Source organism: Pinus tabuliformis, chromosome J (genome assembly GCF_031772625.1).
Source record: "Pinus tabuliformis cultivar Carrire ecotype Pingquan chromosome J, CPIR1, whole genome shotgun sequence".
Lineage (NCBI taxonomy): Eukaryota > Viridiplantae > Streptophyta > Pinopsida > Pinales > Pinaceae > Pinus > Pinus tabuliformis.
In genome coordinates, this window is record NC_142295.1 from 809159532 (window position 1) to 809231620 (window position 72089).

Consider the following 72089-nt stretch of genomic DNA (forward strand, 5'->3'; position numbering starts at 1 on the left):
TCCCTCATTTCATGCATGGTGTCATCAATGATGGGAAGTATATGGTACTTAAATAGTGGAGCTTCATTTGACATGATTAGCGACAAAGAGTTATTCAGTGACTTGGAGGAGAAATATCTCGAGATGCATATCGATACGAGTGATGACGAGAAGTATAGTGTTACTGGATTGGGCACGATAACGTTTTAGAGGGAAAATGGGGCTCCACTCCCCTTGAAGAATGTTATGTATGTTCCCAGGCTAAAGAAGAACTTGGTATCCATTTCCATGCTTGAGGATAAAGGGTATGATGTGATCTTCTTGAAAGGAAAGGCATTCCTTCGACACATAGTCATGGGTCAAGTAAAGAAAATAGGGATTCAGGTGAAGAATCTCTATAGGATGGAGGTAGAGGAGTGTGCTTCTTTGAGCACAAAAGCAGAAAGGGTGCAGAGTCGAGACGCTGGCGAGTTGTGGCACATGAAATTGGGCCACTTGCATCATGGGGCTTCGAAGATATTGCAGCAAATCTCTACCATTCTTCCCAAAGGTACACTTGAGTAAGTTGATACATGAAAAGGGTGTACTCTGGGAAAATACACCAAGTCTTCCTTTCACGACAGAGACAGTCAAGCATAGGCTATTCTAGAGCAAGTCCATTCGGATGTGTGTGGGCCATTCTTGACTCAATCCATGGCCAAATACATATATTATGTTATATTTTTTGATGACTCTTCTTGAAAATGTTGGATATTTTTCATGCAGAAAAAGGATCAAACTTTCAAAAAGTTTTGTGAGTTTAAAGCATTGTTGGAGAAAGAGTTGAGAAAGAAGGTTAAAGCTTTATGGAGTGATAACATTGGTGAGCATGTCTCGAATGAGTTTAAGAACTTTTGTGTAACATAAGTGATTAAAGGGAGTTGACGACACTCCATAACCCTCAGTAGAATGGGGTGGATGAGAGGAAGAACAAAAGTATCATAGGGGCAGCGAGGGTGATGTTTCATGATTAGGGCCTACCACTACACTTGTGGGCTGAGGCATGTAACACAACAATTTATGTTCAGAACCATAGCCCACATCGGATACTTGAGATGAAGACACTAGAGCAGGCTTATTCCAGTAAGAGGCCAGATGTTGGTCACTTCAAGATTTTTGGGTCATTGGTATATTCCCATGTGACCAAAGATGCATAGAAGAAGCTTGAGCTGACAACATAGTTTGAGATATTTGTGGAGTACATTGAAACACCTCACTATTTTTGTATTCAAGATTCTGTGATCCATAATGAATTAAGAAAAATCACTACTATCGAGTGTACTTGCTGACCAGCAGGATGACAGTGGTTCGCAAAGATGTCAGACTCGATGAGGATAAGGTCATGCAAGTTTCCCTTGAGAGGGATCTTGGGCAACATGCGGATGAGGAGCTTTTAGCTCCTAAGATTGAGGAGCCTTAGATTGATGTGGAGTAGCCACATGCAAAATATCTGCGAGTGGAGACATCCACTCAGGCCAAGTCTTTTAGACAGGGAAAAAAGCACACCAGAGAGGCTAACAGATTGTTGGATGATACATGGGAGAATGTGGGAGCACCCAATTCTTAGTGCAGGATGTGGAGGTCACCTAAGAGGTACACTAGATACATGGCTCTTATGGAAGAATGTGTTGTGACAGAGTCATCTTCCTTTAAGGAAGAAGTGCAACAGCTGGTTTGGGTTGATGCCATGGTGGAGGAGTATGACTCCATAGTTCGTAACAATGTTTGGATGTGGTCCCGAGACTAGAGGACAAGTTAGTGGTGAGCTCTTATTAGGTTTACAATGTAAAGTGTTGCACCAGACAATCCATCTTGCGGGAAAGAGCGATCTCCCTAGATCGTAAATGGAAACTAGAAACAATCATGACAAGTGAATTGACTCTTTCTCTAAGTTGAACTTAATCAAATTACAAGCAATCTAACTAATAGATAAACTTCTTACCAGTTTCACGAAATGCCTGACAAAGATCCCTGGTTGTGACTTGATACATCTCTTCAATGCTTAATAGAACCTGCAAACATAAACCATAAAAAGTATCAAAAGCACATGTGATATAGTAACTCAAACAACTTAGCTTAATGATCAAGGAAATTAGGGATTGAACTTGCCTTAATGAACATAATAACCAATTGAAAACTATTCATCATTAATAAAAGAAAAAATCAATGAGAGAAAGTGCTCATTTGTATTAATCAAAAGACAAAAGGAACCTTACAACCTTTGCCTTGATGTCGTGAGGTCCCTCCCAAATGCCTTCAATCTCCTCTTCAGATAACAAGCTCTCCAATCTCAAACTAGCATCATAAGTTTATATTCTCTGAATTCTGACCTCCTTCATCCCTCAACCCTCTAGTCCTTTTATAGATCAAAGAGGGGGAAGTTTCAGATCCCTAAGAAAAGGATGAACCTCCTTTAGTGAAGAATTAGGTTACCATGAGAAAAGGGATGGAGATGCATCTTATAAGGGTTATCGTTTGAATAGTCATCACTTGGAAGCTTTCATTTGGGAAATATTCGACCAACTAGGTTTCTAGAATGTAATTTTTATTTTTACTTTCTAGAATTCATCTATGCTGGTTTATAGTTACAGACAGAGCGCAGCTCTACGCTGTTCTCAAAGTAAATTTGAATGCATGCATGGGAAATAGTTCGACGCAGGTGGAACTTAACATGGTGTGAGAGCTATTTGACTCAAATTTATCATGGACTTTAACATATTTTTAATTGTTGGAATTCTAAGGGAGATAGTTTCAACATGTTCATGGATGGTAATAATATCCATAAATTGATCAGGTCTCATGGCGAAAAATTGACATGTAACATAAAGCAAGCTCTAGATGGTAGTGTGGAGAAGCATAAGGCTAGATTTGTGGGCCGTGGCTTTTCATAGGTAGAGGGGATTGACTATGATGAGACATTTTCTCCTATTGCAAGGTATTCGTCAATCAAATCTATATTGGCACTATCAACATAAGTGAGTTGGAAGATACATTAGATGGATGTGAGGACAACCTTCCTTAGTGGCATGATTCAGGAAGAGGTGTACATAGAGCAACCTGAAGGTTTTGAGACATTTGACCATGAGTCGCATGTGTGTCAGCTCAAGAGAGTATTGTATGGGCTTAAGAAAACACCTCGTGCTTGGTACACCAGAATAGATAGCTACTTCACTGGGTTGGGCTTCATGAAGAGTGAAGCAGATGCGAACTTGTACCACATAGTGGTGGAAGGTAAATTGTTGATCATTGTACTTTATGTTGATGATCTCATACTAAAAAGTGATAATCAACTAATAAAATCTTGCAAGGAGGACCTTGCAAGAGAGTTTAAGATGAAGGAGATAGAGCTCATGCATTACTTTCTTGCCATGGAGGTATGGCTGGGAGATGGGGACTTGTTTATGTCTCAAGGTAAGTATGCCAACGAGATACTCAGGAGATTCTGCATGGAGTGCAGTAAATCCATGGAGACTCCTCTAGCAGGTAACTAGAAGAAGGAGGATGCTACTTCAGGGGAAGTAGTGGAAGCTATTGTTTACAGGAATATTATGGGTTCACTCATGTACTTGGTGAACACGTGATTGGATATGTGCTATGTAGTTAACCAACTTACTCAAACAATGGTTAGGCCTACCAAGTTGCATTGGAAGGCAACAAAGCATGTGTTGAGATACCTCAGGGGCACTTCTCAGTATGGATTATGGTACATGTGGATAGAGGGAGTGAAGCTTCAAGGCTTCACCAATGCAGATTGGGTAGGGAGTCCATCTGACCAGAAGAGAACATCAGGAAGGATCTTCAGTATTGGGTCAGTGGCAGTTTCTTGGTACAACAGGAAACAAAGATCAGTTGCACTCAGTTCGAGAGAAGCATAGTACATCGCTGTAAGTCAGGCAACATGTGAAGCCATATGGATGAGGAAGATCCTGGTTGGTTTGTTTGGTTAGCAGATGGATCCAACTATGATTTACTGCGATAATCAGAGTTGTATCAAACTCTATGAAAATCTAGTTTTTCATGATCGGTCCAAGAATATTGATATCCAATATCATCATCTTAGAGATTATGTATTGAGGCGTATTATGTTGTTAGAGTATAATCCCACAGAGTAGCAAGATGCTGACATTTCGACAAAGGCATTGTCAATATATAAATTCGAGTTTCACAAAAACAGGATCGGGGTAGATGATAATCCATTTCTTGTTGAGAGGGAGTGTTGAGAAATGGAAATAAGAAATTCCAATTTGATTTGTCCTTGAATTAAACTGAGAATTAAAATCAAATTCTATTCTCATAACAACTTGTAAATAGTTAATTAAGTTTAATTAACTTAACTATGTTAGGAATTTTGAGTTGGAAGTCTTTCTGAAGTCATGCATATGTTCTCCCTGAGTTTTAGGGGTCCAATGTAAAGTAGATAAATCAGTTTACTGAGTTATGTTCCGTTAAATTAGTTTCAAACTGTTTGTGGAACTAATAGAGAGTTAACAGTGAGTTGGTGCACTAGTGCATCCACAAGTGTCACTCTAGTTAACGGAAGATTCCCTCATCAGAAACGCATGCATGTTGATTATATGAAAGACCTAGTTGAGACAAGAGTGCACGGACAATGTACTATTAGTTGTTTGATTTACTGAGTTGTAAATATCATGCATGCAATAAAACCTATGTTTGGATTTCACAGTTTTGGAAGCATGAATTCCCTTTAAATACGGGTTATTCATCCTAGGAATTACACAAGAGATTAGGGGCTTGGAGAGCTGCAAAATTGGCTGAGTGTTGACCAAGAGCTAACTTGTGAGCTGAGAGAGTTGAGCATACTTGTACGGAATTGTTCTAGTGAGAACAAGCTCTGTATCTTGACTCATATTTCTGATATATGTAATACAAATAGCAGGGTTTTGAGCAGTGGCTTCCCCACATACATATTTTGTTATGTGCCATTGATTTATCTTATTCTTGTTCATATTATTTTCATCAATCTATTGGCTTCTGCTGGTTGAAAGTGGAAGTAGATTCTTGCCATGTGCTTCAATACATTGCATGATCTTGTGAATCTACACGAAATTCTACAAATTTTCCATTATCTTCATTCTTATTTCTGATGACTTCTTTAATATTGATTCCTTGAACATGAATTATTCCTTTCTGGCTTGTTGCTCAAGCTTAATTTAGATTAAATAAAGTTGTTGATCTCAAGAATATATAAATTTCATTAAAGATGAAATTTTTCCACATTTGGAATTTTGATTATAAAAACATATCACTTCTTTAAGGCCTGGAATTTGGAAAAATCAAGGTAAATTCTATTAAAAGTCTCCAAGGTAATTCAATATGCTTATGTTCATCTTTTATTATGTTTTGTTCTAATTCTAACCCTAATTATTATTTCAGTATTTGTTGATCTAAGCTATATTTTTGCACGTATTCTATAGTTGCTTCGAAGATTCAACACACTTTGCTTTCTAAGGTTTTGAATTTGTTCTCCTCATTTTGCTCATTTTTGCATTTAACAAAGTAGTTGTGATGCTGCTCAAATTACAAATAAGCTAAATTAGAGAGTCTCTCAACCTCTATTTTGTTTTTCATAAGCCTTATTTTTATTAGAAAATCATTAAGATATTTTCCATGTAGGCTTAATTTTAAAACAAGAAAATTTGCAAGGGGAGGGACACCTTATTTGACTTCATTTTCTCTCATAACTGTTATCTAGTCTTTGTTTGAATTAAAAGCCTAATTACCTATAACTCTGTGAGATATAATTCATCAAAATCTCAACTTAAGAAAAACATATATTCTTCCCTCATACTTGTTCTTTTGTTGAGACATTTTTTATAAATCGTCTTGTTGAGGTTTTCTTTCAATTTCGACTTTTCATTCAACTTTTTCTTTTAGTTTGCATTTTCTTTCTTCTTTTGCAATTTTTGGAGTGTGTTGATTTCATTTTCGCTTTGGATTGGATTTGGTGATATTACCAAGATTTATATGGAATAATTTTTCTTACCCAACATTGGTCGACATGCATGGGGAATTTTTACTCTGTCAATTTCATGGGTTTTCATTTACCTTAAAGGGACATCTTTATTGAATTCTAAGTCCTATTACCTTAATTATTTTCCCTTGGAGGAACATTCATCTTTTCTAAGTGATAGGGTTCATCTTTTCAAGGAAAGAACAAAATTCAGTCTAACTGTATGAATCTCACTCATCCCTCCACTTCATATAAAAGCCTCTAGATTGATAGTTGTAGGGAAAGATGAGGGAGTCAAAATTTTATAAATATTATATCCATTGCCTTTAAAATCTATTGTAGTGCCTCGCTCTCTTTTTCCAATTGCTAAAAGTAATTCTATAAATAAAGTTTATCAAAAGGGTGGTAAAAGAGGAAAGCACATATGTGTGGGACGCATAAGTAACCCATCAGGGTACTGAACAATCAAGTGATGTCAGGTAAGGGAGTTTATTTATATTGATGGATATATACTTTCTTTAAACTTCTAGTTTGTATCTCTTCTATCACTCGCATGAGGTAAACTTAAAATTAAATATTCCCCTAAAACCATGGGTTCATGGTGTTAGACTTAGCTTGTTTCAAATACTTATCTTTTTAGAACTTATAAATTAAGGATCCATGGGAAGTTTTTTAATGTTTAAAGGCTTGATTTAACTCATCACTTCAACCTTTTGGTAAATTTAAACTCATTCACTCGCATGAGGTAAACTTAAAATTAAATATTCCCCTAAAACCATGGGTTCATGGTGTTAGACTTAGCTTGTTTCAAATACTTATCTTTTTAGAACTTATAAATTAAGGATCCATGGGAAGTTTTTTAATGTTTAAAGGCTTGATTTAACTCATCACTTCAACCTTTTGGTAAATTTAAACTCATTTTTAATCAGAGATAATTGTTTCTTTCCCATGTGTCTCCATTGTTGTAGCCACAACCCTCCCCATGAATTTTTACAAAAGATATGGTGACTCTCTATGTAAATTTTGGTCATATCATTCATTTTCCACTTCGATTTTGTTAATTTTGCAAGATTTTTACTTTTCTTGATTTCCTATTTTGATCACTTCATTGTGTGTACTTTCTCGCTAGCTTCTCAACAACTCAAATTTCACTGAATTTGAACTTATGATCTGAAAATGACGTTTTTTTCAAAATTTAAGTGATTTTTACCACGTAAACTTAAAAATGTATTCTATTTTATTTTGTAAATTAAATTAATTTAAAATATAAATAAATAAATTTAATTAATTATAATTTATTTAATAATTTGTGATTATTAATTTTGAATTAATTTAATATTCTTTAATATATATATATATTTTCAAAATAAAACAAGTTTAAGATGTCATCTCGTTCGTGAATCCCCGAAGGTTCAATATTTTTCATCATTCATTCCTCTCAGCATCCCATCCCCGGGATGACGTAAATGGAGGTATTGAAGGGCTTTGTATTATTCAAGCGGGAGGGTTATATAATGGGTAGGTTGAAAAGACAAGGAGTGGAGAGAGGGTCCCATGTGGGTCCCCTCCTCCACTCCAACAGTCTCTCTGTTCCCCTCCCTCACCTCCATTTAAAACATGCCTAAAAAAGCCCTCCTCTATTCCATCTTTGGTTTGTAAACAATTTAACGTTGATTGTTTTGTTTTTTATTTTATAATATTTAATTTAATTAAAATTTCTATATTATGTTAGTTTAATTTTCATTTTATGTTTTTTAGATTTTGTTTTAATATTTTAGATTTTATTAAAAATAAATAAAAAATATTAAAATAGAATTTAATAAATTATTTAGATTTTGTTTGTCAAGATTGTGTATTTTTTAGCATTTTGAAAATTTTGACGTTTTAATTTTGGAAGGTTTTATATTGATTTATACTCAGTTAAATGAGGCTCAAGATGGCTCATTAGAAATATGAAACTACGGAGAATAATTTAGAGGCATTAAAAAAAAAAAAATGAATATTTACTATGCCTAAAATTTAGCAAAAGTTGAAACTCCAAATTTATACCAAATAATCAAATTTTAAATATATTTTGAAAGAATTGGTTGATTGAAGATTTTGTTTGTTGAAAATTCATTTAAGATTGTCCTCTTGTGCCACATAAATCCTTAAAAAAATCAATGGGAAGCAAGGATCTATTTTATTTTATTTATTTAATTAGATTTTAGTTGGAGAATTTATTTTCTCAATTTTTATTTTCAATTTTATTGTGCAATTTTAATTGGTTTCAATCTTATTTTGGTAGGGAAATTGTTGTAAGGAGACGAGTCCAAGGATTTGAAGAAATTAGGTTGATCCAACAGAGAAGGAAAGAGAGGATTTGCGGCTGAATTACCTTTAACAACTCTCATTTTTGAAGATTATTTTTGTAAATTATAAATATTAGTTTTAAGAATGAGGAAAGGGGTTCCTCTTTTTTGCAATTTTGATACTTCGCACACTTTTGTAAAGAGGATTTTAGTTATAGGATAACGGGAATACTCAGATCTAAGTGTATTAGGTGTTTTCCATTCAAAATCCAACCTTTGTTAGAGAGACATAACTTGCACTTTTGAAACTCTTATTTTTTCTAGTAGAACTGATCACTTTGGAAGGATTGTTGGAGATATATTGTAAAACAGAGTAGGAAATCTAGGTTTATTAATTTGTATGCAAATAATTTTATTTTTTAATGCAGATCTAGTATTTTTTAATGGCAAATCCATATCAAATGTTACATGTTTTACACTTCTTTAGAATATGAGAATGATCATCCTCTATATCAACTATGTCATCTAATGTTTTTAGAGATCTGTTATTTGTTTCCAATTTTATCTTGTGCTTAATCAAATTTCTAAGTAACTATTTACTTAGAAATTTGTCATATTAAATTGATTCATCTATCATTGAATTGTATGAACTGTTTCTACATTTTAATGGCTTGTCTTTCATGGTTTTAAATCTCTAGATATAGCTTGTTTTGTAATAATAATATTAGTTGTTAAAACTATTTCAATACCTTGATATTCATCATAAAAAATGCGTGTTAAATCCTTGTTCTTTTAAGTTACTTTGCTCGTGATTTGGATGATATGTAGATCTTATCCTAATTGAGATATAATATAATAAATTTCCTTTTTGTTGCTTTAACCCTAGATTAATTTGGATTTCAATTTAGGAAACATTTTAGAAGTTTCCTTCCGCATGAGCACACTTTAGTGTGGCTTGGTTGAGCCCTTGTTTCAACTTAAGTGATTCTTTCTTGCAAGTGCACCAAAAAAAGGTATGTATAATTGGCTCTTTTTATTGATAGTTAATTACATTCATCATAAGTCAACATGAAGAGTGAGGGGCTAACTAGACCCAATAGAACCAGTTGGAGCCACAATCACAAAAAGAAAGGAGTTTGATTTGGGAATCTGACCAGGTGGTCTCCCTAAATGTTGATGAGGTCATTTTTGCCCATCAATAGGATGAAATTAAATATGATGTTCATAATTTTGTGGAAGAATGTTTGGCTTGCCAAAAAAATATTGTTTAGACAATTAAGACCTTAGGTCTTTTATAATCATTAGTCATTCCAAGTTAGCATTGGGAAGAGGTCTCAATGGATTTTCTCATAGGTTTACCCAAGTCTTAAGGAAAGAGTGTCATCATGGTGGTACTTGATAGACTTACCACATATGCACAGTTTTGTGCAATATCTCATCCTTTCAAAGCCAGTACAATCACTACTGCATTTATGGAAATAGTTCAAAAGCTACATGGAAACCCAAAGATTATTCTAAGTGATAGAGATCCCATTTTCATTGGAATTTTTTCAACAATATTATTTTCTTGTCTTGGTACTCAATTAACTCATAATTCATCTTATCATCCTCAATCTTATGGAAAAAATGAGATGTTGAATTTTTTTTGGAATGATATCTTTGCTGCTTTGTATCTGATTAGCAAACACAATGGATCAAACGATTACCCCTGGCTGAATGGTAGTATAACACTTCCTTCCATAATGTAGAAAAATGACCCCATTTATGGCACTTTATGGATATCATTCGCCGTCCATCACATTGGTACTAAGAGACAATTCTAAGGTTCAAGAAGTGGAAGATCACATCGAGCATCGACAACAAGTTCTCCAACTCTTAAAAAATAACTTGTCTCTGGCGCATAATCAAATGAAACAATAGGTAGATCAACATCATAGTGAAAGAATTTTGATGTGGGTGACTGAGTATTTTTACGACTACAACCATACAAACAAATGTCCATAAAGCAAGCTAAGAAGGATAATAAATTATCTTCCAAGTACTATGGACCTTAAAAGGTGTTGCAAAAGATTTGTACTATGGAACACAAATTGGAGTTTCTTGCATCTTCACGAGTACACCCAGTTTTCCATGTTTCATGCTTAAATAAGGTTATAGATGACAAGCTTCTAGTTCAAACTATATTTCCAGAACTTGGTGAGGAAGGAAAAATCGTATTGGAGCCCAAAGCAATCATAGAAATGAGAATTCGACAATTATTGAAAAAATCAATTTCAAAGTATCTCATTAAGTGGAAGGAATTACTAGCTGAAGACTCCGCATGGGAGGATGAATAATTTATTTAGAAGCATCCAAAACTACTCAAGAATTGAGGACAATAGTTGTTTGAAGTAGAGGGGCATGTTAGGTCCCTATAATATTTGTGTAGCCTCCATATTGTTATTGTTGTGCCCCATAGAAGCCCACTATTGTTATTGTTGTGCCCTTACATTATTATTATTATTATGTAGGCCCTAATTATATTTTGACCCCTTAGACTCTTATATATACCAACGAGGTCTTTTCATTTGATTCATCCAAAATTTGTTCATTTACGTGATGCAAAAGGAGTTTTCCCCCTTGAAGAGGCTTATTTTCAATTCATTGATTTATCTTTTCTTCTATTTTTGTGATGTGGTTACATAGCAGGTCAATTAATTTGTCTTTGAAAATAAATACAATTATTTCATTAGATTTTTTTTTACCAACCAAGGTTCATATATCTTTTCCAAGTTATCATGAAAAATATATGTAGGCTAAAAAATTTGATCCATCGCAAGTTTAAATAATGTGTGATTGTAGTAAAGATTGAATAAAGGAGTAATAAAATTCATTAAGCTACAATATGAAAATGTGAATAATATAATTGGACACAAGGTTCATCAATCATGAAATAGGAAATATCTATTAATCAGAAATAAATATCAATGGATCAACAAAGATCATAAGCCTGTCACTATATAACCCATCAACAAAAATCAGAAGTGTGTAATTTGTAGTAGATAATCAAGAGCTTGGAAGTAATGAATCTTGATATTAGTTTCCTTAAAAAAACTTTATATATATACTATATTTACAAAACACACTACAAATGAAATCAAACCAATAATTAAATAACAAATTGCAATAAGACTACCCACACTAACTAATCCAAAATTTATTCTACAAAGTTGGCCCTGCCTCCTTGGGACAAAGTGTTGCAATTGGTTTTAGAAGCTACAAAAGTAGCATTCCAATAGACATCAACGTTACCACAAGAACAAAGATTGCATTAATAAAAAAAATCCAAATATAATTCAACCATTATCTCCTCCTCATATGGAGAAGGCATTGTTCTTATATAATTCTCGACTTTCCTAGCCTTATAAAATGTGCTAAGAATAATCCTAACAGTCTACAATTCTCAAGATATTCTAAATATCAATTAAATAACTAATTAGTTACAAAAAATGAATAAAAATAATACAACCTTCTTTATTTTAACATCTTTTCCAAGACATTGATTACAACCAAGCCTTGTTTATAGTCATTATTTAACAACAATGCCAACAATTCTAATCTATTGTGCCAACCATCTTAAGCTCTTAAAATGGACATATGGTTTTAGTCAATGAGATCCAATTTCATATTACTTTGAGATTCATGAGGGGTAGGGTGTCACAACTATATCACATCCTTTACTTGGAATAGTATTGGGAGTAGTGACACTTCATAGTCACTAGAGTAGCAATGCTTAAATGTGACTGGAGTAACATACTATTAAGACATGAATACCAATACCAAGAGTAGCATAACACCTACGAGATTAAAATAGTATTCAATGCACATAATTTTCATAAATTAGTGTGAAAGGCCTGTTTCTCCATAACACATGATCATAATTCATTAAAATAACAAGAAATATGAGAAAACATATGTTGGACAAGATGCATCCTTAAGGAAAATAATAGACTTTAAATAGTTGTAGATGGTGGGAAAAAGTAGCAAATGATAGAAGCAACAACATATTAAAAGGTGGCATTTCTAAGGCATGACTAGAGAGATGATAAAAAATATACTTTTGTCTACATGACTTAGCTTGGAATTAGTCCAACTGTTTGGTCATACAAGAAATGAGACATTGTTTACTTATTCACAATTGAAGTCGAATACATAGGATCACTCTAAGTTCTCAACCTAATGGGTAAGCTTGAGTTTCCTCTATAGTATTCTACTATAACATATTGTTATGAAACCAGATCAAGAAAAAGATAGAAAAGATAGATCAACGCCTTAGAATTCAGCCTCTTTGAGGGGGAAACCTCTTTTACATTACATAAATGAACAATTCTTGGATGATTCAAATGACAAAACCTCCTTTCTATATATAGGAGTCTAAGGAGTCACAATATAACCCAGCCGACCTAATAATAATAATATAAAGCCACAAAAATAACAATAGAGGGATTCTATGGGGCACAATAATAACAATATGGGGATAATAGGGGCACAACAATATTAATAAGGGGTACAACTACAATAGTAATGGGGTAATCACTAGTATTATAGGGACCCAACATGCCCCTCTCCTTCAAAAAAGTGTTGTCCTCAACGCTTGAGAAGTTCTGGATGCTTCTGTATAAAATTCTCATCCTCCCATGTGGAATCTTCAGCGGATAAGTTCTTCCACTTGATAAGATACTCCGAAATTGATCGATTTCGTAGCTGTCGAGTTCTTGTTTCTGTGACTGCTTCCGGTTCCAATATAATTTTTCCTTCCTCGTCAAGTTCTGGCAATATTGTTTGAACTGGGAGCTTGTTGCCTATAACCTTCTTTAAACATGAAACATGGAAAACTGAGTGCAATTGAGAAGCTGCAGGAAGCTCCAATTTGTATGCCATAGTACCAATCTTTTGCAACACCTTTTATGGACCATAATACTTTGGTGATAATTATTATCCTTCTTAGCTTGCTTGAGGGACATTTGCTTATATGGTTGTAGCCGTAGGAATACCCAATCACCTACATCAAAACTTCTTTCGCTGCGATGTTGATATGCCTGTTGTTTCATTCTATTCTGTGCCAACACGAGGTTATCCTTTAAGAGTTGGAGGACTTGTTGTTGATGTTCAATGTGATGTTCCACTGCTTGAACCTTAGAATTTTCTCTTAAATATGATGTGATGGATGGTGGCTGATACCCATAAAGTGCCATAAATGGGGTCATTTTTGTTGCTGTATGGAAGGAAGTGTTATACCACCATTCAGCTAGAGGCAACCATTTGACCCATTGTGTCTGTTTATCAGATACAAAGCAACGAAGATATCCTTCCAAACATTTGTTTACTATCTCAGTTTTCCCATCAGATTGAGGATGATAAGATGAGCTATGAGCTAACTGAGTACCAAGACAAGAAAATAATTCTGTCCAAAAATTTCAAGTGAAAATGGGATCTCTGTCACTTACAATAATCTTTGGGTTTCCATGTAGCTTTTGAATTGTTTCCATAAATGTAGTAGAAACTGTATTGGCTTTAAATGGATGTGATAATGCACAAAAGTGTGCATACTTGGTAAGTCTGTCAACTACCACCATGATGACACTCTTTCCCTCAGACTTGGGTAAACCTGTGATAAAATCCATTGAAACCTCCTCCCAACGTTGGCTTGGAATGGATAAAAGTTGTAATAGACACGGTGTCTTAATTGTTTCAACTTTATTTTGTTGGAAAACCAAACATTCTGCCACAAACTTTTGAATATCTACTTTAAGGCCATCCCAAAAAATTCCTTCTTAACCTTGTGGTAAGTTTTTAAAAATCCTGAGTGCCCTCCTAAGGGAGAAGTGTGCAATTCCATAAGAATCTTTTGTTTTAGCTGGGAATTCTTACAGAGGTATAAGCGATCTTTGTACCATAACGAATCATTTTTCCAGCTAAATGTATCAGACATACTGGAATCTTGTTGTAACTTTCGAATAAGTGCCCACACTTCTTCGTCATTCTTCCATTCCTCCCTTGCTTCGTTTATCCAATCTGGTTGGATAATAGAAATGGCACACAACAATGCTTCCACATCCTCATCCTTTCTTGAGAGTGCATCTGCCACCACATTTTGCTTCCCTTTTTTGTAGATGATTTCAAAGTCATAACCCAACATCTTTGTGACCCACTTTTGTTGCTCTTCAGAGGATAATCTTTGTTCTAAAAAGTATTTAAGGCTATCATGATCCGTTTTTACCTTGAAGTGTCTTCCCATTAGGTAGGGTCGCCATTTCTTAAGTGCATGGAGTATTGCCAACATTTCCTTCTCATAAATAGCTTTGTGTAAAAACTTTCCCTTGATTGGACGACTTTCAAAAGCAATGGGTCTTTCATCTTGCATTAAAACAGCACCAATTCCATTTCCTGAAGCATCACATTCCACAATAAAGGTTTTTGTGAAGTCTGGTGTAGCTAAGACCAGTGCTTGGCACATTGCCTCTTTAAGATGTTTGAATGCCTTTTTGCTTATGGAGTCCATGAAAATGCATCTTTCTTCAATAATGTTGTTAGAGGTGCTGCTATTCTCCCATAATTCTTAACAAACTTGCGATAATACCCTGTCAACCCGAGAAATCCTCGCAGATGCTTTATGGATGTGGGGATTTTCCATTCCTTAATGGCTTTAATTTTGCTAGGGTCTACCTTAACTCCTTCATGAGATACAATATGACCCAGATATTCCACCTCTTGTACTCCAAAGAAACATTTGGATCTTTTTGCATATAATTGTTTCTCCTCCAATAGTTGTAGCACCTTGTCAACATGTTCAACATGATCCTTCCAAGACTTGCTGTAGATTAGTATATCATCAAAAAATACTAACACAAATTTTCTAAGGAATGGTTTGAAAATTGAATTCATCAAACCTTGAAATGTTGAAGGTGCATTGGTAAGGCCAAAAGGCATGACCAAAAATTCATAATGACCCTCATGAGTTCTAAATGTTGTTTTCGGAATGTCTTCAATCTTCATTCTGATTTGATGATATCCTAAACGAAGATCCAACTTGGTGAAGTAAATTGATCCATGCAATTCATCCAGTAATTCATCAATGACAGGAATGGGAAACTTATCTTTAATAGTGAGCTTGTTGAGCTCCCTATAATCCGGACACATGCGCCATGATCCATCCTTCTTGTGCACCAATACTACTGGAGCAGAGAAAGAACTTTGACTTGGTTGAATTATACCAGCCTCTAGCATTTCTGCAACCATACGTTCAATTTCACTCTTTTGGGCATAGGGATATCTGTACGGCCTGATGTTTGGAGGAACACTTCCTGGAATCAGATGAATAGCATGATCATGATCACGAATAGGTGGGAGACCCTTGGGAGTCTCAAATACCTTGGAATGATTGTCCAAGACTTTTTGGAGATCTGGAGAAATAGATGATTCCACTGTGGAAACATCTAGCGAACATAATTGTGCAATTACACCTCTTTGTTCCTTTTTTAGAAGCTTTTTCATACCATTAGAGCTGATTATCTTTCCTGGTTTCCCTGCAATACCCCTTAATTCAACTTCCTTTCCTTCCATAGAAAATTTCATGAAAAGTTCTTGAAAATTAAAAGCTATTGTACCCAAGGATTGTAGCCATTGGACTCCTAGTACAACATCAGCACCTCCCATTGGAATGGAAAGCATTGGGCTAGTCAATACATATTCTCCCATGGATAGCTTGATATTATGGCACTTTCCCGAGCAATTTATTGTTCCTCCATTTGCAACCATCACTTGACACTCTGGTGCTGGATATAGGAAGCAATTCAATTCTTTTGCTACCTTACAATGAATAAAATTGTGGGTACTTCCTGAATCAATCAACACTATTACCTTTTTCTTCTTGATTTGTCCTTCTATCTTGATGGTTTGAGGAGTGGTAATTCTCGCCAATGCATTACAAGATATGGTCGGATTCATTTCTTCTTTATCTAGGCTTTGTTCCTGGAGTATATCCTCTTCTTTTGACCTTTCTTGCTCCTTTTCTTCTTCCTCTTCACAATCTATGTAGAATAATTTCTTCTCAGCACACTTATGACCTTTAGTGTATTTGCTATCACAACTGTAACAAAGCCCTTTTGCTCTTTTTTCTTCCAATTGTTGTGGTGTCAACCTTATAGGTTGTGGAAGACTAGCGGCAACAACACTTCCGTCTTTATAGTTGTGAGTGGTATGCTTCCTGATTGCCATAATTTTGCTTTCCATTTTTCTTGCTAACCTGAATGCCTTCTCTAATGAATCAGGTTCCCAAAGGCAAACATCATGTTGGATATTATCCTTTAAAGACCCTATGAACACATCAATCCTATGCTCCTCTGGAATATCTTTTACCCTTATGTTCAATTTTTGGAACTCCTCAATGTGCTCCATTATTGAACCCTTTTGTTTGAGACTTATCAATTGGCTAAAAAAAGTGTTGCTTTTTGTATCCTCATAATGTGCTATCAATTCTTCTGTAAAAATTGCCCAAGTGATAAATTGTTTACGAGAGCAAAGCCATTGATACCATACAAACTGATTTGGTTCCAAATATAAAGTTGCAATACGTACCTTTTGTGTGTTTTGCACATTATTGAGATCGAAAAATTGCTCCATCTGTAATATCCATGTTGCGGGATCCTTGCCATCAAACTTCCTCATATCGATTTTTGGAATATGGTGGGTCTATGATCCAACATTAGAGTTTATGGAATCATGATTAACATTTCTTTTATTCTCATCATGAGTTTCCTTGACTACCCTTTCACCATTAGTGACCCTTTCTTGTAGCAACCTATTCATATTTATCTTCAATTCTTCCATGTCTGTCTTCAAATAATCCATCATAGCTTCCACGTCATTCATCTTAGCTTCTACACCTTTATTTAAACAATCCATCTTAGCTTCTATGCCTTTCTTTAAACCATCCATCTTAGATTATGTTCCTTTTTGTGCAAGGGACAGTTGTTGCACTTGGTCTTGTAATTTTGATATATCATGTTGCATTTCTTCCTCTTCTTCATGAGTCATGCTATAGATTTCTGGTTCCTTACTAGGTGTTTGCATTTTCTTTCCTCGGGGCATTAGTTACTGATAATAATGCTCTACTATGCCCTTTGAATTCCTTCAAAATAAATTTTCAAACCAAGCTTAAGCAAAAATTTAAGAAAATCTACACACCTTTTTTCACTTTGTAGGAGCTCGATATTGCCTCTGATGTATCTCTGTACTTTCCAATCATCTAGATCTGAATTTGTGACCTGCAGTAGCCCTCTGTGTCCTCTTTCCAATGCCACAAGTCTGACCCAAATTGGATTCTCCAAGGAAGAGTTATGTGAAATCTCCCACAGTGACTTGATTATAGACTAGTTCAGTAGAGCGAACTTGTACGACTTGCCACGAGTCACTGTTTCGACCTTTGGATCTGAAAAATGCATACAAGAAACTACAGTCCATCCTCTTTCTATACCTTCTTACGAAATTTCAATCCTATCCCCAGAGAGAAAGTTATGATGATTTTCCCCAGGTCACCTGTTTGGAATGTAATTCAGGAGTCTGCAAAAAGATCAACTTCCTCAGATCATATCTCCGCAAATATAGCACGAACAACTCTGAAATTCAAACATGCGGTTCAATGCGATTTCTTCTCAAATGGGTTTTTTTGCAACTTCTGAAACGCCGCAGAAAAAAGTTATAGCGAAAATGCCACGATGACCTGTTTGGAGCAGCGAAACCCTAGAATCCAAAGCTCTGATACCAAATGTTATGAAACCAGCTGAAGAAAAAGATAGAAAAGATAGATCAACGCCTTAGAATTCAGCCTCTTCGAGGGGGCAACCTCATTTACATTACATAAATGAACAATTCTTGGATGATTCAAATGACAAAACCTCCTTTCTATATATAGGAGTCTAAGGAGTCACAATATAACCCAGCTGACCTAAAAATAATAATATAAAGCCAAAAAAATAACAATAGAGGGATTCTATGGGGCATAGTAATAACAATATGGGGATAGTAGGGGCACAACAATATTAATAAGGGGTACAACTACAATAGTAATGGGGTAATCACTAGTATTATAGGGACCCAACACATATTGTGACAATTGAAGTATAATACAAGTCGCTTATAGTTGTATTTCACATAACTAGTTGAAATATATGGAACTTCATGTGAAATATCTTAGACAAGTGGTCTAGGATAATGTGATGTCTCTTGTCTAGTGCAAAGATCAAATATTATATTGATATTTGTACAAACTCTTGATATAAGAATTTAGGTTGTTAAATTCCTTATAGTGTTCGAGCTTTAGGAAATTTTTATTAAGGGGGTGAAGTGGTGTTGGGATGTGTAAACCTAATTTAAACTAGATTAAAATGCAATGTGGTCACAAATTTGATACATTGTCAATATTAAAGATGACAAGTTGTTGGGAAGTGTGTAAGGATGACTAGTGCTTTCTAATTAGTATGTGGATTGTTACAAATAAATGGGAAGTGAGTAAGGATGAGTAGTGCATTCTAATTAGTATGTGAATTGTTACAAATAAATCAAACATCATTGACTAGGAACAATAAATGTGAATCTATTCAACCATTTGAAACCATTTAAATTATCAATTTAACCAAAATAGTTATAATTATTTGATACAAATGATTATATATATATATATATATATATATATAAAAGTTAAAAAATATAATATAATAAATCATTGAAAATATATATTATATATTCCATGTTTGAATGCTATAATGATGCCTTTTGACATAATTGATTCATAAATTGAACATGTTAATTAAATTCTCTAATACATTTGTAATTCTTAACACCAAAACTAATTAAACTATATATATATCTTTCTTAAGATGCTTTAAATATGAAACCATAACAACACCAAGAGTAGCAACACAATTGCAAGACTAAAATAGTAGCTAACATACATCCTTTTCATAAATGAGCGTGAAAGGCATATTTCTCTATAAAACAAGAACATAATTCAATAAAATAACAAGAAATACGATAAAAACACAACTTAGAAAAAATGAGTTGTTATAAACAATAATAGACTCAAAATAATTGTAGATGGTAGTAAAAAGTAGCAAAAGATAAAAGGAAAAACATATTAAAAGATTTCATTTCTAAGGCTTGAGAATAGAGATGATAATAAATAAGCTTTCGTCTACATGATTAATCTTGGATTTAGTCCAATTGTTTGGTCATACAAGAAACACAACATTGTTTACTTACACTATTGAAGTTAAATACATAGGAGTAGTGTAAGTTCTCAACCTAATGAGTGAGCTTGGATTTCCGCTTCAGTATTCTACTATAGTGTATTGTGACAATCAAATGGTAATACAAGTGACTTATAACTATATTAGACATAACAAGTTGAACTATATAAAACTTTATGTATAATATCTTAGACCAATAAGATAGAAAAATGTGATGTCTCTTGTCTAGTGTAAAGATCAATAATCATATTATTGATATCTTTACAAAGCTTTTAATAGAAACATTTAAGTTGTTAGGGCTTTAGAAAGTTCAAATAGTGTTGAGATGTATAAACTCAATTTAAGCTAAATTAACATATGAAGTGGCTTTAAGTTCAAATGGTGTTGGGATGTATAAACTCAATTTAAGTTAAATTAACATCTGAAGTGGTCGCTTTTACTATATTATCAATACTAAAATTGACACATTGTTGAAATGTTGGCCACAATAGCCCATGCATGGTAATTAGTATGTAAATTGTCCCCAATAAAATAAACCATCATTAACTAAGTAGAAAATGTAAACCTATTCAACCATTTAAATATATATATATATATATATATATAATACTTTTGATTTAATGCATTTAAATATAAATAAAAACTCACTAATATAGACACAAAGAATATTATTAATAAATCATTAAAATTATATATTATGTTTCAATGCTATAACGATGACTTAATTCTTAATTCTTAACCCCCAAACTGACTAAATTGTAGAAATTCTTAATATGGTTTAATATGAAAGCGTTTCCATTCCGGATCTATTGCTTATTTAATCCATTTATCATTTCTTATATGTTACTAGCGTGAGGTAGATCAGCTAATTTTTGCCATTTAGACATTTTGCCATTATGATCTATTTTTCACTTTTGTTCGGTCTTCTTATAATTGATGGTCAAAAATCAACGACATCTTACTTAGCTAAGGGTGGATAAACTATGTAGCATAAGTAAATTATGAAGAAGAAAAATAAGAAATTATTTTAAGGTTCACGAGGTTAAAGATTACTTCTTCATCTGCTTGATGTATTCGACTTTTTTACTATGAAGCTTCAAAATAAATGCTCCCAGCTTCTTGACAAATCCCTCACTAAATAGATTATCCCAAGAGCTAGCTGCCAACATATCTCCATAACTTTCCATGTTGTCTTTAAAGGCCTCACATTCTCAAATGAACTGTTTTTCTGTTTCCACTTTTCCGGAAGAACAAAAAATGCATACTCTTTCCTCCCACACTTCCTTTGGCCTTTTCCAGCGCCCTATTTCACAACGAAGTTGATGAGAATTAGTCCTTAATTGAGCAATAAGAATTTTTTCTCTCCAAGAGATATTGGCTTCTATGTATGCTTTGGTTGATGACTATGAGTGGGATTAAACACTTCAATATAGTAATTTTTCTTTCTTCCTAGCGCCTTATCCCAAGTACGCTTGCGGAACTTTTCCATAACAAAAGCTTTTATCTCTTCACTGTTTATGGGACACATGTTCAAGCAAATACCCCATTTACTAAACCATTTTTTATTTTGTTGCATCCAAGTTTTTTTGCTCTTGCACAAACTATCATTAAAGACAACCTTAGGCCATCTACCCTCTTCCATTTGCTCAAGTTTTTCTAAATACCTTATGACTCACACCATAGCAATTGCTTCAATAGGAGCAGTCCCTATTTCACTTAACAAGATATCATAAGGAACTACACTTTAATCTTAAATTTGTTTGTAATCAAACGCTTCTGAATTTTCTCAATTTGTCTCCACTGCATGTTGGATGCACTGTTGACCCATAGTTCACAACCATAGAGAATAATCAGAATCACTAGAAGCCCAAAAAGAGTTTAAGTGGTTTTCCAGTCCCATAACTCTGTCTCTCTACACCTATTTTGAAAAGTATCAAATTCTTTCCAACCCCCCAAAGTTCTTTTCTTTCTACAACCATTCCAACTTAGATTTTTGTTGAAGTCAATTCTGAGGTATTTGTAATCCACAACTTCTTGGAGAGTGTTTCCTTCAAAGTAGAACTTATGCTGGTTATGTTTTCTTTTCTTAGAGAAGACCACTACTTTCGTTTTGCTGATACTGACTTGCATCCCCACACTTCTACAAAATTGCTCAAGGGATAGTAAGTGCTCTTGCAAACCAAGAGCCGATTTAGTAATTAGAATAAGTTCATCTGCATACAAAAGAATTATTATAAAAAACTTGCCCAAATTGATACCATCATCCCCTTGCGAATTTAACCACTCCTCAAGCTTGTCGATGTATAAACAAAAAAGGGTAGGAGACAGTGGGCAACCTTGTTGACCCCGATATCGCTTCTAAGACTTTCAAAAATGCCTGCTGAAGTTCTAATTTTGACTTTCACCTCTTCATACAGCCTATGCACAGTTGCTCTCAAATGTTTAGGAACCCCAAGTTCCTCCAAGACTTTCAGAAATGCCTGCTGAAGTTCTAATTTTGACTTTCAACTCTTCATACAGCTTATGCACAACTGCTCTCAAATATTTAAGAACCCCAAATTCCTTCATTCTGTGCCAAAGCTTATCCTAGAAACCGAGTCAAATACTTTTCCGAAATCAACAAAACAACAAAAAACTTCTTTTTCCTTCTCAATTTTTTTAAATTATAATATTTGTTTCAACAATGTTTAAATTATAATATTCGTTTCAATAAAGGTCGTTAATTAAGTATAAATTTTGTTGGAATTATTTTAGAATTGAGAGTTATATTTATGAAAAAGGGAACTTTGTCGACCAAAATTTGGTCTTACGTTAGAATTTTATATATAAAATAGAAACTTTATTTATGAATTATATCTTTAAATTTTAATAATTTTAAAAGGATTAAAATCATGTTTTTAAAATTAAAAAAGAAAAGAAAAGTGTATTAGTAAAAATAAAGGATTTGAATATTATTTAATTCATATCAATTGATTATTATTATATTGTATTTTTTTCACATATTTTAATAGAACATTTACATATGGTAATTTAAGGAGGGGATGTTTTAGCTTTTAAAATAATGGAAATTCAATATCGTTTTAATATAATTTAGTGGAAATTTTTGAAAGTCTGGATTACATGTATTTATTAATTTGACATAATTACCAAATTCAACTATATTTGTAAAAAAAAATAGAATACACACCAAATTTGACCTTCATGAAAAAATTAAAATACATTTGAATTCGTTTAGTTAGGCTGAATTATTATAAAAATTGGATTTATTTTATAATACCCAAGTTTACACGTCAAAACTGAAGATGGGAGATCAAAAGTGACTTAATACGAGTTTTCCCCTTACCCAAACACTAAAAGAACATTTAAAAATTGAAATTTAGTTAGGCTGAATTATTATAAAAATTGGATTTATTTTATAATACCCAAGTTTACACGTCAAAATTGAAGATAGGAGATCAAAAGTGACTTAATACGAGTTTTCTCCTTACCCAAACACTAAAAGAACATTTAAAAACTGAAATGGTTGTTTATATTCATCACAGCCAAGAGAATGGGAGCAGTAAGTATAGCAAGTCAAAATAAAAGACAATCGTGTTGATAGACTATGAAATATTTGGTTAAATATTTATATGTATATTAGTGATTTTTTTTAATTGAAAAATATTGAATATGGTAATTATGGTGTTTGATGGTGTTAAATTTATTTCTATTATTAAAAAAAATTCAAAAAAATTCAAGCACTCCTATCATCATATTTTTAATAAAAATATAACAAAAATCATTCAAAAAAATTATATGAAAAAATTGCAATTTTTGTGAGAATAATTTCCGCGAAAACTGACGATGAACCAGATTGGTTGTTTCGTCCTAACGATGAACCAGACTGGTTGGTTCGAAACGTGTAAGTCCTTGTTTGTGGGATAAGGGACCCACCTCGGCACAGCGATTTGAAAATGAACCACACTGGTTGGTTCGAAACGCGTAAGTCCTTGTTTGTGGGATAAGGTTGTTTTATCCTGATGATGAACCAGACTGGTTGGTTCGAAACACGTAAGTCCTTGTTTGTGGGATAAGGGACCCACCTCGGCATAGCGAGGGATAAGGGACCCACCTCGGCACAACTATTTGATGATGAACCAGACTGGTTGGTTCGAAACGCATAGGTCCTTGTTTGTGGGATAAGGGACCCACCTCAGTTGGACTGGTTGGTTCGAAACACGTAAGTCCTTGTTTGTGGGATAAGAGACCCACCTCGGCACAACGATTTGACGATGAACCAGACTGGTTGGTTCGAAACGCGTAAGTCCTTGTTTGTGGGATAAGGGACCCACCTCGGCACAAGGAGGGATAAGGGACCCACCTCGGCACAACGATTTGACGATGAACCAGACTGGTTGGTTCGAAACACATAAGTCCTTTTTTGTGGAATAAGGGACCCACCTCGGCACAACGATTTGACGATGAACCAGTCTGGTTGGTTCGAAACGCGTAAGTCCTTGTTTGTGGGATAAGGGATCCACCTCAGTGCAACGATTTGCCTCCTAAGTCTACAAAGGCATACATACTCTACCCCCTCTGGTTTTGAACCTGTGACCTCTTAAGAGGAAACACATGCTCTTTGTTGGACACCTAATCCTAAATGGGTTAGTGTGGAAGTTGAATGGACAAAAGCAATCTAAGAGACCTTGGGATCTGAAACCCAAGAGTCACGTATTGTACTATAAATGTATATCTCATGTTAATAAAAAATGTATTGCATGTTTTATCTTTCATATTGTCTTTGTTGTCCATGTGTGTTTAACATGGTATCAGAGCGGGCGATCTTCTGCCCTGCTCACATATGAGCCACTTGTTTTCCGTGGCCTTTTTTACATGCCAGTCCTGTACATTCATATAATTGTCAGTACTGCTATATTAGGAGGTGCCTGACAGTCCCTGCGATTCTTGACCTACCACTCTGCTGTTTACCAAATATGCATCTGTTAGCGTGCATGCAATTCTGAAATTAGTCAGAAATTTGTGGCGACCATAACGCATCTGTCATAACGCTCTCTGGCGCACCAGCGCTGTCATCTTCCATAACCGCTCCTGCATGAAATCATTTGCTGTCGTTCTGTCCACTGTTCTGCTCCGTCTCTGGGCTCTGTCCACTAACGCATCTGCCTGGCCTGAACGTTTGTCTGGCCTGACACGGCTTCTTCTGCCTAAACGGCTTTAATGCCCTCTGCGTGACAACGCTTGTCTCTGACCTGCATAGACCTGACAATTCACCTCATTATTCTCACCTGCGTTACTGAATGTGTTTGAATAGCCATTAAACTTGAACGCCTCTGTCCTGCGTCTCTGCCACGCCTGTGCTGCCCTAACGCTCTCTCACCTAATGTTCTCTCACCTAACGCTCTCACCGGTCTGAGAGACTCCATACGCAGTTGGATTGTTGAACGCTGCCTGACAAAGAATTGTGGAGGACGCAGCTGGTATCATCGTTCTGAATGTGCAGTGCGTTTGAAAGGCTGCGGAGGGCTTTCTATCAGCTGCCAGCTTTTTACTCGAACAATGCTCCACTTCGAAGGCTGTAGCGAGATCAGTAATCTTTAACAGCACAGTACTTCCTCTCGTCACAACACTGGCCAGGGCACGGTTTTACTGGCGAATTGGGTGCGTTCTCTTCTTCGGTTCTCACAAGTTCATAATTTTGAGAAACCCAATGATGAGCATGCTTTACAGCTATTGAATGAATGTGCGATAGATATGCTTGAAGAATTTCCAGATATAGTATTTGCATATGGCATGAGTGATGAGTACAGTTTTGTGATAAAGAAGTCAAGCACTGTTCATCAAAGGCGTGCCAGTAAGATAGTGTCACTTATGGTTTCATTCTTTTCCTCCACATATGTTATGAAATGGCACAAGTTTTTCCCACATACGGAGCTGCAGTATCCACCTTCTTTTGATGGACGGGTCGTGTGCTATCCTTCGACTTCCATTCTTCGAGATTACCTTGCTTGGCGTTAAGTAGATTGTGAGTTACCCAAGCCACATAAATAATCAATATAATACCTGCTTTTGGATGTTGGTAAAGTCAGGGAAGAGTGCCACGGAGGCTCAGAATGTTTTGAAGGGTACTCAAACACAGGAAAAGAATGAACTCCTTTTCCAGCAATTTGGTATCAACTATAACACACTTCCTGCTATTTTTCGTAAGGGATCCTGTATATTTAAGAAAGAGGTTGATGAAGTTGTTAAGTGCACTGAAGCTGGAGATCCTGTTATAAGACGGAGAAGGAAAACAGTAGTGCAGCACTGTGATATTATTGGGAAGAATCTCTAGGATGAACATCCTTATCTACTGTCGGATTAATAATTTTGAATGAATTCGGCCCTTGAAACAAGCTTTTATATGCATCGCTCAGAAATTCGTGTGAAGGGGATTTCAGGGGGGTCGGTTGCTTCGCCGTTGAATTAATGTGGTATTCTCCGTGCTCTATTTTCTGTGCGATTATCTACGTTGATTAGCTGCCTGAATTTGGAGTTTTGTTGGGAGACGGGGCGACGGAGGAGGTTTTCTGCGAAAACACACTGAATCCTCGTGTTATGTATGGTGGGAAACACATATTTATTGTAAGTGGTTCCATGGTATTTTCATGTCTGATACTCCATTTGAAAAGCCTCTACAAACTTTCCAAGCCAACGTACGCTTAAGGTCTGCTAGTCTTCACCAGGGTCATGTGGATGCGCACCGTAGTGGTGCTGATGTTGTTCTCTGTTAATGCTGTCATCCAATAAGATTGAACCATACACCAAAACTGCAACACGAAATCTTGTTTTTAATTCGAATTGTCCGCTCCGTTTTGTCTGGAGATGCGTATGTTTGTAGTGATAAGCGTGCAGTCTGGCTATATAAGTTGAGCAGCTGGGTAATCTTACCACCACCTCCGACAGAAGAAATTTTCTTCAGTTGTTTTGAATTCGAATTGAGAATTGGGGATTATAAATTCTGTCTAGCAGAATTGCAGTTGATTTGAATTCGAATTGAGAATTGAACAGTCTGTTCGGCCATCCTGCTCATGTAAATTCTGTGTAGCAGAATTCTCACTCTGAGTGCTTTACACCCATCACCAAAATATCATAATATTTTCTTTTCTGTGTCCGGCAAAGGTAAATAGTTGCTTCTTGTAGTCAACTTGTTCAGAAAGCAAAGAGTAAATGGTTTGTGTAAAGATGAAACGAAAGACAGTTTGGTGAAATACTCGAGTCATTGTTCAAAGCTCAGATGTATATAAGACTACAATGGTTTAATTGCTTGTGCCAAAAATGTATTGAGGCCTTCTAAATCGAATCACTCTGAATATATACTCTTGGTTGTTTCCTTCAAGATATTGCTGTGTACTTACAATTGTTCAGAAGACTCTGTGCTGATTGGTCTGTTGGCATTTTGGAGTGAACGAGTATTTGAAGGATCCAAGCAAGTTTGCAGTTGCTGCTGCGCCAGTGTAGCATTGTATTTAAAACTCATTATAGTGCATTAATTCCTTGATTCCACTGCTGCATAAAGATTTTGGTGAGCTGATTGTAATATTTTATATTGCACACTGTGTTAGAATTTCTACAAATTCAGCAATGATTCTGCATGCGGAATAAACTCAAAGAATCATTAAACCTTATTGCCCAGGGATACGAGTTACCTCCAGCCATCGGTGATGTATTGATGCAGGCCACAGTCCACAAGCTTCTCCTTCAGCACTCCAGCTTCTGTCCAAGCAAAAGAACACAAAATTCTGAAGGCACTTCCGAGCTCTGCTATCTCAGCTAGATGGTGTAGAACTGAAGGGGTTTGAGATATGAGCTTGGGGACCAACAGATAAACATATAGCTAAGCTTCCATCAAGCTTCTAAAAGCTATGTGTTAGAAAAACCACAAATCAAGGTAGAGATGAGATCAAAGTAATGGACCACTTTAGTAGCTCCCAATTATTAATTAAGTAATTGCAGTTGATTTTCTTAACTTAAGGAAACTACTGCAGTTGGTTTCCATAAGTTAAGAAAAGCTGCAACTCCATAAATCAAGGTAGCTTTTGTGTTAAATTAATGGAGCTTAACATTCTCCCACTTGGTCCATACTTCCAAACTTAATGTCTCAACTTAAAAACCATTGATAATCTGTATTAACTAATAGATACATGAATCATGGCGATAAGTCCTCTAATGACGAGTATTACCTTCCATGTATTACTATGCATTTATTCTTATTATAATTTATGTGGCAATAATATCTTAATGAATAAACCCTATGTTTATTCTTGGTCCTTCTTAAATGAATTTTCTCAAATCAACTTAAGGTGCACATAATATGAGAAAAAACATCACAATAATTAAGAATTTCATTAACATTGTCCATACAATGAAAAAACTGCATAATGGAACCAAGTCCCATATTCAATACATGATCCTTGAAATTAACTGTGGCATGCCCTTAATCAAAGGATCATTGATCATTAACTCAGTGCTGACGTGCTCAATGACCACTTTATTTTCTTTAACACGTTCCGTTATAGCTAAAAACTTAATGTCGATGTGTTTATTTCGACTCCCACTTTTTTTTTTTTTTTTAGCCATAAAACCAGCAGCTGAATTATCACAATATATTCTCAATGGCTTAGATACAGAATCCATAATTCTAAGCCCAGAAATGAAATTCTTAAGCCATACACCATGTAAAGCAGCCTCAAACAGGATATACATAAGCATGTAGTCTTTGGTCCCATGAAGGTACCTCATTACTTTCTTTGTAGCTCTCCAGTGGTCTAAACCTGGATCACTCTGACATCATCCCAACATTCCTACATTAGGCTTTTAACAGCGGAAGCATATGGAATGTTCTTCATTTGTTCCCTTTCTAAGTCGTTCTTCGGGCATTGGTTCAAATTGAACCTATCACCCTTCACAATGGGAGCTATACTTGGTGAACAATCCTTCATCTGAAATCTCTCTAAAATTTTTATTAATATAGGTTTCCTGGGACAGACCCAAGATGCCTTGAAATCTGTCTCCATGGATCTTAATGCCAATGACATAAGATGCCTCACCTATATCCTTCATATCAAAACTTTTAGAGAGGAATTGTCTCACCTCATGTAGCAAACCCTTATCATTGGTTGCTAGCAAAAAGGTCATCCATTTGTAAAACAAGAAACAAATTTTACTCCCACTAACCTTCAGGTATATACATTGATCCATAATGTTTTCTACAAAACCAAAAGAAGAAATTACATTATGGAATTTCAAATACCATTGGGAGGATGCTTGTTTTAAACCATACAATGACTTCTTGAGCTTGCAAACCAATTTCTCACCATGACTAGAGGGGAATCAATGAAGATGTGTTATTCATGAAGAAGTGTTATCAATCATTAATGAAGAAGTGTTATTAATCATCATCTTTTAGTGCCAGTGTGAACATGCATTGAATCATATGTGACTTTGTTTTGCAGTAAAGACCATTAGACAAAATACCATTCCCAACATAATCAGATTTATAGAATAGACTGAAAGATTCTTCTGAAAAGTTTAAGGAATATCCAAAAGGTACAAGCCTTGAAACTGAAATCAAGTTTCTAGAAAAACTTGGAACATAAAAGGTCTTTTCTAACTCCAAAACAAAGCCACTACTTAAAGTTAAATAACATGTTCTTATAGCTTCCACATGCGAGCCCATCTTGTTTCCTGATAAGATGCTTTGCTCACTTCTCACTGGCTATTAACGTTAACCATATTAGATTCTTAACAAACAAACGAGATTACTTCCTCAAGGTCGGGAATGTCAGAACGAATTTCAGAGAAATTTGCAGGTTGTACTACTGCATCAAAATAAAGAATCACATGCTTATGTTGAGGCTTAATTAACTTTCATGTTCTACCAATGTAAAACATGGTAAAAAGAATTGAATCAAATGACATGAAAATTGCCTGTGGGCTAAATTTTCAATTCAAACAGATTCAATAAAACTTTATGAACTTTCATGTTTTACCAATGTAAAACATGCTAAAAGAATTGAATCAAATGACATGAAAATTGCCTGTGGGCTAAATTTTCAATTCAAGCAGATTCAACAAAACTTTATGATCTTTCACGTTTTACCAATGTAAAACATGCTAAAAAGAATTGAATCAAATGACATGAAAATTGCCTGTGGGCTAAATTTTCAATTCAAGCAGATTCAACAAAACTTTATGATCTTTCACGTTTTACCAATGTAAAACATGCTAAAAAGAATTGAATCAAATGACATGAAAATTGCCTGTGGGCTAAATTTTCAATTCAAGCAGATTCAACAAAACTTTATGATCTTTCACGTTTTACCAATGTAAAACATGCTAAAAAGAATTGAATCAAATGACATGAAAATTGCCTGTGGGCTAAATTTTCAATTCAAGCAGATTCAATAAAACTTTATGATAAAACTTATTAATTCATAACTCCTGTGGGTAGGTTATGAAATTTTATCCTAATTAATTACATAAATATAATAAAAATTCCTGTGGGATAAAATTTATTATATTCAGTGTAATTAATTACAATTTAATGTCTAAATAATCTTTATGTGATCTTGCCAATCAATATATAATTTTATTTAATTAAAGATGCTGTGGCTACTCTCTAATTAATTAAAATTACATGGATCACTAGACATTAATTTTGTTGCATAAACAAAACTTAACCAGAGAGAAAAATAATGTTTACTGAAGGAGTAAGTCAAAATGACATTTTAATAAACTCCATATAACTGTAATAATTCTCCAGCAAATTCAAAAGCAGGTTAAAGCAGTCAGTATGACTACAAATTGATTGTTGAATTTATAAACTTAACCCGGAGATTGACTCAAAAATTGATTTTCAACAATGCTAAATCTGAACTTCATGCGAACTGAATGCCCAAATGAGAAATAAACCATTTCTTATTTCTCTTTAATTACAAATGTTCATAAATGTAAGTTCAATGTAATGTAATCAATTTACTTTGCATTTTGCATTGTTGATCTTATATAGTTTATTCAAATTAACTATATAAATAAAAATAACATATACCATAACAATCTTTAACATACATATAACCAAAGTTATAACCAAAATATATATAACCAAAGTTATAACCAAATATATATAACCAAAGTTATAACTGAAATATATATAAGTTTATAAAGTTATATAAATAAAAAATATATATAACCAAAATATATATATCAAAATATATACCAAACGAAACAAACCATACAATATGGTATATCACAAACTTTAATATACATATAAAATGTTATGGTATATAATCAAAAGTAATGCCATGTGTTATAAAACCAAATCCTTTCTTTTGAAAACACACGACCCAAAAGAAACCTACATGAGATATACAAAGACACACATCCTTGGATGTATACAGAGAAAAGGCACTGCAAGTGGAGGGAAATGCCTCGTGTATTGAGTAAGCGTCATATCCCAATAGCCATATATTACCACGTAGCAGGCATGGGATTTATAGCTACGCTTTAACTTGTATTTGGCACATTCGACGGATGACATCTCATTTAACATGCAATCAAAATATATAATAGCTAAAAGCATAAGATGCTTGGATTTAGTAAGCCATAAAGGGCTTGAATTCAGAATACGTTAAAACTAAAACAGTAAAATGGCGGATTCAGAATACGCATGGAAAAGAATGCAAAACCTTAAGACCTTTGACTAACTCAATGCAAATCGCTTTGAAGCAACCAAACTGCATAGTCGTCGAATTTCACAGAGTTGAGCCACGATCGACCTTTATAATGAAAGATTTATGTACTCATACTACATTGTGAAACCCTGTGCAAGGCTTGGAGGAGACCACGCGGTGGATCGGAGATTGCTTAACATTTCTGGACGTCGGCCTCGAAAACATCAATGACTTGCAGAAAAGGTCGGACCGGTTGTCACCCGAAACGCAACAAACTCAATTCCTTGTAAGTAATTGGTCTCTTTCATTGATTTGCGGTATAATTTTACTTGTTTGCAAGAGAAAACGTCATGGCTAATATCATAAATACCTTCATTTTCACCATATTGATCATTGTCAAGGTCTTTATGTCAAAAAACTTTTTCACATATGCCTCTATATTCCCAAAGAAATAAACTTCTGTCGGTGATCAAATTTTATACTTTGCCGTCAAGATCAACATGATTACCAAACCATAGACCTGGAAACCAATCTAAATGTGCTTTCTAAAATCATTTACACTGACGTTGGAATGATATGTTGCTAATAAACATATTCGCAAAGAAATAAACTTCTGTCGGTGATCAAATTTTATACTTTGCCGTCAAGATCAAACATTATACTCCGAACTTGAGGAAGCAAACATTACGGTACATGGATTTCTAACACGAAATGATAAATTGTTGAGAGAAGTGTAGTGTCCTCTGTTCAGAGTTGCCTTAAACCCTGCGACAGGGTTTTCGTATCCACCATTTGGCACAGTCGCCATTGACAATATTGCCATATTTTGATTTCTATATACTTGCCAGCAGATGCTTGTTAAAATATAAAAGGCAGAGCGACCTGTGTAGAGATCCATGAAGTGATTCCTCGAAGTTTCTCAATAAAAATCCGCCAACACAGTATGGAGTTTCTAATGAGATCTGTAGTGTTACAAAACTTCAGGATTGAATGCCTAACACAACGAGATAGTGATAATTCACATGGTATGAAAACCTTCGACCAGGGATATGCCGCCTTTTATTAGTAATTAACTTATGGAAATCTTCAATCAAAAGTGTACTACTTTGCTGGGATAATTGCAATTTAGAAACAATCACACATGAGAACTGGCTTCATCTTGGAGGATTCTGCCATTGCAATTACATTAAATTACACCTACTCGCAGTGTCTCAGTAGCTTGGGCAAAAGGGCCGAGATCTAGTGAGAACCGGACAGGATTCGAATACGTATGCTGGGGGAGAAAAGGTCATGACTTAACCAGGGTTTTGTGCCGGCCAAACGACGGTTAGAGAGTAGTACAAACGTTGGTCAACTCGGCTCATGAGATTCTGTTGAATATCTAATTCGATGATCCAGTTGGAGTCGCATGTATGTTATGCAAGGTATGACTGATCGACATCGACCCCTTTTCACCCAGAACGGATTGTCTCTATTCGACTGAAACATTGGCATGTTCCGGCTTTTAGTCAAATGGGTTTCTTAATCGAGTACAGTCTGATGATTTCATGATCAGGTGGGAAACGCACATCTTAAGAGACAACTGCCATGTTGCAGGCGAGAGAATACCATCATCGCATGATACAAATCATGAACAAATTTTTGCATGCGGACCCAGAAAACAAATGCCCTCCACAATTCGAACGCGGATTCAGATCAAGAAACCTAGCAAAAATCAGAACTATGGTGCTATGGCCAACTACACACAGGGTTGCGCAATCTTCAGGATAAATAAAATTTCTAATGCTATTCGAATCACACACCAAGGCAGAGGCAAAAAATGCTCTGATACCAAATGTTAGAATTTCTACAAATTCAACAATGATTCTGCATGCGGAATAAACTCAAAGAATCATTAAACCTTATTGCCCAGGGATACGAGTTACCTCCAGCCATCGGTGATGTATTGATGCAGGCCACAGTCCACAAGCTTCTCCTTCAGCACTCCAGCTTCTGTCCAAGCAAAAGAACACAAAATTCTGAAGGCACTTCCGAGCTCTGCTATCTCATCTAGATGGTGTAGAACTGAAGGGGGTTGAGATATGAGCTTGGGGACCAACAGATAAACATATAGCTAAGCTTCCATCAAGCTTCTAAAAGCTATGTGTTAGAAAAACCACAAATCAAGGTAGAGATGAGATCAAAGTAATGGACCACTTTAGTAGCTCCCAATTATTAATTTAGTAATTGCAGTTGATTTTCTTAACTTAAGGAAACTACTGCAGTTGGTTTCCATAAGTTAAGAAAAGCTGCAACTCCATAAATCAAGGTAGCTTTTGTGTTAAATTAATGGAGCTTAACACACTGATCATTTGCTGACATTTATAAAGGATATTGTTGTGTACGGTTACTTTTCTGCACTAAGTAATAATTGTGATCAATTTTTAAGGTGTAAACCTGACATTGAAGAAAAATGGCCAGAATCAGTGAAGTATTAGAGTTCATGAAAACTCTTATACAATCTACTGTTGATGACACATTACAAATCAGCATAGGATCTCTTTCAGAAATTCAGACATGTCTACAAAATGCACAGGAAAAGATCGATTTTTTGCAGCTTGAATCACAGTGACAGCAAGAAGAGCTACATCAAAATAGACACCATTCTGAACCTGTTTTTGTTCAGAACATTGAGACAACCACCCATCAACAACATGTTAATAATGTTACGGTTCATTCAAATAAAGCAGCAGTTGTATATGCAGATGCAGAAACTCAGTCTGCACTTCTCAAGCCCATCATCAGACTTTGGGAACAGCTTGTCCACAACAAGCACAGAACTGGTCTTGGATATGACAAGGACTTGTCCTTTCATATTCCAGACTATGCCAAGCCCATTCAGTTTCAGAGTGCTGGATTCATTCATGACAATTCACCTGCTCCTTATGACAGTTCAGCTTCAGCTGTTCCAGATTTTGCCCCTCTTCCACAGCAACAACAACAACAACAGATTGTGAAATGCCAACACTGTGACCGAGTTGGCCATTTAAAAGATCACTGTTTTGATCTTCATCCATGTAAGCACTGTCATAAAACTAGCCATTCTTCACACTGATGCTTCAAAAACAAACGTCCTGCAAGAAAAAAGATTCATCTTGGATGGATCGCTTCTTGGCAATGGGCATCAACAGCCAAGAAGATATTCCAAACACATGTCAGAACTTGTTCCAGAATATTGAACAGTCTTGCAGTTGAGTTTCCTCCATCATCTCACCTTGTATCTGACAGGGGGGAAATGATGGTCATCTACAAGCTTCAAAGTCACATCAAGCGAGCCTGAGCCACAACCTGCCACCCCAGTTTCGGAGTTGTAGCCAGAGACAAAGATGCCCCTGAACATGCCTTCAGTTGGCAATCTGGGACACTTCCTCTAGCAGAAGACTTCAGCTTCTTGCCAGTTTTGGAAGAGTTCCGGGAACACAATTGAGAACACTTCCTCTAGCAGAAGACACCAGCTTCTTGCCAGCTTTGGAAGAGTTCCAGGAATTGCATTAAACATTCCAGAGTTGTTGGTCATCCTTAAGCCATCACAGGTTGAGACTTCCCTTTTCAGGTTGAAGTTTTACCTTTTATGCGGGGTGAGACCTCCCTTTTATGGTTGAAGGTTTCCCTCTTTAAAACAATAGGATCACTTCCTCTAGCAGAAAACTTCAGTTTCTTGCCAGTTTTGGAAGAGTTCCAGGAACTGCACTAAGCGTTCCAGTGTTGGTGGTCATCCTTAAACCACCGCCTTTTATACCAACATTTCATAGAGCACATTCAGCCTAGTGCTGCCATGCATTTTTTGCACATTTTGTATTACAGCTCTCTTCTTGGACTCATACATAACCCTTCGGATTAAAGGGGGGAATGTTGGACACCTAATCCTAAATGGGTTAGTGTGGAAGTTGAATGGACAAAAGCAGTCCAAGATACCTTGGGATCTGAAACCCAAGAGTCACGTATTGTACTATAAATGTATATCTCATGTTAATAAAAAATGTATTGCATGTTTTATCTTTCATATTGTCTTTGCTGTCCATGTGTGTTTACCACTCTTAACCATTAAACCCACTCAAGCTATATAAAAACTTCATCAAAATGCTCTATAACTTCCCAATTAAAACTCACCAAAATTCAACCTAGTCCAATACTAAAAAACTCACAACTCCTCTTAACACGACTGTTATTAAACTTTAACATTATTAATTTGCAAATTAGCGAAATGTATTTACAAGTTTAAATGTAGCGCGCAGATTCGTGATCTATCTCTCGCCCCAAGTTATGCGAAGGAGAAGAATCTCAAAAAGCGCAATATTTTGCAAATGGCGCCATGAGAAACCTTTCGGCTCGATATGGGCACGTGGGTTCACGGGTGGACGATTCTGCAAGTTTCCATGTTGTTCATCGATTCCAAGTTATCAATTTGCTTATTGCCAAAGTATTCTTTTTCAGCGTCGAAAGATAGTTGAATGAACAGTGGTCTCGCCGACAGTAACCGCAAATGATGCATCCGCACGCAAGAAAAATCACTCGGCTCTTCGGTTTTTTTGTGAATACATGTACGCAGAATAATCACAGAGCCATCAATCTTCATTGGTTCTTGAGGAGGAGCACTTTAGTTCTTTCTTAGCCCAATATCTGAATATTTGCTGCATATAATATATCTTTCGTCCAGATAGTACTCCTCAGTTTCCAAGTTTGTTAGGGAAGGAGATTTTAAGGTACCGAATGGATGTGAATCTGGCATTAGGTATTAGTACTGCAGGTAATCGTCTTGGCGGATTTGGGAACATACCTAGAAGTACTGCTAATCTGAGCTTGGTGGAGCCAGAATTCGAGCCTCAAATTCACTGGAAGGAGACACCTGAAACTTACATTCTGGTCGCTAATCTGCCAGGTGAGTTCCATGAATATATGCCTTTAGTTTTTAGATATCTGTTATGAGACGGAGGCTCTGTTATATTTGCGTCCATATGGGCATGCTATAGTTTGATGCGTGATTTAAGCGGGGTGTTAGTGTTTTTTTTTTTAGTTTTTTTAGTGCGGTTTTTCGATGTTTGAATCTTGAAATTTTGATTTGTGTTATTTAAAATGTTTTTTTTTCTGTATATATGGATTCATCACCTTGAAAAATTCCTAGGGCACTTTGATTGTGTAGGGTTACCCATCAAGCTTGTGATTTCAATAAATTCCGGCAGGATTTTAGAGAAATTAGACCAAAAAACCCACCTGAGAGTCCCACTAATAATTAAAAAAATTTGCATTTTTTCTATTTTTAATTAGTTTTGTTTTATTTATTTAAGTTTTCTAAATATTTGTTTGTAACTATTAGATTCTCTAGTCTCAAATCTAGTCTCTGATAATGTGTGTAGTGTCCACCCAAATGTGATGTTGTACACAATTTTATTCTAAGATCTTCTCAATAAATATTCATTTAAAAATAAAATGTATTAAAATAAATATTTAGTTAATTTCCAAACAAATGCACTTCTTGACAAGGTGTTTTGTTAAGGCACTCTGTTGTGTAAAGGTCATCCATAGCTAAAAATTTAGCTATGATAAAGGCTTGTGATTGCATGATGATTTTGTTAAGTTAGAAAACCGTAGGGAGTGACTACTCAATCTATACAATTGGATTAAAAATCAGATGAAAAATTTTAAATTCCAAAAAGAATCAATACTATACATCCTAAAGACTTATATATATACTCTTTTCACCTAACAATAACACTAATGATGTATTTTGTTAACTTTTTTATAATTAATTTTCAAATTTAAATTTTGAATCATTTCTAATAACTTTAGGTAATATAACAATCTCAGAATTATAATTAAAAAACCACACTTCTTTTTCTTCCCAGCATAGTTTTTTCCAAAACTTAATCTAATATAATTATTTAATTTATTTGTTAAAAAAAACTTTAAAAACTTATTTGTCCCAAATTTTTTACTTAATAAATAAACACATATTTTAAATTTATTTATTTCCCATCATATCTCATAAAAATAAAATCATATTTAGAAAATAAACCCCATCCATTTTTTCTTTTTCTACTTTCTTCACTTTTCAAGGTTGCAAAGCAAGAGAAATTTAGAGGGTCACACATTTTTTTTTTAAAGCTTGTGTTCAGCGAAATACTGGCCTTAACATTCTATACCAGCAAATTCTAATTAGAGCTATCCTTTCATAGAGCGTAGGCTGGATTGGGAATAAGACTCACCCAGGTTTAAGCTTCTCTAACAATTTCATCTCTAATTAGAAAGTCCAAGCCACACTAATGACCATGGTGAATTTTATCAAATCATTCATTATCCGAACTAAATTCACACATTTAAATTCACACATTTAAGATTTTTTTATTTTTATTTTTATTTAATTCGAGAGAATTTGGTATGGGTTAGATATGTCAATCATATTAAGATTCACACATATTATCTAGCAAACATAAAAATTTAAGAAAACAAATAAACTATTTTTTTCGTTTAATTTAAATTTTAGATTCTAGTTAATGATAAATACTCTAATAATAAATACAATATTAAATAGATCTAAGCTGGTTGTAAAATTTCGGAAATATTTTAGAAAAAGTGACTTCGTGATTTTTACTGAGCTTATTATAAAGTTTTGAAAATATATTGAATTCATGATTTTTATTTGTGCAGGTTTCACAACTGAAGATGTGCGAGTGCATATTGATAAATGGGGAAATCTGATTATTAGCGGAGAACGTCGTGTGGAGGAATGGGTGATGGTGGAAGGGAGAATGCAGAGAATGGAGAGACTTGGCGGGCAGAGATTCAGAAAGATTTTCGGCTTCCCGGCTCAGAATTTGAATGCGGAGGGCGTCACTGCCAAGTTCGAGCACGAAACATTGTATGTCTGGCTGCCTAAAGTCAAAGCAAAATCCAGTACAGATAAGAGAGAATCAACAGAATTGCCGGATGAGGAAAAACCAGAAGCTAAACATTACGAACAATCAGAGGCAATTTCTTCTGATACGAGCTCTGCTTATGAATCTGAATCCAGGGAAGAAACAGTGCCCCAAGAAGATGAAGGAAGCAGTCCCGAAAGTTGGCGTCCTTCACGGGAAGATAATTTGCAGCCATATGGAGATTATAAAAACCCAGAAGAACAAAATCAGAACGTTCCTGTGAAAGGAGGAGAAAATTTTGGTACTGCAGAGGTGAACAGTGATTATCCAGAGGAAGATGCAGGCAGTACTTTATCTTCGCCACCTGAGCGATTTCAAAATATTTCTTCATGTACTTCATTTTTTTCTAAGCGCAGGGTCAGGATAGCTTCTGCAGTGGTCGTAGCATCCACAGTGGTAATTTTATCTGTTGGCTTTTACCTCTCTTATAAGTTAAGCTCAAGCTCTACCGAAGATTGTGCGAAAATACATGACAGTGAGGGCATTTAGGTCTGCAAGTAGACAGTCGATTCTTTACTTTTTATTCTTTGCCTCCTACAAGTAAAGGGCAGCCAGAGAGACCCTTTGTATATCAAGATCGATTCTTTACTTTTTATTCTTTACCTCCTACAAGTAAAGGGCAGCCAGAGAGACCCTTTGTATATCAAGATCGATTGAGAGGTCATTTGTAAATAAAAAACAGATTTCAAATTAGCAGATTAAGTGTAATTAATTAGGGTGATAAATATGTTTATTTGGGAATATTGTTTTTTGAATTTTAATTTTAATTTAATTTGATAAATATGTTTATTTCGGAATATTGTATTGGTTATATATATATACACATGTTTAATTTATTTACTAGCACATAAATCAAATAACTTGTTAACGTTTTAGATTTACTTTCATTTTTATTATGGAGATTCTTAATTTGTAAAGAGATTTTATTACAATATCATGGGTTATGAATATTACATGCTATAACTTATTTCATATGATATTTTTTTAAATCAATCAATTTAATTAAAATGGAAAAAAGCATAATTATTTTGGAGATAAATCTCAACCTTTGATTTGTGTATACTATTATGAATATTCTAGAATATTCTTTCGAAATTAAATCCCTACCATTCATCTAATAATTATTGATAATAAAAATTAATGGAAAATATCATTGGTAATTAAATTAAAATTAACTATTTTCCAAAATAAACATGTTTATGGACATAATAAATTGTAATAAAAGTTATTTAAGTTATTTACAAATTTAAAATTTCCATAATAAAATAAAAAAAATATCCTTAAAAATCTTGTATGTTAGCGACCGCGGAGGAGTGTGGTAGAGGCTGAGCCAAGCACCGCGAGCAAATGTCGTCGCAGGAAGCCCGTGGCCAACCTGATCCAGGTAGTGACGACTGTATGTGGGTGGTGTTATCACCCCAAGAAACTCTCCTAGGTTGTATCTCAGAGATGCTCATAACATTACAAGTTCAACAAAAATGTTGGAAATAGGTGGATGAATGGAAGGAATGATGCATATTCAAGCCAGATAACCACTTCTACTATGCTTAACCCCAGACATGGGTGAACACCCCCAGACCACAAGGCTTTAGACCACCAATTACTCATAGTTTGAGGATTGAGTGAACATGGAAAATACTGACCACACCAACGGATGCACAGGACCCTGTGATGGCTGGCTGCGACCAGTAAAGAGGTCTGCAAATCTATTTCCTAATGCACATACAGGATGACAGCTCTCTGGCATTAAAATAACAGAAACTTGCATACAAATTCAATGATACATAGTAGATTCTAACACAGAGGTGGCATGACAGCCCCTCTAATGCTAAACATCAAGAGCACATGAAAAATGCATAACAGGCACAACCTGGAACAAAGAAGAAGTGGAAAGTGAACAATTAACAGCAAAATAAGCTTGTATTAGCTGAAAATAAAGACCAGACGCTGCAGGTATCACAGTAGTTACAGTCTCCAAAAGTTGAACCTTACATCAAAATAACATCCATCAACCCCCATTACATCTTGTTTCTGAGTATATATAGAGGTTGATTACAAAAATATCTGCTATCCTATGCTTAGAGGGGTCATAATGGACCACCAACCACCTTAACTCTCTGATATGGGTCTTTGATACAATTTGATGGCTTTAATAAATTAATTTGACATTCTCTGTTGCTCGGACGTCCTTCTTGCACAGGTGGAGTGTAAAATGAAACGGGCTCCATTACTGACGTTTAACCTCTCGAGGCACGTCCTTCTTGCTCTTCAACCATAATGCTCTTGAATAGAGTTGTTGAAGAATAACTGCGCTGGGTACAAGTAGGTGATCGCCTTCGTTCTTCGGCAGCAGAGAACAGTGAAAGGTGGCGTAGACTTCATGGTGAAGGTGTGAGTATGACGAGAACAACTTTCGGCTGTCGGATCACACGAATGAGCAACTAAGATCGGCCTACAGGGGGTATCGGGAGAAAGCGTGGATGGAGAAACGTGGGCCGTCGGATCGCGGTATGGCAGATCCGACGGTGATCGGAGGCGGAAGTTGCACAGGAGATAACGAGCGGGGGAATGGTTTTGCGCGGCGAGACGACAGTAAGTGGTTTCCCCGCATCGTTTATCGGAGGTGAGTGGTATATGTATACAGTCGAGCGATCAAAATAGGAGGTTGACATGTGGACGATGGGACGGGTGGAAAACTGCCGCGATCGCGAGTTAACGCGCGGGCAGGTTTCGGCGGCGAGAGGTGTGAATGTTGTCGGATCGTGCGGCAAATGATCAGACGGTGGAGGCTTAATGCACATGTTTATGATTGATGTGACATGGCAGAGCTTCACGGGTAGCGCTTTTTGCGTAAGCGTGGTTATATTGCTAAAGCCTTGGTGCTGAGGGGTTAGACAGGAGAGGGGTTTACACAGGGTTTTGGGAGAAAAATAGAGATGAAGGGGTTAAGAGGGTATAAAGAAAATGAAGGGAAAAGGATGAAATAAACTACTGCAAGCTCATTTCTTGTAAAAACACATGGCCACAACAGTAATTTGGTTCTCCAAACGCACAAGTGTATAGCAGAGCTAACACTGGCTCCTTCTGGGGATGAGATCCTCCCCGTGAGGTCTCAAGAACCTACAGACCAATGCCTTTCCGATGAAAAAAAATTAGCAAAATTCCTAGTGTTCCATTAGGCATGGAGTCTACTTTGCCTACACAAAGCTGATAAAAATAAAATATTTACAACTTTTAAGGCCAAAGACCTTAAACAACATAATTTTTCAGAAAACGTCCATTAACTCGACGATCAAAAACTGCTTCTCCTCCCATACTTTTCAGTATGAAGGTGTTGTTCCCTTGAATCTGAGAAATGATGAAAGGACTTGTCCAGAAAGCATCAAACTTCCGATGATTACCCTTCTTTTCCTTCAATGCATCCTATTTCAGAACCAAGTCTCCAACCAGAAAATTATCTGTTTTTGTCTTCCTGTCAAAAGTATCCTTGATCTTTTTCTGATGTGTTGTAGCCTTTTCAACCAGCTGTTCTCTAATATAATGTACCTCTGCTAAATCAATGATCTTCTTTGCCATGTCTTCTTCCTCATTCTGCTCTTCTTGAAGGAATTTTGCCACAGGGAGAGTTAACTAAATTGGAAACACAGCTTCAGTGCCATATACCAACTTGAAAGGAGAATTCCCTGTGGATTTCTTAATGGTCACTCTGTCAGCCCACAGTGTATACTTGAGCTTAGAATCCCAATTCTTTTTGTTGTCCTCTAACAGCTTCTTAATTATCCTTATCAGGCTTTTATTAGAGGATTCTGCTAGACCATTACCTTGAGGATAATATGAGGTGGAATGAACCAGTTTAATACCCATTGAATCACACATTTCCACCAATTCTTTTGCCCTGAAGGCTGCTACATTATCTGTGACTAATTTATGTGGACAACCAAATCTGGTAAAGATATTTTCAATTAAAAACTTCATGACCACATTATGATCAGCCTTTCTGGTAGGGATTGCTTCAATCCACTTAGTAAAATAATCAGTGGCTACTAATATCCATCTGTGTTGGCCATTGGAATGTGGATTGATTTCTCCAATAAAATCCAAGCCCCACTGCTGAAAAGGTCCTTTTGCATGTATTGGTTTTAAGGGCAGGGATTTCAACTACTGTTTTCCTTCAAATCTTTGGCACCTGTCACAAGATTTAACAAATGAAAATATATCAGAAAATAAGGAGGGCCAGTAATATCCAGCTCTGAGAATTTTGTGGGTTGTAGTCTTCCAATAATGGTGCCCCTCACACATGCTGGAATGAAATTGTTGCATAACTTCTACTGACTGTTCTTTATCTAGACACCTCAAAAGCACTCCAGATGGATCCCTTTAGTAGAGCAGATTTTCATGGATACAATATTTTGCTGCCCTAAGTTTTAAAGTTCTGGCTTGACTTGTGCTTAAGACTGGAGGGATTTCTAGCTTCAGCAAGAAATTAATTATTGCAGAATACCAATCACAAGAAGTTAGATTTTCTGCCATTGGCTACTTTCTCTCTAGTTCAACTGTTTCTTCTTCTTTTGCCTGACCATTTTCTGCAATTGTGCCCATGAAATGTATGTCCAATGTTCTGCAATTTTCTTCAGCTAATAACCTGGCAAGACCCTGACCTTTGACAAGTTTGGTGGACTTTAGTTCTATATTAAATTCAATTAGCTTTGCAATCCATTTAGTCCTTCTTCCATCAGCATTAGGTTGTATCAAGACATCTTTTATTGCAGCAGAGGGCACATATGCAATTATCTTGGAATGCAGAATGTACACTCTGAAAGCTTTCAAGGATTTGATAAGAGCATATGTTTGTTTTTCAATAATGTCATATCTCAGTTCAACATCCCTTAAGTTTTCGCTGAAAAATTCCACCAGATGCTTTAAGCCTTCTTCATCTGTTTGCAATAAAACTACTGCAATGGTGTCTTCAGAGGCAAACGAAAATATATGGAACTCCTTGTTGTAATCTGGGCTGCTTATAGTGGGAGCTTCCATAATGGCTTTTTTAATAGACTCAAATGATTTTCTTGCTGCATGAGTCCATCTGAACTTTGATCCCTTCTTCAACATGGAGGTAATATGCTTCACTAATTATGCAAAATTTGGTATAAACCTTCTCACAAAATTAATTTTGCCCAGAAAGGACTGAATATCTTTCTTTGATCTCGGGACAGACAAAGTCTGTATTTCTCTTACTCTTTCTGGGTCAATTCGGACACCTGCAGCAGAAACAATATGTCCTAACAGCTTGCCTTCTTCTAAAGCAAATTGTGATTTTTTAGGATTCACTGAAATCCAAAACCTCCTGCACTTCAGGAACACCTTTTTCAAATGTTGCAAATGATCTTGATGGCTGCTGGAGTATACTATTATGTCATCAAGGTAGATAAGGACAAATTTATCCTTCTCTCCCACAAATGCTATATCCATAGCTCTCTCAAAGGTGGCTCCAACATTCATCAATCCAAAAGGCATCTTGGCATACATAAAAGTGTCCTAAGGAGTGGTGAATGCAGTTTTCTCTTGGTCATCTGGATGCACAACAATCTGATTAAGGCCTGAAAAACCATCGAAGTAAGACATTACTTCGGTTCCTGAGACCTTCTGCAATAAATGCTCCATCTTGGGTAGAGGATAGTTGTCTTTCTTAGAGCATTTGTTCAAGTTTCTGAAATCAACACACAGTTTGATTTCTCCACTTTTCTTCCTCATCACTACTAGGTTGGCTACCGACTTGGAATATCTGAGAGGGACTATGATCTTGGCAGCCAACAACTTTTTAATTTATTTTTCAATCAGAGGAAGAAGCATAGGATTTATTGGTCTCAACTTCTGTTTGAAAGGAATGGTGTCTTTCTCCAGAGGGATTTTATGTTGAATTATCTTCTTATCATACATTTTCAGATCACTATACTCCCAGGCAAACACGTCAGCAAATTGCTTCATTAATTTGCAGTACTTAGAACTTTGGTCAACAGACAGATGGGAAGATAGATTTATGTATCTAGCCTGACCTCGACTCCCTATATCATGCTTACAGACTGCAGATTGGTCCTCTTTCTAGGCAGCCTTGTAAGGCACATCATTTTGGTCAAACAGTCTTTCTAAAGGAATTAAACCCTTAGGAATATGATTGCTGGGAAGTTGGACAATGCTATCTTTGCCAATTTTGTTTCTATGCTGAGATTGGGGTTTTTCTTCTAAGGCTATATTTTCTTGGTCAATTTGCATCTCAGAAAACTCATCAATGACTTGCAGGAACCTGTTTATTTCATCAACATCATCAAAAACTTTCCAATGGTGGACATTATCAGGCAAGGATGGTCTGTATTTCATTTGCACTTCATAAACTATTTTGGGAGGCATGGGAGGGATAAACATGCTAGCAGACACGACAAGGGAATCAACAAGCTGATTTTGGGCTCTAGGAATATATGAAATACAGAAATAATCAAAAGAATATTTTATTCTCCATACCTCATCTCTGTATGCTTTCAGCCTTGGGTGCTTTGCTTGAAATGTTTTATTTACTTGCTGAATGATCAAATCAGCATCTCCGAACACCTTTATGTTCCTGATTCCTCTGTCTTTTGCTGCGTTAAGGCCCAATAGCAGAGCCTAATATTCTGCTATATTGTTGGTGACTTGGAATGCCAGCTTAAAAGATAGATGTGTGCTTTCTTGCTCTGGAGATACCAGCACCACCCATGCTCTTGCAGTCTCCCTGGAACATGCTCCATCAAAGAACATCTCCCAAACTTGACTTCCTTTCTCCTCTTCGGCATGAATTGTTTATTTCCTAATCTACATTGAGGCCCTCTAGGATTCTTCTATTTGGAGAGTACATGCTCCAAAATTAGTGTCCATAGCATAAATTGGATGATTAGTAGGATTCTTTTCATCACTGATGATGTATGCCAACTGTGCTTCTCTGTACAATCTCTTGCTTTCTCCTCCAAAAACTGGGACAGTGGCATAAGATAGATCATTCTATAATGTCCCACCTAGTCTCCTAATCCATCCTTTGGATAGCAGCATGCCAAACTTGGGAGGGACATCTGCTACCACAATGTCCATCATCATACTCTTCATGGGCAGCTGAGTTAGGGTAATGGATAAATCTTTAATTAACCCCAAACATTTTACTTTACTTGAATCAAAAGAGAATAAATCATGATATGATCTGGTGATGTCAAGGCCTAACTCTTCCATGACAGCTTTAGACATCAAATTGTGGCTGGCCCCTGTGTCTAGCAGGCAATTGTGGAGGATTTTGTCATGAATGTTCAAAGAGACATAAAATGATGGAGAATTATTATCAGCAGGTTCAATCATGGGGCTAAGCACAACAACAGGTTTATCATTTTTCAAATTGATAGAGTCAATGGAGGTTTGTGTGGTTTCCAGCTCAAGGGCCTCAAGGATAGGCTTTCTAAACACTTCATTCTTGACCAACTCTATCAGAGGCATAGATATTTTTAACTTCTGGACTTTTGACTCAAAGCTGAAAGAGGAAGGTAACTTATCGGAACCTTTTACCTCTTGAACTGGAGCTTTGACGATGACTAGATCAGCTATTGGTCTTCTCTGTCTGATATTTTGTGATTATGTTCGGACAACAGTTTTTTGGGCAGGATTCTCCTTGACATTTTTTGCATTTGACCTCAGATTATATCTTCGCTGCTCCTTAGTTTGTAGAACAACCTCTCTATCCCATTCTTGATTTTCTTGTTCCTGCAACAATGATTCTTCATATGCAGCCAATGTCAAAAATGCAGCACTGCCTTTATCTTCCATGCAATGAATTTCATCCTCATCTTCAAACGGTCCTCCTCCATGACTACATTTTGGAAGGGAGCTTTAACCTTCTGTTCTTCATTTATTTGTTTTCCCCTCTGAATGATTTGTAACTGTTCATTTTCTCTTCTGAATGGATTTGGATTTCTTGGAGCAAATGTGTTCTGCTGCCTTGTCTTTCCTGAATTTTTCTCAACCTTCAGCTTAAAAATTTCAGCAACCAATGACTCTATCATCTTAGTCATTTTATCTAATTTAGGCTCTGAAGATGAGGTAGAGGAAGAAGAAGACTCACCTCTTTGCCTTCTTCTATTAGCATAACTTTTTAGCTTTTCTGCAACCATGATATTAGACTCTACTTCTAGGGCTACATCTTGCATACCAGCTAGAGTGGCACATCTACTTTCTCTCAATAACATGCATAAATCAGAGTCAAAAGCATTGGCATAAGTGAGTTTGGCAGAGGTGGGAGTAGGCTTTACCTTAGCTGGTATCTTACTATACATACAATTGAATCTTTTATTAAAATTAGACAATGATTCCCCATTTTCCCTCTTCAGGTTACCAAACTCAATATGGTAATATAGCAAGTCTTTTTTATCTCCCTGGTGCTTAAAAAATGCTTCATCTAAGGCTTCAATATCAGCAATAGATCTAGGGGCTAGTTCTCTGAACCAATTTCTGGCCTCTCCATTAAGGCTCTGGACAAAAACTCTCATCCACACATCATTTTCACTTATGTCTAAGTTATCAGCATAACTATAGAAATCCTCAAGGTGTTCTTTTGCTGTTACTTCTTCTGTGCCAGTAAACTTGGGCATATATTTTTGGTATTCTCCCACAGGCATGGGATTCAAAGGAACATGTAGGACCAAAGGTCCATATCTAGCAGCAACAATTCTTTCTATCTTCGTGGGTGCTTGCTGGCCTGCCATGACTGGGATATGTGGAAGGACACTGATAGATTGAGCAGATTGAAACAATGAAATGGATGACAGGTACAAAGGGATGTTATGGACTGTATGGGAAGTTTTCTTTGGACTGAGGCTCAAAAGGGATCTGACTGAACAAGGGGCTGTATTAATCTCTGAAGGAATTTCCTTATTAACAGTGTTGGGATCTAAATCTTTGATTTGTATATCTTCAGCTATAAATTTATCTTTCAGAGATGCATGAGTTTTCTTAGGCTTACCTGATCCTGATGCCCCTTTCTGTGATGTTTTCTTGAGCTTAACGATCTTCTAAAGGTCAGGCACTGGTTCAGCTCGTGATTTCTAAGGATTTCTTCGAGTATGCCTCACAAACTGAGCCAGAACTTTAATCTGGAGTCGCCAAAGGTTGGTCTTCCTCCAACACAGTCGCCAGATAGATGATTACAACCAGAATATGTGTTCAAACCTTGTCTATCATCAAAGCTTGGAATTGTGTCATTCTCCCAGGGAAGCTGAGCTTCAATCTCCTTTCCCCAGTAATGACACCAATTAATGTTATCACCCCAAGAAACTCTCCTAGGTTGTATCTCAGAGATGCTTGGGAACATTACAAGCTCAACAAAAATGTTGGAAATAGGTGGATGAATGGAAGGAATGATGCATATTCAAGCCAGATAACCACTTCTACTATGCTTAACCCCAGACATGGGTGAAAACCCCCAGACTACAAGGCTTTAGACCACCAATTACTCACAGTTTGAGGATTGAGTGAACATGGAGAGTACTGACCACACCAACAGATGCACAGGACCTTGTGATGGCCGTCTGCAACCAGTAAAGAGGTCTGCAAATATATTTCCTAATGCACAGATAGGATGACGGCTCTCTGGCATTAAAATAACAGAAACCTACATACAAATTCAATGATACATACTAGATTCTAACATAGAGGTGGGATGATAACCCCTATAATGCTAAACATCAAGAGCACATGAAAAATGCATAACAGGCATAGCCTGGAACAAAGAAAAAGTGGAAAGTGAGAAATTAACAGCAAAAGAAGCTTGTATTAGCTGAAAATGAAGACCAGACGCTGCAGGTATCACAGTAGTTACAGTCTCCAGAAGTTGAACCTTACATCAAAATAACATCCATCAACCCCCATTACATCTTGTTTCTAGGTATATATAGAGGTTGATTACAAAAATATCTGCTATCCTATGCGTGGAGGGGTCATAATGGACCACCAACCACCTTAACTCTCTGATATGGGTCTCTGATACAATTTGCTGGCTTTAATAAATTAATTTGACATTCTCTGTTGCTCGGCCGTCCTTCCTGCACAGGTGGAGTATAAAATGAAACGGGCTCCATTACTGATCAGTACATTTAACCGCTCGAGGCACGTCCTTCTTGCTCTTCGACCATAATGCTCTTGAATGGAGTTGTTGAAGAATAACTACGCCAGGTACAGGTAGGTGATTGCCTTAGTTCTTTGGTAGTAGAGAACAGTCAAAGGTGGCGTAGACTTCATGGCGGAGGCGTGAGTATGACGAGAACAATTTTCGACCGTCGGATCACGTGAATGAATGGCTAAGATCAGCTTATAGGGGGTATCGGGAGAAAGCGTGGATGGAGAAACGTGGGCTGTCGGATCGCGGTCGGGCAGATCCAATGGTGATCGGAGGCGGAAGTTTCACGGGAGATAACGAGCGAGGGAATGGTTTTACGTGGCGGGACAACGGTAAGTGATTTCCCCGCACCGCTTATCGGAGGTGAGTGGTATACGTACACAGCAGAGCGATCACAATAGGAGGTTGACACGTGGACGATGGGACAAGTGGAAAACCGCCACGATCGCGAGTTAACGCGCGGGCAGGTTTCGGCGGCTAGAGGTGCGAATGCCGTCGGATCGTGCGGCAAACGATTGGACGGTGGAGGCTTAACGCACATGTTTATGATTGATGTGACATGGCAGAGCTTCGTGGGTAGTGTTTTTTGTGTAGACGTGGTTATATTGCTAAAGCCTTGGCGCTGAGGGGCTAGACGGGAGAGGGGTTTACACAGGGTTTTGGGAGAAAAATAGAGATGAAGGGGTTAAGAGGGTATAAAGAAAATGAAGGGGAAAGGATGAAATAAACTGCTGTGAGCTCCTTTCTTGTAAAAACACACAGCCACAGCAGTAATTTGGTTCTCCAAACACATAAGTGCATAGCAGAGCTAACAGGTGGCACCAAAGGGGAATTCAAATGACTCATAGAAGAATGGGAGGAAGATATAAATCGTCTAGTGGATGTGGAGGAATCAAACACATTGGATTGGAAGATCATGATTCCAGACTCGGGCACACCAGAGGCTGAGAGCCACAATAAAAAAAATCCATTTATCTGTATTGGTTCATGAAATGCCTCCTAGGCAAGGCCATGGAGCAAATCTGGATGACTATTGTCCATGATTTTCCAAATTATAAACAAAACTTTCAAAAACTGCAATTTCAATTGCAGAAACACGATGGCCACCTAGATTGTATAGAGAAACATTTACCATGCATGTTCGTGTCGATTGAGCTGCGATGCTCCAGTGCGAAAAATTTGACCCCAGTGGCTTCGACATCTGCCTAACACGAGGAATATCATGCTGACTCTTAGCCCCTTTTTAATTAGTGTTCATGCAGATAGCTTTTAATTTACACTTTACAGTCATATATATATATATCTATATATATATATATCTATATATATATATATATATATATAGCTAGAATATGGTTGTGGACATGACAATCAAGTTTATATAGCTTGGATAGACAAACTAAGTATTTTTTGTTACTGGATGACTTATAATGTGGTTAGGTGGTCAAGAGACTTGGTTTCCCACTGGGAAAGTTAAGGCCACCTAACTAGAATCTATATGGGTGTAACTTCCTTACTTATTTTATAATGAAAAAGAAAGATCTACCAAGCTTAACAAAAAAATTCTTGTTACATGTCTTTTCTTAAATATTTATATATATTTAACTCATATATTAATTTTTAAAGTATTTTAAATAATTAATAAAAATAAGATTACAATATATTTAATTTTAATATTTTGTAATTATTTTGTATTTTAATATCATTAATATTTATTAACTATTTAATTTAATTTTTCAATTTAAATAACTTTTTATAAAACCATATATATATATATATTTTTATACTAAAATATTTCATATTAAATAATTTGGTGAAACACATATATATTCTCTATGTTATGAACATCAAATTTTGGTTTTAGAATTAATTCCAAGATTTTAATTTACAATCATGTTTACAAAGTTTAGTGGCCTCAACTTGCCTATTGGGAAACCAGGTCTATTGGCCACCGAACAACATTATAAGCCATATAGAAACAATAAAGTTTGAGTTTGTCTAACAGTGCCTTATAAGACTAAATGTCCTGAAACCATCTACAAGCTAAATAAATGTAACATAGGAGCCTAACCAACATATATATCATAGAAAATTAAATAAAATTGAAACTAGAAACAAACAATCATATTGAAATTCATCAGAGGAATCCACGGGGGTTGGGTCCTTCGCACTCGAACCCGATAATTCAAATTGAAGACGACACATAATGTGCTTCTCAATGCGGCTAAGATGGATGTTTTGTTGCTCAATTTGGAACTGGATAAGATGAAATTCTTTCTGTATTTCTTGGAAGCCAGGATCAGATTTAACATAGCGAGTTGGAGGACTCGTTATAGCCTTGGCCACAATGTTCTTCATCAACCAGTAAAGGTGAATAATTTGTTTGTATTTAGATGTGTGACCTCTAGAATTACCAGGGCCGGGGATAATATCTCTCCAAGTTTCTACTTGAATTTTTGCTTCTGCACGTTGATTCAGTTATGTTTCCCAAGTGGAGATTAATTGTCAAACTTGAGATGGGGTAACCGTTTGGTAGGAGCAGGCAACCTCTTGGATCAACTGTGTGGATGATTTACGGCCTCTTCCCCATGGATGGTGAGCTTGAGCACCACCATTATCTCCCATCCTCCTCGCCCACCTTTCCCAACCCCGACCACCTCGGCTCGAAGAGTTGGGATTGGAGGAAGGGTCAACCATGGTGCTTCTCAACAAACAATGTGTATAGGAAAAACCCTAATACGATTTACAAAAACCATGAGCGTAGAACTGCCTAATCATGAGGGGTCTCAAAAATTATGGTGACAATGAAGACCTGGAACAATATCACAACATAAAGGCATAAAAGAGCTAACATTAGGCCTGAACCTGATAATGACCATGAGAGTGGGATGGGTCTGCCACCCATGGTATGGAACAACATACCCAGGCTCCTCAAGCCCATTTGAGACTGAACACAGAGGTAAAAAAATATGGGTCTGCCACTTAGGGGTCTACCACTTAGGGCTTAAATCAACATGCATCGGCTCCCAGAGTCCTTTTCCAACCAGACATACAATTAAGACAGGAGGAGCCAAACACAAGAACTTTGAAATTCTCCAAACTTTCAAAGAAATCAAATATAATAATAATCAAACACAGAGAAACAAGCATGCAGCCTCCACAGAACTCCAATCCAAAGAAGGGAAGTATATGCACATGAGAGATAGAAAGATACTGAAGAGAATAGAGATAGGAAAATGGAAAGAAAACAATACAAAGTAAAACCTAGTGGGGGCTTTCCATATGTCGCAACATAGCTTCCAATTTCTTACAGAAAACATATTATAAATATTTCTCCATAAAATTCGCAAAAAAAGTTAAATGGTTTGTAAAAATCGGGTGATGAGGAGGGAGAAGATAAAGAACATACCCGGTGAAATTGACCATATGAATGGGGAAACCAACTACACCAGTGAAACCAACCTATGAAGCCTTCCTCACACACGGCCACGAGTTGTCTCAGAGCACTGTACTGACACTAACACTAACTGTTAAAACGAGAGGCCAAGCATATGAGAAAAAGGAACGTCGGGCTCTTAACACATGTCAGCAAGTATATCTCGGGTGTGTCTCCTCTTGATTAACCATCTCATTGTTATTAAGTAATGGCATGCGCATTGTCACTGTTGTCACTCACTACTTTACAAGTTTTCATCAGTCCATAATGCCTAACATCAGTGAAGTTGAAGCCATTTCCAATGCCACAAAATCTCTGAGAGATAAATCAGACCATCTCCATTTCCTAGTTCTTGTAAAGACCTTTCCAACGGTATTTGGAAGTCCAAAAATGGACTCTTGGAGAACAAATTACAACATGTTGAAGTTACCATTGTAAAGCTCGGAAAACAAAGAGAAATGACCAAGTATGAAGGCAAATCGCAATATCGGGAACTGGGAGCCTATCGCAATCAAAAATCAGCTATCGGAGGGTTCCCGGGTCAAAAAGAGATAGGGTTGGAGAGTGGAAGAAACAGAGGTCAAACAAATTGATGTAATCGAGCCGAGAGGGTAAAGAATCTGTAATTTCTATTTATTTGCATAATTGATCTAAGTGTGGTGTGTACATATTGTTCTTGGTGCAGAAATTCCCTTTTAATCTGTGTATCTGTGTTCTTGACCCTAACCGGGTATTATTCTTCCATTTATATGTTTTATTGAAAATATCAGTTAATTAACATTAAGGGTTTTATTTCAAGTCCGTAGACTAAGTGCTAAACCCATTTTCATTATAAAAGTGTTTCATTCAAAGTTCCGTGAGGAACCGTGGGCAGTATTCCAAAACACTAAATGGTATATTGCGTGGTATGAAAATGGTAAATGGTATTTTTCTAAAACACACGATTAACCTAAGATGGCAACACATAGCATGGAGAAACCACTTATCTCGCATGCTCTCAACCTGCTATCTATTGTGCTAGTTATCGCGCGATATTGCACGACATCCATTGGATTTGGGTAAATGAGATCAATGGTGAAGATTGAAGCACACGAGGAGTAGAAAAGTCAAAGTGGGACCGATGGAGATTGGTCAGGTAAGTGGGACCTTCAATGTGAAATCCATGTGTATCATCTAATTAACGTGTGATTCATTAGTTTTACAGTCAAAAACTATTTTGGATTCAGAAGTCCACATCACACCCGCTCCAACTCTTATGAAATCCTACCCCCCCCCCCCTCCCACCTTCACATGGAAACAACAATTTCATAAATAATTATGGTCGCCATCCTATATAACAAAAAAATAATGTAACCTTATACACTTGAGCAATATGACATATCCTCATTTTGTGAAAATGCCTAGGGGGAATTACCTTATCCAATTAGGATCCAAAAACCCACCTTTGGGTATGATTACTCCATCTATTCTAATATATTTATAAAAAAATAAACATGGTAGCGAAGGATTCTCCACCTCATGCTCTCTATATCGGAAAAAACCTCACAGAAACCCATCTTATCCTTTCCTGTCCCTGCAACCAAACAATACCTCTCCATAACAACAAGTGGGGGTCAATTTTGTTCAACCTTCACCCATTCAACAATAGTAATCCTTGAGTATTTGAACTTGGATAATCATACTACTCAGTAAATAATGGAATAAAGAAAGGGAAAGGACAACGGTATATCAATTAGAGATAGGGGGCAACCCATTGAACCAAAAATAAAGAATAGGGCCAACGCTGATAATCAAAACTAGAATTCCCATAATAAAAATAAGAAAAACAAAGGAAGAGCCATGGGTTAGGCACTAAATTTCCCTGTGGATGTGTGGAGAATTTGGGAATTACACTCACTATTTCCCTTATATTGTTGAAGACAAAGAAATAAAGGAAGTTGCATCCCATCCATGTCTTTCACCCCATAGATGACATCACCTCAAAAACACTTCCCTCAACCTATGCAACTTGTAATTCTCTAAATCCATTTCCCACTAGAAGGAGTCGTGGCTACTTAACAACAAATGGGAAACTCAACTTCCCACTAATTCTAATTCATGACCCATAATTGGTTATGTCAACTTGGGGGTATCCCTGTCATTCCTAATACCAAAATGTTCACTAGAATTTCACCATTAAAGGAAATGGGAAGTACATATCCATTCCCATCACAAATCATCACCTTTAATTGGGATTCACATAGACAAGAATGAATCATGCTGAATACCTTGTTTCAAATATGGGTCTGATTGTTAGAAAATTTACAGCTCATCAATGTAATATTGATGATGGGGCATTTTCATGTAACATTTTCTCCTTGCCTTGGAGATAACTTGGATCTTCAAATCTTAATCCATCAACGAATGAGTTCATCTCATTTGATGGTAAAATTTGTCACCCCTTGTGGATCTCATTTAATATCTCCATCATGTTATATGGTAAGACCATTTTAATCAATGTCATTGTCATGTTTAACCCCCTTAATTACAATGTCATCTTTGGTAGGAATTACACCTTTGTTGTGAATGCTATGATGTATTCACTCTTTTGAGTCATGATATTCCCACCTGAGAGATGCAGCATCACCATTAATCAACTCTCCTATTGTGATTTCCTCTCATATGCTTCTTGAGATAAAATCTCACCTTTTGTTGCTCTAGTTTATTCCATGCACTATGTGTCTGCTATCACTAGTAATGAAACATACACTCCCATTAGTTGTGAGCCCATGTGTTATAGACATTTTTGTGCCTTACAACTCTAAGCATGAAATGTCCATAAACCAAGGGCTCCTAAGTCCCTAAAAGTTTTGTTCTAACTCCTAAAGGAACAAGGTCAACAAATTACAGCTTCTCCCAGAAGTTCTCCACCAGAAACTGCTCAGAATTAGTCAAATCAGGATCATTTCAGCTGCTCCACTAGCCAAGTGCGTTGCATAGCACCTAAGTCCACTAGCTAGGTGCGTTGCAACGCACCTAAATGCACTACCAGGGTGCGTTGAGCGGGAATTGACAAGTGGCAGAGTCATTCCACGAGGTGGAGAGACAATGGAAGCTTCCAGAATCTTCTCCAATGACACTTGCCTCACTGAATTCGACCAAGGATGAGTAAGAGGCTCTCAGTATCCAAGTGGAAGCAAGAACTGACAGAGAGAAGCCACTAATCAATTCATGAGCTGACTCATCCTCCTTGCATACATCTATATATGGATCCCTCATCCTAGATCCAGAGGCTGAATTTTGCACATTGTAAGGAATTGCTGTTGGTTTTGAGATACATATCAGAGAATTGGGTGATCTATGCTTTGTTGGGGTTGAAGAAGGGATTTCTTTGCTGGGAGGTTGATGCTGGTTCAGGAATCATCGGTTGTAACTCCTCCTAGATCTTCTTGTATATCAATAAAACTATTTGAGTTTCTTCTCCATGCTTGTGTTTCATTGATGCTTGTTACATTTGTATGGTTAACTTAAATCTGATCCTAAGTTATTTATGAATATAAACCCATGTCTTTGTATAGTTTCCTTCTTCTGTGATCTTACAGGTACTTGGTGAAGCTGGGCAAGTGAGGGAGTAGGTAGCTGGGAGCTGTTGAAGAGAAGAGAGATTGGATCAAAGGACTAGCGCAAGACACAGGTTGGTTCATCCTATTCCTCTTTGTTTATAGTTCATAAAGAAGAATAAAAAAGTAGTTTTCTCTGTTTGTTTCTAAGGTAGCTGTCACACCTTATTGGGATAGAGTAGATCTAAATGGACACTTTTCCTGATAACAAAATGGCGACTCCACTGGGGATCGTGTCTAGTTAGTTTGTTTGTGTTTCTCCTGTTGTTTGTTTCATAAACTTAGAAGTAGCAATCGAACTGCATTTGCCATTAACAAATGCAAAGTAGACATCTGCTGCTTCAATCCATTCACTGGATCTGTTTATGATTTGAACAACTGATTCATAGACCAACTGATTGCCCTTGTGATAGCTCTTAGAACCCCCCTTAGATCTACCTCTGATTGTGCATTACTGATTGCTTTTACTCGGCCAAAAACCATAGATTAAACTGCAAACCGTGACCCAGAACCCGGATAGAATTCTCGTTTCTGCCCCAGCGCAGGCTCTGTGAAGAGGTTCTGCATTTCAACGCACTTCCCAAGAGGGCTACCTGCGCTGCAATGCAGTTTCTCTGTGTAACAGGTGCGCTGATCAGCCTAGCCTTGTGCAGCTGAGGTTCTTTGCTTCATTTTTTCAGTTTTGTCTCTGATTTTTGCAGCCTGTGATCAGTATTTCACTGTTTCAAACCACTTTTCCTTACTGATATTCCGCCTAAGTTGTACAAAAGAAACTGTAGATGTTTTTATGTGTTTGTTGCGTCGTTTACAGTTTTCCATTGCGAAAGTAGAATAGCCGTGTTGTCGTCCTTTGATTTAGATCTGTCGCAAGTGTCGATTTTGATCATAGGAGAAAGTTTATTTGCTGTTGATAGTCGATTATGCTTTTACTTTTGCCTTTGGTTTGAATTTGTGACTTTCTAGTGTCGAAACGAGTATTTATTTCAAAAATCATAAAGTGTCGTAATCATCTCTACCTTTTGATTTCGAAAAGAAGCTTGTTTGTGTTTGTCACTTGAAAGCAAATTCAGATTTGTACATCAACTTTCTTTTTAGGCATCAATATTAAGAAAGTGAAAAGCAAAACACATGCATGTGCATTTGCATATTGGTAGTCTGTTTGGCTTGATTTAGGAAAAGTGCATTTACAGTGTGCTCTTTGCTCTTTGCAAAAAGATTGTGTCTTTCTTTTCCCCTAGTAGCTAGGATTTTCATTGCTGAAAAGAGATAAAATTTTGTTTATCATCTTTAGATTGCATTTTAGGAATTACATCTACATCTCGTGGTGATCCCAAAAGGCAAACTTCATAAGAAAGATCAACCTAAAATAAATTCAATGAACTTAACAACGCTTTGGAACTTAACGCACAACATTTAGAGGTCTAGGCTAGAGACGTATTCCGGCGTCGTAAAGCCTGGTAACTGTTTTCCTCATTGATGGTTGGGTGATTCCTCCACTTTGAGATGATAAGTGCCAGTACGGACTTGTGCTCCCATGTACCGTCGAGTATATATTGGGAGACCCCTATAGGCTTAAAACCTTTATCTATAGGAAGCCGTGTCGGCCGCTCTACTGATCACAATGCACCGAACACAGCATTCAGGAAGATTGACTGTCGTACCGTAAAAAGTATTCTGCAGTTTTGCGATTGGTTTGGTACTCCCTCTACCTAGACCTCCAGAGCAGTCCCTTTCGTTCCTTTTCAGACTCCTTAACAGAAAAGGTCCATCTGAGCACTTGTCACTTCAGGCTCATTAAAAATCGAAGGAGACTAGAGTCATCTTTTGTTTTTTCTCGACTCTTAAAAACTGAAAAAAACAAGTTGTGTCAAAGCGTGTTAAAATTTATTTTAAATGGAATATTCATACCCTTTTCCTACGTTGATCTTAGGTTGAGAAAATGGAGCCTACCAACCAAGGAATTCCCCTTGGTGGAAATCCTAGTCCCTTCTCCTCTTGGGGAGATGTTGGTGCACCCCATATGGCCACATTGTTGCTTCCAGGACTGACAATTGGCTTGCCAGTATGGCTCTTCTCAACCAGTGTCGTTCAGAACACCACCATTCCTGAACAATCGAATCAGCAATTAGACGAGTCCAGAGTTGCCCACCAGCCTTCTACTTCCTCTAATTCTTCCTCTCCTCCTTCCTCTTCGCTTGATGGAACTGGTAAAGCTAAAAGCCATGTTCCTAAGGAGAAGAAGGAAAAGAAGAAGAAAGATAAGAAGAAGAAGGAGCCAAAGGTGAATGGAGGAAAATGAGTGTCATCTAACGAAAATCCACACACTGCACCGACCAGGCCTAAATCGCCATGTGTCATTTGCAAAGGAGACCACTTTCACAGAGATTGTCCTTGCATCCCCCGGATACTAAGGGACTGGTCTCCTCGTTTGCACAATCCGGTGTCATCAACCTCTGGTGATCATGTTGAAAGCACACCGTCAACTAGTGAAAGTGAAGCCCCAGGACAAAAAGGGAAAGCTAGATTTCCTTGTAAACTGTGCGAAGGCAATCATGCCCTCCACCGTTGTCCCTTCTTATACGAAGCTAAAAGAGTTTTGGATGATCGTCCGGTTTCACCGTTACGACTTCCTCCTAGATATAAAAAACTCTTGCCGAGTCCAACACTAGTTGAGAATCCAGCTGGCCCGCTCAGGTGGTCGGCTGAAGCGCCTATCATTGAAGATAAACCAACTGAATCCATACCAGACGAAAGTCAAAAGGTCGAGGCGGCAGTTGACCCGGTCTTACCTTCAGAGGTTTTATCTTTGGATGATACAGTCACTGAAGAGAACAAGGATGACACCGTCCAAATTCTCTTCATCAACACAGACTCCGACGAACATGGGGGCAATCTACCCATTCCTTTACCGCAGGAAGGAAGTTCGTCAGAGCCATACCCGGCCGTCTACTCGGTCCCACCTCCAAGCAACCTAGTTGTCTCCTTCGACTGGAATCAACTAGGCAGACCCCGTTTACCAGCAAGCATACCATTCCGAATTATCGTTCAAATATATAGAATGGTCATGGCTGGTACCATCATAGATGAGGGGGCTTCTGTGAGTATCCTTTCCTCTACTGCTTGGAAAGCGCTTGGTTCGCCATCGCTTTTGCCTGAGATGAGAAATCTGACAGGCTTTGATAAAGGAACCAGTCGACCTTTAGGGATCCTTCCCGATGTGCCCATAACATTGAGAGGGAAGACAGTTCGCATGAACGTAATGGTAGTTCAAGGACCCTTGGATTATAACCTACTCCTTGGACGAGACTATATTTATTGCATGGGAGCCATCGTCTCCTCACTCTTTAGAGTAATGTGTTTTCCGCACGAAGGAAGAGTGGTCAAGCTCGTGGACCAGCTTTCATTTCCCGGATCACGCATAGCAAATAGTCATATACCATCCCTAAATGGTCTCTTCACGCAAGAAATGTCTCAATCCCCAGTCCGTCCTCCCGATAAGCGCGAGTAATTCGGAGGGATATGACTGAAACCCAGGGGGCATGTGTCCTGGTATGCTTCGGCAGGAAAACTTCGGGTATAGGGTAGGTTTCCGGGGGAGAATATGACTAGTTTGTACCCCGTCCGTCAGTGGAAGAGGGGTTATTCTAGAATAGGATACTCTTGTCAAAGTTAGGTGAGTGCCGGCGCCACTCCCCGTTGTTTATTTCGGTAGACATCGCCGAAGAAATGTTTCATTCGCAACGCGAATAAGACAATCTTTGGTAGCCTGTAAGAGGTAGGCCTCTCCCGATAGAACAAATGTTTTGTCTGCAAATTGAGGGGTAACCTTGAAACCATATTTTATACCTGGGGGCATGCAAACCTTTTGGCATGCAAGCGAAGAGCGACCATTTATTTTTTTTAATTTTTAGGTCCTCCCTTTAAACCCGTAGGCTAACCCTTTAAACTCGTAGGATTAGTCGTCACCTAACTTGCATAAAGAAAGGATGTGGGGCAAAAATCTAAAAATTGCCATTTTTATATATGAGACATTCTTATCATATGACTGGATTAATCGAGCAGTTTTAGCACATAGTTCAAGCTCGTTAAAAAATAAACATAAGATATGAGCAAATGTTTCCACCCGCGTTTAAGCTCGTTAAAAAATGAACTATTCCCCGGTAAATAACCACCGTGAATGTAACATTTCAGCCATTAAAGCCTTGGTCGTGTTTGCACCATCACCTCCACTTTTCCATTGGCCGATCATTCACCTCCATTTGATTGTTTACCCATTTTGAGGAACAGCTGCGAAGAGTGATTTCACTAGCCATCCTTGTGACACTGCCGTGATTGGAAAATTCCAAACCTTACCTGGAATCAACTGCTACCCATTTTATCACTCATTCCTCAAAAGACGAGTCTTCTTTAAGCTCTTTTCAACTGACTCGTAAAATATGAAAAGATTGTCGAGTTTTGGCCTTCCAGCTCGTTAAAGCGACAGGAAGTGCTATCCCTCCTCTAGATTTTAATCTTTTTGTACCTGAGGGATCATTGCACAAAAAGATCGAGCGCTTGTTTTGTTCGGCTCGTTAAAGCTAATCAAAAATTCATCCCTTCTGTATTGTTTTATACTTTTTTGGACTTAAGGGATTAGATGACGAAAAAGGAATTTTGGAGTTACCTTTACGTACCTTTTCAGACTCTCTAAAAATGAAAAGGACCAAGTTATCTTTGTCGTTAGACTCGTTAAAAAGATTAATAGCGACAAACTTGTCTTTAGACGAGAACGAGTTTCACTATCGCTAGGCTCGTTAAAACATAGCAATGGGTTTGCCCGATGGGCAAATTATAGAACAAGCATATGTTATCCTCCTCAAGCTTGACAAAAATAAAGAGGTACTGGTCAGCAATGACTGGGGAAAAATTGGGAAGAAAACTCAAAGAATCTTTATTGGTAGCAAGTCACTCTTGAACATGACACTTCCACTCCGTGCCCGAGTCGGGTTGGGTTGTTTCATTCACCGGTCACATCGCCATGGTCTCGCCATACCATCCACATTTGAGGTTAATGCTACCAATCCATCACATCAGTGTTGCCAACATGTTCAAGAGAAGTCATCCAAAAAGGCCACCTGTGTCTCGCCCACTACCATACATTATACTCCATTCTTTCATGACTGCCACCCTGAACCATATATCATCAGATCGTTTTCACCTCCATCAAAATCATTTGCTCCGTTCCGTGTCATTGATGTGGGATTCATTAAGGCCCTCCTATGATGGATCACTTCTTGTCGACATCAACTCATTATCCAAGAAGTTGATCTAGGAACACCCCATTCAGTACTTTGAAGCTTGCATGCCTCAATGGCAAGTTTCTCACTTCCGGCGACAGGTATACATCAATGACCTTCGACCGAAAGATTTTGCGTGGTGTTCGACGCCAAGTCCTTTATTCACACCACATGAATTGTACTGCAGTACCTTGAGGGTAATTATCATTATCGGTGATTCCTCTCGCGCTTGTTAGCAGTTTACATCATTGACTGGTAATCAAGCGATCCATGTTCGACTTCAAAACATTTCTCACATGGATCGACTTGTACTTCGAGTGAAGATCGGACGAGATTGAAGACCCCGGATCTAGTTTCATCCATCCGGGCTGCAATATATATTCAGGAAAATAAAGACATTGAAATGTACAGCATTACAGCACAGATAATCATCCTACCAAAAGGATGATGGCTCTATCAGAATCATCAGTTTACCATCAGACGATTGTCTGTCCTATGTACATGAAAATGAATTTATAAAGCTGAGCATGGGAATGCCCGCCTTAGCTAGATCATGAAAACAGTATGAAGATAATGTATTGTATTGTATCTTATTACAGGTCTCCTCCCAGCATTGAAAGAACTTCGGATCCTCCTAATAAAGCATTTCACCCGATAAACGGCCTCATACTTTAGGGGGAAACTGTTATAGACATTTTTGTGCCTTACATCTCTAAGCATGAAATGTCCATAAACCAAGGGCTCCTAAGTCCCTAAAAGTGTTGTTCTAACTCCTAAAGGAACAAGGTCAACAAATTACAGCTTCTCCCAGAAGTTCTCCACCAGAAACTACTCAGAATTAGTCAAATCAGGATCATTTCAGGGGCTCCACTAGCCAAGTGCATTGCATAGCACCTAAGTCCACTAGATAGGTGCGTTGCAACGCACCTAAATGCACTACCAGGGTGCATTGAGCGGGAAATGACAAGTGGCAGAGTCATTCCACGAGGTGGAGAGACAATGGAAGCTTCCAGAATCTTCTCCAATGACACTTGCCTCACTGAATTCGACCAAGGATGAGTAAGAGGCTCTCAGTCTCCAAGTGGAAGCAAGAACTGACAGAGAGAAGCCACTAATCAATTCATGAGCTGACTCATCCTCCTTGCATACATCTATATATGGATCCCTCATCCTAGATCCAGAGGCTGAATTTTGCACATTGTAAGGAATTGCTGTTGGTTTTGAGATACATATCAGAGAATTGGGTGATCTATGCTTTGTTGGGGTTGAAGAAGGGATTTCTTTGCTGGGAGGTTGATGCTGGGTCAGGAATCATCAGTTGTAACTCCTCCTGGATCTTCTTGTATATCAATAAAACTATTTGAGTTTCTTCTCCATGCTTGTGTTTCATTGATGCTTGTTACATTTGTATGGTTAACTTAAATCTGATCCTAAGTTATTTATGAATATAAACCCATGTCTTTGTATAGTTTCCTTCTTCTGTGATCTTACGGGTACTTGGTGAAGCTGGGCAAGTGAGGGAGCAGGTAGCTGGGAGCTGTTGAACAGAAGATAGATTGGATCAAAGGACTAGCGCAAGACACAGGTTGGTTCATCCTATTCCTCTTTGTTTATAGTTCATAAAGAAGAATACAAAAGTAGTTTTCTCTGTTTGTTTCTAAGGTAGCTGTCACACCTTAGTGGGATAGTGTAGATCTAAATGGACACTTTTTCCGATAACACCATGCCTCTCAAATCACCTTCCTACCACTTTGGCCTAAAGTTTAGGTGAATTCATTCACCCTTAGAGGCTTCTACAAATATTTCCTCCTTTAATTCCAAAAGAAACCTTGACTTTTCAACCACATCCTTCCTAGAGGATGATGAGTTCTTTGTAGTTTACACTTATCTCATTAGTATTAGTGATAAAATCTACCTAGTTTCTCCTATTGATTTCTTATAGGATCCTAAAAACTGAATTGGTACACCCTCTCATTCCATATCCTTTGGGAATGTTCCCTCTCACTGACAATCATCTCTTGCAACTGACCAAGATTCCATGGTTATTAGTCATACCCCCATAAGAGATTTTTTTCAGCTAGTTTAAAGTCTCATCACGCCCCATATCTATTCTACAACCTAGTGAATCCCATAAATTACTGCATATCATATTTTTGGACGTTCAAATTAAACTACCTACTCTTATAACTTTGGTCCATCATCATGAGTATGCAGCAAAAATCCTTCCTTAAGTCATTAACTCATAATACTGGGGACAATTGCACTTTGCACCTTCGTCCCACAAGACATAATTTGGGACACAATATCCATCCACAATGTACTCTTTATAGGAACCCTAATCACACCTTTTTGTGTCTTATACCCCTAATCATTTTCCAATTACCAACCACATGGACTAATAAAAATGATACAGTGAGATAACTTCATTTCTTCATGTGGAAAATATACTTTGGCTTTGGTCTCCTTTGTTACCTACAATAATGGTGATATGGACTCCTTTGGGGATTTCCTTTTATGGGAAGTCATTGTTCCCTAGCTTCCTTTGTGAAGTGCCTTCTCTAGGGACTAATTTTTTGCTTACCTCTTTTAATGGGCACCACAAATTGACTTAAGGGCCCATTACCCCCATCATGTTCCTTAGTCATCAAAAAATAGGAAATTTCTCGCCTTCAATGAACCATAACACTCAAAATTGTGGAGAAATCTAGTGTAATTGCTTATCCTTCAAGATTATTTGACATCTAATCCTTGGGGATTTGTTGTATGTTTTGTAAATATGTAAAGAAGGGAGATATCAATGGTTAGTATAGGAACCAACCTTGGAATATGAAAGGTCGCTTTGTAATGCTATATAAGTCTATTAACACCATTGCAAAATTCAAGTTTCATAGTTACTTCACCTGGCCTAACAACTATCCGAGCTAGGTTTAGACATATGTGGATATGTAACTCCTCTCTTCCATCCATTCATAAATTCCCCTTCTACTCTTAGGTGTTAATTTTGTAGAATTTATGTGGAGCCCATGACATTTCTCTAGCATGTAATAACACTTAAGATTCTCATGACACCTCTCTCTCTATATCCAACCCTATTCATGCTTGTGTTTCAACTTTCCTCTTATTCCTAGTCATCCAAATTGGTCTCATTACATCCTTTTCTTTGTTGGCCTAGTTTCCTAATTGTATCCCATGGGCTTGACTTGGCCCCCAACTTCAATATCTGTGAGACTTATCTCATAGGCGACTTAATCAAACATTAGGAACCTCAAAATAATTGGTCCCCCTTAGGCACCCTAAGATTCATATAGTTCTATGTCCTGGCCCTCATTGTGGTCTTCTGTTCATGAGTGATTTGGAGGATGAAAACCCAATAATGGTTTGGGATATTGGGAAGAATCGTTGGCCTGACCAATGTGAAATTTGTTGTGCCAAAGCTAGAAAGTAGTGATGTGAGAAAAGAAAAAAAGGAAATAGATGCCATCTCTTGGTTCAACATTTTATCTAAAACTCATGTTTATGTGCTTAGTGAGAGGAATATTAGGTAAGTGATGCGATTGTTGTTTGCTCATTTGCACAAACATATTTCCATCCTTGGAAATACGATAAGACTGTTATAAAATTGTTGTTGTCCTCTAGTTATTTTTATGTTTTATGATAGAGGAAAGTTGGAATTAATATGGTTTATATTATATAAATATGATTAAATTGAATATTCATGAGCCTTATCCTTCAAAACATATATTTTCATAAAATAAAATTAATTTGGACAAGAAGGACCTTTCCTTGCATTGAATATGAGATGAGAGCATTGAGATTATTGTTATTGCAATGACTTTAGTTCTCTAGGCCTCAGTCGAAGACTCTATTGAAGATGCTTTCCCTCATCTCCATTGTTTACTTAGTACTAACTAGAAATGATAACTACAACTAATGCTCAAGAAATATCAGGAATACCCTCATTTTTAATGACTTATGGAAGGGGATATCCTACATACTCTATTTACCTTGAATCCCTACAAGATAGTGAGAAACTTAAATCCATTACTTTTGACACCCTAGTGGAGATGTTTGCAAAATGATAGAAATCATTTGGGAAGAGGAAGAAAAATACTTAGTCCTTTGAAGAAGTAGTCTTCCTTGTGCATAAATTGAAAAATCAATCACATGATTTACCTAAAAGAAGTGGTAATAGAACAAGACATAAAAGAAATAATTTTAGAGAAAGGGGGTAAACACCATGAAGGGGAAATATTTGATATTTATTACATTTTCTGCAACAAATATGGACATGATATGAAAACATGAAGAATCCATTGGGAGAGAATCAAATATAGCTGAAACTAGGAAGAAAATAAAGGTAAAACATTGGATCCACCTAAAGGTAAAACACTTGAATCTGTTCATTATATTTTTTCACATTGCAATATTAGTGTACCTAAAGATTTGTTTCATACTTCTTTTGCTTCTTATATATATGCATGGTTGTTTGATATAGGTGTAACCTACCATTTGATCTTTTAGAAATACTTCTTTGAATACCTCAGTGAAAATGTATATGGAGCAATATATTTTGTAGACAAGTTAGGTCTCAAGCCCTTAGAATTGGCGCCATCAAGCTTAAACTACTTGGACTTCCTAATTTTATTTTGCATGATGTAGTCTAACTTCCATAACTATGAAGAAATTTTTTGTCCCTTGTTTACATTTGTTTGCAAGGCCACTCCAATCATATGTTTTATGGAAAATTAGAGATAAGGAAAGCATTTGACAACATACTTTTCATGGATATAAAATAGGAGGAAACACTGTTGACGTTCCAAGCAACGTTTGCTTGTGCACAAAAAATTGCATACCTTTCTGAATACAGTGAAGGTACATTTCCATTCTTTATTCTATGGCACACATATTTGGAAATCTTAATTATGACAATATTTATTTGCTGAAAATTAATGGTGTTTTCAGTTTTCTAACTATTCCTAGCAAACTAAAGCAATTTGATGCTTGTATCCTAGGAAAACACAACAAACAACTATTTTATTATTCTACTTTTAGAGCACATAGAAATCTTGCAGTAATTCATTTTGATTTTTGTGATATTATGCCTATTACTTCTACAAATGGAAATAGATATATGATGATTTTTGTTGAAGATAACACAAGGATGCATTAGGTATACTTGTTGAAAAACAAATCATAAGCTTTTGAAGCATTCAAAATTTTTCATGCATGTAGTGAAAATGATGAACAATCACATATTGGATCCCCTTGTAATAATAATTAAAATAGTATGCTTCTAATTAATTTTAAAAATATCTTCACCAACATAAGATTCAACATCAAACTATTGTTCCAGACAATCCTCGTCAAAATGGTGTAGCTGAAAGAATGAGAAGGACTATCTTAAATATGGTTATCTCAATGATGTTTCTAAAAAATGTGAAGTTAATGTTTTGGGATGATGCATTTCTATTTGCAATAAATGTCAAAAACATATGTCTATCTCATGCTCTTAGAAATAAGACTCCTTAAGTGTAGAATGGCCACATTCCTTTGGTAAGACATCTCAAGGTCTTTGGTTCCACTTGTTATGCCTTGATTCCTAAGGAACAAAGAAGAAATATCGATGTAAGGAGTTGGAAATGCATATTCTTGGGGTATTTAAATACCGCCATGTCCTATCATATTTACGATGAAGTAAATAAGAATTTCTTTTGTCTAGAGATGTGTTTTGTTTTAACTATTCTAAGATTGACAAGAACACTATTGAGTGGAAGCTTGATCATATGAATAGATTCAATCATGCAAAAACTTATCATGAATTTGATAATAAGCTTCAACATTTTGAAGGGGGAATCCCTATCTTGGAACAATCTATGGAATCCCCTTCTCATAAATTTCCATCCACTTCTTTAGATCTAGAAGACCATTTAAGTGATCTTATTGAGAGTGATGAAATTTTAACCATAAAGCATTCAATATTTACTGAGAAAAAAATTAAACATATGTTAGACTTTGAGCCTCCGTGGTCATTTTCTAGAAAATTATGACTCAGATCATCCATAGTACTATGTTCATCTTGTCAACATTTCGAATCCCAAAGGGGATCCATCTTGAGAACATAAAATGAGTGACAGATTGAAAGAAGAACTTTACCGACCAAAATAGATAAATAAATACCTAATGAATAATAAATTGAATTTAAAAGTTGACTAATTCATAAACCTAAATTATATTTATATTTAAACCAACATATATTAAAAACCTAATATGATCGAAAAAAAACTATATAAATAAATAATAATAATTAATTTATGAAATATCTATTAATTAATAAATTTATTTATTTTTATTGAAATAAAAAAAACCTAATATGATCGAAAAAGACTATATAAATAAATAATAATAATTAATTTATGAAATATCTATTAATTAATAAATTTATTTATTTTTATTGAAATAAAAAAAATAAATTTAATTAGTAATAAAACTTTATTAATAAATTAATTTAATACATCAAATACCTAACTAACATTGGATAATTTGATTTTGTTTATATTTCTATTTTTTATTTTATTATTTTTTTAAAATTTTAATAAATTATTTTATTTTTATTTTTCCTTCTCTTAATTTTATTAATGATAAAACCTAATGCCACTAAGAATTATAAAATTATTAATAATTTATTATTTTTATTTGATTAATCTTATTTGAGTTAACAATTTATTTATTTGTTTGTTAATTATTTTATTTATTATTTTTTTATCTATATCTAACTAAAATTCTCTACTTATATTTAACTTAAATTAATCTTAATAATTATTTATTAATAATAGTCATTTATTTATTTATTCATAACAAATAAATAATTATTAGTAAAAATTCCTTCAACAATTAATAATTAATTAATTAAAGATTTTAATTAATATGAAATAACGAACTAACTAATGAATGAATTAATTAAAATATTAGTATTTCTTAAAGAGATTTAAGGAAAGGAGAGGGAAATACCTGAGATACTATATCTCAAAAGATCTCGAAGCATTGATATGCTTGATCAGGGGAAGCCAGTTTCCACTAATCTCATTCCCATTTTCCTTGTTGAGGTTATATGGAAATTTCATAATCTCAAGAGCCTCTTTGTTTTTTCTCTTATGATAATGATATTCCCTTGTGATAGTCCTGGCATTCTCCAAACAAACATGATGCTTGGTTTTTGAAGAGTGTTACGCAAGAGCTGAGGTGCACGTTCTCCCATTCTTAATATCTACTCCATGCTCTTTAAGTCTTGTTTTCAAAGACCACCCTGTCTCTCCAGTATAACTTCTGCCATAAGAAAAATCAATCTTATACACACTCTTGAGTTGTTGTTGATTGAAAATATCCTTGATAGACCTCATTCTCTGCCTAATCATTCCACATGTTGTAAACTGAGTGAATGTGTCCTTCTTTCTTAAGATATTGGCGATCTTACCTGTAACACCTTGAATGAATGGAAGGTAAACTTTCCCGCAATTTTATTGGGGGCCCTTAGAGAGGACCTTTCCTTGAGCTCTTTTTATAGCTTTCTTAATATCAAATTCCTTGTATCCTATATGCTTCAAAATAGAGGTTAAGTGCTCAATTTCTTCATTCAGGTGATCAGAGTTGGATATTCTAAGTACCCTGATAGCAAGAGTGTTTAGGACACCAAATTTTTGGGATGGATGATGGTATGAATTAGCATGAAGATAGTTTTTTGTGTGGGTTTTCTTCCTAAAGACCTGGTGTACCAAAGAACAATCCTCCTTTCTAATAACCAGGACATCTAGAAAAGGAATTCTACCATTTTATTCAAGCTCCATAGTAAACTTGATTTTAGATGAGATAGAGTCAAGATGATTGAAAAACTTCTCAAGCTCAGCCCTACCATGAGTCCATTTTAAGTTGGTTTCATCAAAAAATCTCTTCTACCATGTTGGTTTGAAAGGGTACAAGTCAAGGGTTTTTCACTCAAAATAATCCATGTGTAAATTGGCGACAATTGGTGAGAGAGGGGATCCCATTGCGACTCCAGATATATGCTCATAATAACTGCCTTGGAAACTGAAAAAAGTGGAATGCAAACAAATTTCCGCAAGTTTAGCTATTTCTGGATCAATGACTTCTTTTATAACATGAAAAGCCTCATCTAGAGGAATATTTGTAAATAAAGAAACAATGTCAAAACTAACCAAAATATCATCCTTATCAACCCTTTCCTTCTTGATAAGCCTTACAAAATCATTAGAGTCCTTTATAAAAGAGTTAGTGTTCCCAATCAGAGGCTTCAAGATCTTAGCAACATATTTAGCTAGTTCATAGGTGGGGGATCTAATGGTGTTGACTATTGGCCTAAGATGGACCCCTTCCTTATGAATTTTTGGTAACCCATAAATTCTAGGGATAACCTCATAGGATGAAATTAACCTCTTTTTCATTTTATCATCAAGGTTTGACCCCAGGATAGCCTTCTTGACCTATTTTATAACCTCCAGTATGGGGTTGGAGTTAAGTTTTCTATAACTATTGTAATTAATATGCTCATCCATTTTCTGAATGTAATCATCCTTACCCAAAACAAAAGTTGCTCCTCCTTTATCCGCCTTAAGAAACATGACCTTGTCATTATCACGAAGAGACTTGAGAGCAACCTTCTCATCCTTATTTAAATTAATCCTTGGTAGCCTAGCTTTCCTCATTATAAGAGAACACTCTTGTCTTAATAATTCTTTGTCATCCAATGAGAGGCCTTGAGTTCCATTCTCAATGTTACAAATGATGCTTTCAAATGGAGTGTTCCTGGGAGAAACCTCGAATCCCAAGCCTTTGCTAAGAATATTAATTACTTTGGAGTGAGCACTAGGGGAGAAAGATTAACAACCTTCTTACTAGGCTCTAATTTTGAAGCACTTCTATTCAGAACAATGTTATTCAGACTCGCCAATTATTTACTAAAAACAAACCTATTATTTCGGCAATTTTTACTAGCTTCAACATCACTTTCACTGGAACTAACCCTAAATTGATCATCTAAGATCGAGATCATATTGGCGATGTTCTTATCTTTCTTATTTGAACTACTGTCACTACTAACAATAAAACCATTGTGCTCATCTTCTCGGTTCATAATGTTGCCCTCATTGTTAGTAAATGGGCATCCTGCATTGATTTGAAGAGAGGAGGTGCTCTGACCCCCTACGATGTTGTAATATGCAAATCTTATTGATCCGCTATTAACACCATCAAATTCCCCATAATCGATGCTTGGTTCATTGTTCCCATAATCGTCGATACTAGCTACGCTACTATCTACAGTGCCATCACTTTCTTTACCTTGTTTGCCGAACTTAGAACCAATAACCAACGCTGATTTGCTGGCATGATCTAATTCGATGTTTTCTCTCTCAGCGTTGTTGTTTCTATTATGATTGTCCTTAAAAACAAAATTTCCAACACTGACAGGTACGTTGGGATCACCGCAGGAGATACCCGCACAGTCCATCATTACTGCGTATATTTATTTGCTGGTAGGATCCAATTTGATGTTCCCTGTCCCTTTTACGTTGTCACTGCTATTATCATCGTCCTTAAAAAAATAGAAACAATAATAAAAAATTAAAAATAATACATATAATTTACCCTAAAACCCTCAAATCTAACGAAAACCTAGCTTAATAGAATTTCATTATCACTTGGTCAAAACCATGGCCAAACTAGCCAAGTGAACCTTCACCGCTTACCTTCTTGGCCCCACTATAATGAAATCTTCCAAGCCTTTTAAAAGCTCCATTACATTCAATCCCATGGGAATAAAACCGTGGGTACGCTAAACCACATGCCCAAAATGACTACCATGTGATGTGATCAACTTTGAGTCTTACCCCCTAGTCAACTTTAACATTCGCTTATTAAACCTTTACTTCAGGTTTCCTTGACGAAATTCTGCCAAACCAGCCAAGTGAGTCCCCCATTCACTCTAGCCCTTATACCCCTCAAAGTTTTATATCTAAGGTATTTGTTAATACGAAATTCCCCCTATCACCTAGTTCTAACCCCAGACTTTATTAAAAATTATCAAAGAGTATGTATGCCTCACTAAATCTTATAGAATTGTTCCAATTTACATGTAAATTGAAATTTAACTCCATTATAATATTTTTTCTTTTCTTTTTTATATTCCAGTGCTTAAGTCATCATTCTCTCACTCAATTCTTTCCTCTCTAGATCCAATGTCTTAACTCCATAGCCACCTTCATAGCCACCCTCTTCTCACCCATGAACCATGGCTCATAAACATGAAGCAATGTCTCTATATTCAATAGTTATTTTGAAAAAAAAAACCACTACCATTAACACTTCAGACATTTTAGATTTTACCAATGTTGGATGCCAAGTGGCCATTGCAACTTGGTGTTGTAACACAGCTCAAAATTTGAAACTTTTCCATTGAGATTAACATGTCCACTGCAACCTATGCTTTCAAACATGCAAACACAACATATCCATGATTTTCATGGTTGTTACTCACCAGATGGTCCCACATATAGATTTCGACTCCAAAATCCTTCGATCTAGTCACAGGGGATTCACAGTCTTTCATTGGCCATGTCTAGTACACCCATTTCTCTCTAATTTAATACCACTCTAGATGTCCTCTGTGCTTTTACATCTCACTAATAGTGATCCTGCAGTACAAATTTCTTCAACACACCACCATCAAACTCATATTCATACTAAACGATTCCATTGTCTCACTATTCTCGTCCCTTTCTACCATTGAAGTGTTTCTCAACCTCTTCAATCCCTTCAACCACATAGAATTTTCCAGTACTAGTCTCTATATTTCAATCATAGACCCATGGATCTTGAGGATCTTCATGGGAATGACAACACATCCCAAGATTTACCCTAAGACGCAAGAAAACACATTCCAAATGTAAAAAACTTTAACTGATCTATGTGGATATGAAAATCAGATCTAAGCCCTTCACATGCATTAATATTTGCCACAATATTTATCCTTTAAACTTGCTTCTAGCAGCTTCTTCACACATCGAACGCACCCTTTCTATCAATTTCCCCTCAAATCTAGTTAGGATTTCCTTAGTCGGGTAATTTTCACTGCCATGTAAATCTGTCCGCATTCTAATCTACTCATCATTGCAACATAACCTTCAATCCATGGAATCCCCAGTATGATGTATCCACATAGCCTTCAAAACGGGCTTGATATCTTGGTAAAAACTCTTTTAATTGTAGATCTAGAGACTCAACCTCAAATCCATTATAATTCCACTCTCATAAAAGAGTTTAGGTTAACCTTGGCTACAAAGGCATCCCTTTAAAGACAAAAC

General features: G+C 36.4%; 1 protein-coding gene and 1 pseudogene across 1 annotated transcript; both read left to right on the forward strand.

Moving 5' to 3' along the window:
* The first annotated feature begins 25066 nt into the window (after positions 1 to 25066).
* LOC149229171 (tRNA(His) guanylyltransferase 1 pseudogene) lies at positions 25067 to 25926 on the forward strand (annotated as a pseudogene).
* Positions 25927 to 35790: 9864 nt separating this feature from the next.
* On the forward strand, positions 35791 to 38906 carry LOC149229172 (uncharacterized). The gene is made up of 2 exons (XM_089375782.1): positions 35791 to 36191; positions 37958 to 38906. Exons 1-2 carry the CDS (start codon positions 36023 to 36025, stop codon positions 38713 to 38715), a joined length of 927 nt encoding a protein of 308 aa, XP_089231908.1. The 5' UTR covers positions 35791 to 36022; the 3' UTR covers positions 38716 to 38906.
* The last annotated feature ends 33183 nt before the right edge of the window (positions 38907 to 72089 follow it).

Bases quoted from the DNA above. Each gene is read 5' to 3' on its own strand.
- LOC149229172 (XM_089375782.1), top strand. From the start codon at position 36,023: ATGGATGTGAATCTGGCATTAGGTATTAGTACTGCAGGTAATCGTCTT. The intron at 36,192-37,957 runs GTGAGTTCCATG...TTATTTGTGCAG, and splicing joins TCTGGTCGCTAATCTGCCAG to GTTTCACAACTGAAGATGTG.